This window comes from Erigeron canadensis, chromosome 2 (assembly GCF_010389155.1).
Source record: "Erigeron canadensis isolate Cc75 chromosome 2, C_canadensis_v1, whole genome shotgun sequence".
Classification (NCBI taxonomy): domain Eukaryota; kingdom Viridiplantae; phylum Streptophyta; class Magnoliopsida; order Asterales; family Asteraceae; genus Erigeron; species Erigeron canadensis.
The window spans coordinates 28,097,050-28,152,968 of record NC_057762.1 but is presented as its reverse complement, the minus strand read 5'-3'; the positions used below and the strand labels follow the sequence as shown (position 1 = coordinate 28,152,968).

General features: G+C 31.5%; 2 protein-coding genes across 2 annotated transcripts in view; both read left to right on the top strand.

The window, feature by feature from the left end:
* Positions 1–1,930, top strand: part of LOC122587322 (UDP-glycosyltransferase 88B1-like) — a 2,329-nt gene extending 399 nt beyond the window's left edge. The window contains exons 1-2 of the mRNA XM_043759456.1: positions 1–309; positions 860–1,930. The exon at positions 1–309 is cut by the window's left edge and continues 399 nt beyond it. Of these exons, the coding sequence (XP_043615391.1) occupies positions 1–309; positions 860–1,653 (1,103 nt within the window). The 3' untranslated portion in view covers positions 1,654–1,930. The remainder of the gene's footprint in view (positions 310–859) is intronic.
* A 44,334-nt stretch (positions 1,931–46,264) lies between these two features.
* Positions 46,265–49,187, top strand: LOC122587139 (cytochrome P450 93B2-like). The gene is made up of 2 exons (XM_043759228.1): positions 46,265–47,210; positions 48,377–49,187. Exons 1-2 carry the CDS (start codon positions 46,290–46,292, stop codon positions 49,016–49,018), a joined length of 1,563 nt encoding a protein of 520 aa, XP_043615163.1. The 5' UTR covers positions 46,265–46,289; the 3' UTR covers positions 49,019–49,187.
* The last annotated feature ends 6,732 nt before the right edge of the window (positions 49,188–55,919 follow it).

Here is a 55,919-nt window from a genome sequence, read left to right as displayed (position 1 = left end):
CACAAAAGTCAAGCATCAAAGGAGTCATCATTGATTTTCTTTCAAATGATGCTTTTGATGTCTGCAGGAGTCTTGACATACCAACATACTATTTGTTCACTAATAGCGCATTTGGGCTTGGTGTGATGTTGTATCTTCGTACCATACATAAAAATACTACTGAAAGCTTTAAAGATTTGAAAAGTTATATTCAAGTTCCAGGAGTACCGCCGATTTTTTCACTCGATATGCCCGGGACTTTGCTCGACAGGAACACTTTCTCTTATAAAAATATACTCAACATATCTAACAACATGGCTAAGTCCCAAGGTAATTTAATTAATATTCTTATTCTTAGTTAATTACTATATATATGCATACATATAGTCATATATAGTAATGACTTATAATAATTTGAGTATCATTTTAGACTTGTCATGTTATATATAGGATAGATATGAATTGATGTATATATCTATCTGTACTCTCATACAAAGAAAGTGAGTAATTAATTAGGCGAGGATTTACTCAAGTTAGTATTAATTTTGAATTAAAATTAAGGGTTAAAATTCAAAATTAATTATTAAATCTATCTTTACCCTTATTTGATTTAATAATTAATTTTGAATTTAAACCTCAAGATCGTCTTAACTTTATCCCTTGACTTAAGGTAACTTGAGGGGATCTTTAGCTAATTAAGATATAAAAGCTAATATTACTTATTAATGTATATTAATTTTTGTTAATTATATATTCTCTTGTACTGGGTAGATTATTGTGGGACTTTTCAAAAGTCATGTATTGATTCCTAAATATCCGTGTAGTTTAAGAGTAGAATAGATTGTAGTTAGAAAAAGTTTAAATGTATATTATGTATCAGGTATCATTAACAACTCTTTCGCGGCTCTTGAGCAACGAGTGGTGAAGACACTGGCAGACGGTGAGCACATCCCAGACGGTCCAACTCCGCCCATTTACTACGTTGGGCCACTGATTAGAAATGTCACTAGTGACAATGCAAAGGATAAGTCGATACAATGGCTGGATTCACAACCACCAAAAAGTGTTGTGGTTTTGATCTTTGGTAGCATGGGGAAGTTTAAAAAGGACCAATTAATGGAAATGGCAAATGGGTTAGAAAAGAGTGGCCAAAGATTTTTGTGGGTTGTTCGAGATCCACCACAAGAATTTGAAAAGGGTCATGAGTTTGCAAAAGTTATCGAGCCGGATCTTGAAGATTTACTTCCATCAGGGTTTATAGACCGGAACAAAGAGAAGGGTTTGGTGTTAAAAAATTGGGCACCACAAGGGGAAATACTGAGACATGGCTCAGTGGGTGGGTTCGTGTGTCATTGTGGTTGGAACTCGGTTCTGGAAGCTCTGAATGCTGGTGTTCCAATGTTGGCGTGGCCTTTATACGCCGAACAAAAGATGAATAGGGTGAGTTTGGTTGAGGGGATGAAGGTGGCGTTGCGGTTGGAGATGTCTGAGGATGGGTTTGTGACTGCGGATGAGTTAGCGGCGAGATTGAAAGAGTTGATGGAAGAAGAGAGTGGAATGAGGTTGAAAGAACATGTTTCGGCGATTAGCAAGAGTGCTAAAGCCGCGGTGGCAGATGGTGGTTCCTCCCGAGTTGCTGTGGTGGAGTTAATCAAGTCACTAAAATCGGCCTGAGTCTAGACTCGATCACTCGTGGTCGATTTCATAACAAGGCTATGTGCACGAGTACAATTATCTATCTAGAGATCCATTTGATCCTCAAATGAGATGATAAGGTAGATGTTTATTGGTGATTACTACCTACTTATCATTATTTACTTTTATTATGTATTATTTGGTCAATTATTCGTGTTTCAAGTTAATTGGTGGGCTTGTCACTAGATGTAGAGGTGTTGAGGTTGTGCCTTTTGTACTTGTTTTCATGCTTTTTATCGGATGAATTGTTTCAATAGGGGGCGTCTTTAAAAATATAAAAAAATCTAGAGGTTTGCTAATACAGCCCTAAAGGTTGTGTTTAAGGTGCATAAATTGTTTGTACATTTATCATGAAAATCAGGGAACGGGCTTTTAATATGAAAAGTACAACTTTTTAAGCACGTTAAATACAACCCTTAAGGATCAAAATATTGCTCAAAACTAACCCGATACCCATTAACAATTTGAAATCCAACCCGATTTTTGATAACATTCTTAACACACCAAAGAACATTTAAAATTCTAAATATCATTATACTCACATCAAAAAAGACGAGCAGTTGGAATATAGAGTTCGATGAACCCAATGAAAAAATTGAAGACATATTACAAGTATTACTAACTCAAAAAAAAGAAAAATACAAAATTGATACACACGAATGTGACCGTTTACATACCAAAATATATCTCTAAATGATTTATATATATCTCTAAAACAATAATCATCAACAGAAATGACTTGTAACACAAATGATGTTTTGTATTTTAGATTTTTTTTTTTTTTTATAATATTTACCATTTATTTTTTAACCTTACTATTTTAAATTTGAAAATTTATCTTTCTAATGTGTATATAAGAAAATATAAATTTTTCAAAAAATATAAAAGACGGTTTGTCTCGTAAAGATGATAACGGTAACCCATTAATCATCATCAAGTCTATGCGAATTACACAAAGATCAAGTGAATATTAACAAAAGTTTTATTAAAAATACCCGGGTTAAACCTGGGCTTATTAGTTAGTAATAATAATAAAATTAAATGAATGAAAGTCATATCTATCAATTGATCACTACGGACCTTTCAAAAAACAAATTAATCACTACAGAGTATTCACATTAAAAAAAAAAAAATTGTAATACATATCACATTATACTCCAATTCAAAAAAGTTTATCATGTTAAATACCAAGTGCATGTGTGAATGAGCCTCGTGTGACATTTTCACTTCACACACAGTGTCGTCATCATTAGCAGCAGTAATATGGAGATAGAATGATATGAAAAAGATGAAGACCGGTGGCATTTGATTGACACCATCCATTTGATTACCGGTTCCTTGTTTTATTTTTATATTTTTCCATTCAAAACCCTCCATCAAATTATCATCACCACCACATTCCGTCCCATCATCTTTATCCTCATCATTTCCCACACAACCCACAACCTATTTTTTCTCATTAGTTCGTAGTGTTGGGTAAAAGTAATTTACCCCAACTTTCATTATTTGTTAAAATAACCCTGAATATAAATAGAAGAGTTTGTGCTGAAATATAGGGTTATAGTTGATAGGCTAGCTTTTTATCAAATTCTTTTTATTAAAAGCCGATGTATTTATTATCAGCTAACTAATCTTCTGATTTAAAAGCCCATGTTTTTATTATCTGCTAACTAACCTTCCTATTTAAAAGTAAGAATTTATATGGCCGAGATCACGTATCAATCTGATAGAATGGACATAAATTCATAAAAAGCTAAAAGCACTGACAACAATATCTATATAATTATTAAAACAGAAAGAATCCGAACGATTCTAAGGCCTTTAAAAATTCAAAGCTATTTTATAAAATTGTCACATAGGATAAAATCTTATATGGCATCTCCACAAATTTTTTGACATTATTTATCTTATTTATATATTTAAGAAAAATGATATAAGATTTTTGTGTTATAATATAGATATCTATTCATATTACGGTTCAAATTTACTCCGTAAAAGTTAATATCAAATCATTTAATCAAATCAAATCCTATAGAAATCTCTTCCAAAATATGCATAAATCTTTATGGCTATAAAATTATATAAATATATCAGTATTAACTAATGTAATAAAGAAAAATCCTGAATCCGATTTTTTTTCTTGGTTGGTACGTGACTCCTTTTTTCTTCTTTGTCTAACAATTTGATAAGTTTATGGCCTTTCATCAGAAATTAGGCGGTGGTTGTGATGACTTATAATAATGAATTTGAACGAGTATATTCAAGTATTTTGAAGCTTTCATAAATGGATGCACTAACATTCTTGAACATAATTTGGTAACATAGATTTTTACTAAAGATTTTTACTTTCGTTTGTTTTTTGTTATATTGTGAAAACTCATTTTAAATTCTGATGGGTTATTGATATCATTATCTCATTGTGTGTTTGTTCAGTGTTTTGTTTTGATTTTAAATAATCTAAATTTTTTGATAATATTTTTCTACTTTTGTTTGTTTTTTGATATTTTGTGAAAACTCATTTTAAATTATGATGGGTTATTGATATTGTTATTTGATTGTGTCATTGTGTGTTTGTTCAACGTTTTGTTTTGATATTAGATAATCTAAATTTTTTGATAATGTTTTTGAGACTGACATAGGACTGATAAATACATTTAGCATATGAATAACAAACAAGTCGTTCAGTGATTACATACGAGTTTATTTTAGTTTTGTTGTTGGAAACCTCATGACAATTATATATGTACTTCTTTTTTGGGATTTTAGTTTTGAAACTATGCATATGATATTTATTTAGAAGGGCATTTTTATATGTAAATTATTCAAGTATTTATTTTTTCATTGTACATTTGTAAAAAAGCGTTGGTAATTTTATCTATATATAACTTTTCATTATGATATGTGATATTTGAGATTTGCATACTACTTATAAATATCAAATTGTACGCATCTTTAAAATTAGAATATTAAAATATAAAATCAATCATAAAATTAAGATGTGCGGGTAAAATACCTATATCTATATAATTATTAAAACAGTAGTTATCCGAGCATTTTAAGACATCCTCTTTATTTTAAAGCTACTCTTAAATATTTCCACATAAGAGTTATCCTAGGTGGCATCTTCATATTTTTTTATAATATATTTATTTATTATTTATATATTTATTTATAAAAATAAAAATCATTAAATATATTCTAAAGTTTGGCATATGTTGATACGTAAAACATAATTTTAAAATTAATAAATTTGAATTTTTTTTCCCCAAAAATATACACATTACTCTGGTAAATATATTGTTTATTTCTAAACAAATATGTTTCTTAATGCCCATCGACACAATCATATAAAATTCTTAGGTTTTCTCTTAATTTTGTTCTTCTCCACTTTCAATGCAAGGTAACTAATTTGTTATATTTCATGTGTTCTATTGCATGTCTTTTTTATTTTTCTTAATTTATTAGTTATGACACAACTTAAAATTTATCTTTTCTTTGCTTATTGTTATTGTTACTCAACTACAATATTTCTTTTTCCTTAAATTTTATAAATTACATTGTTTTATTTGAAATTATTATTATTATTATGATTTTGCTTAGGTTTAAAATGTCCCTCATTCAAACCAATAATGCAATAACAGTAGATTTGGTTTTTGTGCATCATAGGCTACACAATTTGTCTTGATGATCTACCATAGGTAATTTATTTTGTGAGCTAATTTTACAATTATTGCTTATGTATCTTTATCCAAATCATCTATTTATTTACGACAAATATTATGTATCTTTTTTGTGCTAATAGGTTGTTATCTTCTATTATACTAAAGCACGGTTATTTTAACAATTTATTAACTAATCATATCGCTCGATTTCACAAAATTTTTAATTTTGACTTTCTTTGACTTTTTATTATCTAAATACCTATAGATTTTAATATAAATATAAATAAATGTCCCCCATCATGTCGACCATATACCTTTAAGATAACTACCTTAAGATTAATTGTAAATTAATATAAATATAAATATTTCATTTATATAATATATTTAATTTATTATTATAAAATCACTATATGAAGTTTTAATCGGCAAACAAAAGCCCAAACATAATGTCACATCTCTATCTCATTCTAATCACAATCACAACAGGATACTATCGCAAAGGATCACAACAGGAGGTGGTCACAAACCAGGTTACAGAGCACCACGATATATAACAAACCGATCAAGGGAATACTTGAAACCTAAATTTAAACCAATATGAATTCATTATATCTATCAATCAAAAAAGGTACAATTTTTCCCTTTTTATATATTAGTTTTATGTATTAATTAATGTTTATGTTTATAGTTAAGAATTTCAATCAAATAAGAGTCCTAATTCTTTTCAAACCATATGAAAACAATCCTAATTCTTATCAAATTATATGATAGTTATTATCTAAATTGTCATATTAGGCTGCATGATACCATACGTGCATAATACCATACGAACAAATTCAACCAAACCATCAAAATTACTCAATCAAACAAATATGACTGATAAAAATCATATAACCCTTTTGTAAGACATTAATTATCGACTGTTTGTTTGTATCTACAACGTCCAGTTTTCTTACACGGACAGTTGTACGTTGCAGTATCTCGAGTTAAGTCGAAAAGGGGCGTCAAAGTGTTGATTTGTGACAAAGATGGGAAGACTTACAACACTCAACAAATATTGCAAAAGATGAAGGAAAATTAAAAATATATATGATTTTAGTGTTCATTTATTATATTTTACCTTTTATTTCATAACATTCTTAATATTTGAATTGAACAATTAATTTTTAATTATTACTTAAAATTTGAAATTATTAGCTTTTATGACTAAAATGTATGAATATCTAATATTGATATGTTGTAAGTACCGTGTTCAGTGTTGAACACGGGTTTAAAATAGTTGAACTAATAACTTATTAACCAATCAAATCGCTCACTTTCATCAAATTAACTTTCGCTTATTCATTTAGATTAAATATAAATTAAAAATCATAATAATCAATATCCAAATATATTATTATATTAGTATTTATATTAATTTATATAAAAAGTGTCAATAATTCCACAAGCTATTCTTTTTAGTTATTTTTCCGGATTATGAATAGATTGAGACAAATTTAAGGAATTTTTTGATTTGGTAAAAAAGTAATAGTTCATGAAATTAATTTGACAACAATTCATTTTGGGTGATCATTTTTAATGTCAAATCTCATGATGGCGGTTAATCAAAGATGTTCGTGACAAACTTTTTGTTTTTGTATTTAAACTTTTTTGTTTCAATTAATATATTAACAATATAAATAATGGACTGAGATTATGCTATTAAAGTAGAAAAACAAATTGTGAATAATTGTTAACATGTATATATAATTTTAGACACTTAATTGAACTATATTTTTAAGCAGTTGCGTATCGCGCGGGGTAAAAGACCTAGTATATATATATATATAATTAGTTGTTGAAATATAGGATGATACATTAAAAAGTAAAACTATAAAATCATTAATGTTCTCATCTTTTAGAATTCAAGATGAGGAAACTCATATGTATGGATAAAATTCGAATCTCCTTTCTCATTTTTTTAGAATATATAATCAATAGTTTCAAAAATGAAATATTAAATTGTAAAAATCAAATAAAAGATTAGTAATCGAAATATAAAATATACTTTAAAAAGTACAACTATAAAATTGTTAGATGTTCTATTCTCTGTTTTATGTTGATAAATTAACTTAAATAACATAAACATGCAAATACAAAAAAGGAAATGCTAAATACAAGGGTTATATTTAACGTGCATAAAAAACTTGTACTTTCTATATTAAATGCCCACCCCCTAATTTTCATGGTAAATATACAAATAATTTATACACTTTAAATATAGCCCTAAAGGCTGTATTTAGCAAACCCCATACAAAAAAATATCAATAACTTGGGAATTGATGTAGGAAAAAAAATCCATAAACTTTGCTTTATAATAAGGTTTCAATTAAAATTTTGAACCTTTAAAAAATCTTTAATCTATTTGTTTTGAAATATACCATACGTTATTATCTTAATTGTATAACTCTAGATTTTGTTTGTATTAATATTGATATCTATTTAATTTAATGATATCAAAATATATGAAGGAATCGAGATGTTAATCGATTTTATCTTATTATGAATTAAATTAAATGTGACATTTAAATAACATTATTTTTCAACAATGGACAAGTAAGCAAAAACTTTACTTGGAAGTTAAATGATAATGTCATTTAATAAAAATATATTCTCTAAGTTATACTAGATGAGTGTCTGTGCGTTGCAGCGGTACCATTTAAAAAATGATAGTTAATTGTGGTGATGATGGATACGGAAGATAATGCTCGGGGTGTCGGTGATGATGGTGTGAAGTGAACGTTTGTTACTTATTTTAAAGTTAGAGGTAATTTAGGGATATTGTAAAAAGGGAAAAATCCATAAAAAGGTAACCTATTTACACAAAATTCCTATTAAAGGTAACCTATTTTGTTTTCGTCTATTTTAAAGGATCCTATTTTCAAAAAATTCCTAATAAAGGGTATATCGTTAGTTTTTGACAGACGGAGCTTGTTAAGTGTCACGTCACCGATGTCACGTCATCAAAACTGATGACATGGCATCGGTGACGTGGCACTTAACGAGCTCCATCTGTCAAAAACTAATGATATACCCTTTATTAAGAATTTTTTGAAAATAGGATCCTTTAAATAGACGAAAACAAAATAGGTTACCTTTAATAGGAATTTCGTGTAAATAGGTTACCTTTTTATGGAATAAACCCTTGTAAAAAATACTTAAAGTCTTAAAGTGTATTCTCCTTATAGGGGTTTATAAATATAAAGAGTTAATTTCAAAAATCGTCCTTTTGGTTTACCAAAAAATCACGTTTCATCCTTTAAACTTTAAAATGACACTGGTAGTCCTTTATACGCGGATAATGGTCACGTTTCGTCCTTTAGTCGATCGTATAAAGGACGAAATGTGACCATCATCTGTTAGATTAAAGGACGAAACGTGACCATCATCCGTTAGATTAAAAGACGAAACGTGACCATTATCCGCATATAAAGGGCTACCAGTGTCATTTTGAAGTGTAAAGGATGAAACGTGATTTTTTGGTAAAACCACAAGGACGATTTGTGAAATTAACTCTATATATAAATTTATAGATAGAGAGAATAATGATAATAATTATATTTACGATTTTAATATTAAAATACAATTAAAAATTAAGCCAAGACACTGGGCCGAATGAAACTCATAAATGAGCGGAAATAATGTCATATCGTGTCCAATCCGTGCAAACCAAATACAGTGAGGGAAGAATCAAGAATCTATCAAAAATAACTGTGACCCAATGACCAGTATAGGAAAATGTGGTTTGTCAAGTCACTACGTGTCTGCTTCCATAACCATTTGTTAGGGAGCCCCGGGTTGTTGGATTTTCACTTTCTAGACTTTTTCGTGGTTACTAGAATAGGTGATGTCGATACCTGCCATTGATTAAAAAAAAAAAAAGAAACAAAAGGTAATGTATGGTCTTATTTATTGTAGTGGTCCAACATATAGATATATTAGTCTTCAAGTCCATTCAAATAGATAAAGTAAATCTTTAAACGCTCCAAATAATGCAAAAAGTTGAAAAAGTAATACGTAATAAATTAATCCTTTGGGAAATACATATCATACATACCGGAATCATATTCATTATCAGAATAATCGCCATCAAACATAGTATCGTCTTCTGATTCATTTGAATAGTTTCATTCACCTTCATCATTGGATTCATCACTATGAAGCATTTCATCATCAGCATCAGTATCATCAAAATCTTCATCCTTTGGATTAAAATCTAAATCTGTTCCGGCTTCACTTTCCGAGAAAAAGTCATCGCAAACGCTGAACGTTGTTGTCATCATTGTCCGTGTCACTTATATGATTTTCATATCAATATGAGTGTGGTTTGGAACTTGGATGGCTCGTCCTCTTTTTCGACCCTGAATATATTATTTATTTCGATACTAAATATATATTTTCTTTATAAAAAACCGATAACTATAACTACAACTAATCAAAAAGAAGGGGTGTTTGTTTTATGCTTTTATTTTGTAGAAAATAATAATGACAGACCTAAAGTTGTCACTAACAACTTCTTATACATTAAACCAACTCTACTTAAATGGGTTAATCAGGGGTGTCTCCTAAATTCACTATGTGAGTCCCGGTGGTGAGTTTTTCATAAGGTCTCATGTTCGAGTCTTGAGTTTTTCATCTCAATGTATTTTCCATGAGGAGAGGGTTAGAACTCCAACAAATCGTTGGTTAAAATTGTTTCCAGCATGTCTGAATCGAAATTAACTTTACAAAAAAAATAAATAAATAAAAGACTTCTTATACATTAAAATCACCTTCTAAATTTTCAAACGGTAAGATATAAATTTTAATGTATCAAATTAGTTTTTGTGATAACTTTAAAGCTGTCATTAACAAATCTTTATTTTATATATACCTATCTTAGTGAAGATAGTTTTTAATGTTTGGGTAAGTTTTATAGCTTATGTTTGTATGGTTATTTAAACTCATTTTGAAATTTTAATATTTAGAGACCTTTTTTTCCAGAGCTTTTATGGTGATATTAAAGAAATCTTCTTCAAAAGTTCATAAACAATATAAACCAATTCGAATATAAAAAAATAATTTATGAACTTATGTAACAATAAGTTGTTCTTCTTTATAAATGATATACAAAATTACGTCACAAACGGAAAAGAAAAAAGCCGAAAACCTGGCTACATGTCAAATTACATTACAATACAAATGACTATCTTTTTCAGTAATATCATGACTGAAGAGATGACAATGCTAATCCGATCCAATGAATATATGAAAGGTCCCAAACTCAATTTAAGAAAAATAAGAATTTTTTTTTTAAAGATGTACCGCATTTTTTGCTCAGAAGACATCCAAACTTCAGACTTTCAAAAATGCGCTGCATAGACCAAAATATGCGCCGCATATTGACATCTGACAGCAAAAACATCCAGTTTGACATTCCAGACAACTAGTAAACTTTGTCCAATCATTTTCATACTTCAAACCAATTTGCCAAACTTCAAAAATAGTTAATTACACATGACTCAACATACCAAAAGCTTTCATTTGATCAAGTGTACGATACAACGAAATGGGTCGTTTACCCGCCTTTACCCAACTTGACGAAATACACCATGACATCATACAAATCATTTCAATTCAAGACTCCATGACTCAAATAAGACATCATTATTGAATCAAACTTTTCAAAACTTCCATTTGCTAAAATGTACATTTTAACATAAAATGGATTTATTACCCATTTTGTCCAATGACCCAAAACAACATTTTGACCTTTAACTTACAAAAGAACAACCTTACCAAATCTGAAATACACCATATGTAACCAAGAAGTCACAAGTGTACCAAAAGCCACCAGTTCAAAGGGGCCACTATGGGTTTTAGTCACAAGCCAATTACCGCAAACTAATATATCCAATTCAACTTCAATCTTCAAGCACTTATCTTTGTTTCTACATCCGGGACAAACAATAAAAAGGGTAACAACTAAAAGGTAAGCAAATTTTAGTGAATACTATTGCATACGCTTATACACACGAAGAAGGACAAAAACACACAAAGGACTATCACATGTAGCTAATGGCATCATCATACCATCACTTGCATACTCACCTTTGTGATAATATTACATACATGGATCCATATACGCTAAACAATAATTTTAAGAGGTTCTTAGGTCTTATCTCAATTCACAAGAGGTTCTTAAGCCTCATCTTATTTCAACTATGGGATTCTTAGGTCCCGACCTCAAATTAGGCCCTAACACTAAATCGATTACCACACACGAAATCCATCATCATATGGTAATAGACCCAACGTAGATATATTCGTATGCAAGAGTATTCACCTCTTTCGCGACAACCAAACTCCATAACGACCGTAAGAACACAAGTTATAAGCTTTCAATCTAGCAAATCAAATTACAAAACACATATAGGGTCATCCATCATATTCTAAGCTATCTAGCCATAGACAAATACAAACAATTCACTAGCATTTTTTTTACCAAATTCCAACCCATATTATTTTTGAGTTAACTCATTTTCAAATCTCATTTTACTTTCACAACAACAAGACCATAACTCATTTTAATACTAATGTAACATTCCCAACATTTTATGTCGACCATTGACCATGTCGTTAGTCAACGTTTGCCTTCCGTCGAATTTATACGTTTTAATAGTTAACATGTTATGTGATAATGACTACGGTCGTTATATATGATTAATGTGTCTACGTGTTAATGATTAATTTCATTAAATGTGTTCAAATGGAGAGTTTAATATGTCATATGACAAAGTAATATGTTAGTAAAGTGATTAATAATAATGATACGTATTCCCGACTGAGTTAAAGCGATGAAAAGTGTTCCCGTAAGAGTTTAAGGGGCAATAAGTGAAAGATATAAAGTACAAGGGTATAGATGTTAAGTTTTGGAAAGTTGGTCCAGCAGATTTAGGGTCATATCACATTCCATAAACCCCATAATCAGATTGTAATCTCAAAAATAATTCTCCCTCAAGAACCCTAGAGCCTCTCTTCAAGTTTTGTGCGATTTTGGATCTATCCGGCGGTGATTTCTTCTAGGTTTTGATCCCTCAATCATTCGTACAGGTAATTCTTTATTCTATAAATCATAAGGGTAATGGTCTTTAATAGCTTTTATCCACCCATATCTGGTTGTGAGGGTTGGGTTGGTTTAATTGCAATCCATTAATTGATTTCGAGTCATTCGGGTGATTAATCGGTTGTTTAATGATGGTAAATGATTCAAAGATTAATTGGTGTTTTCAATGAGTGATGTTGGTCTTATTTAAAGTGTATTTGATGTTCATAAGACCTGGAGACGTGTTAGAGTCGTTTGAGATGTGTTTGGTTAGGTTTTGGGGTTGTTTTTCACGACTGGTCGTCGTAACTCCCGTTACGGTTGTGTAACTCCCATTAGCTGGGTAATTGCGATAACACCTCCACTATAACTCCCATTACAAATTTTCATAACTCCCGTTAGGTGCGTAACTCCCGTTACAAATATTCGTAACTCCCGTTAGAGACTGATTTTTTTTAACATTTTTAAACGACCATAACTTTTGAACCGTAACTCCGATTTTGACATATAAGCTATCCACGGAACCGTGAGAGAGTCTACTTTCTAATGGTTATGCTTTGAAAAGATGATGATGATTTCAAGTGTTCAGAAAGGTTAATTTAGTGAGTGAATGTCGAGTTCCGTCGAGTTATGTAAGCACTAAAGCATTAATCGAACCTCCAATGCATCAAGTCTTGTCGTGGGTCATGTTTATAGGTATCGAGACCTGAGTTATGACCATAAGTAAGTGGGTATTTTATTAGCTCATTATGTCGTTTAATGATTATAGGTAGTCGGAATACTTGCAAAGCTCGGTAACTTACGTTATCATTTCTTGTACACTCCATTGAGGTAAGATACACTACTTTGACACGCTGAGGGTTCAACATAAACATAGTTTTCATATAATAACATGCCAAATGGTATCTTATTTGTTTATGGGTATTTGGGATTATACGGGAGGTGATATGGGCTATGTAGATGTATATAAAAGCCTGAAATGCTACCCCAATGATACGTATTGCTATGAGATGTTATGTATGCTTAATAGATGATATGATATAAAATGATGTACGATCTAAGATGATAAATGTTATGAAATGTTGTAATGATATACGATATGCAATGATATATGATGATGTACGTGATGTAACAATGTATGCAATGTGATGATATAAAATGAAATGCTATGGAATGTGATGTATGATGATGATATGTGAAATGTGCATGATTACATGGCTTGTTCATCTAGTTCACTAGACTTATTAAGTTGCCATGACACGTGCACGTTTAAGGGCCCAAACGTAAAAGATGTATATGTGATGATTGTTTAGGTTGTGTAAACACCTAAACTATATGTGATGTGAAACCGAGCTCGTAAATTTGATGTGAAAGTGTTAAGCTTAACCCGTAGTTGCCCTAGCCCGGTTAAGTGCGTTGATGTGGTTGCTTGGGTGGCTCCTTGCAACATGGTACAACGTGAAGAGTAATACGGGAGGTCTTACCAGCCTCATTGTCATTGAACATACGGATTACTCCTGGATTGGCTTGCCATTCCTTAACGACATTGATGTACTACTGAATGGTGGTTCATCTAGTCGGGTGCGACTTATGTCACACTTAACGAGATGCATATGTTATATGAGATGCGTGACTTTTGTCACAATTATAAAGATGTTCAAATGTGATATGTGATGATGCAAAACATGACTAGGCACATTTAGGATGACCCGTCCTAATATGAATGATGTTGATGATATGATATGTAAGTGTGATGATATGTTTGAGGATATGTGCCTTAACGACTTAATATGACTTTTATATAATATTTTAAATGGACAAACGTTTTATAACTTATGTGTTATCTTACTTAGCTAATTTGTTAGCTACCACTTTCTCTTTTAAATGTGTTGTGCCCTCAGGTCTAACAATAGTGAGCATGTAGATATGAGAAGATGTGAGGCATGGGTAGATAATCTTGAAGCTAGCTATAGTTTACCCATAGTGGCTGCTCGCTTTAGACATTTGCTTTATGTTTAAATATTAATGACTTGTATTGATAATGTACTCGGTTGTTTAATGTTGGGCAACTGATGGATTTCCATTTAGACTTATTTTGATGATATGGCTAGTAACACCATTTATTGAATAAACCAAACAGATTTTACTGGTTTGGACTTTTAAAGTTAATTCCTCTTCTTTTAACGCCGTTAGGCAAAAGTTTTTGGAAATCCATGTTTTTTAATGACGTGTGTTACAACTAAAAATCACTATTTTCATATTATTTCTAACTCTAGCAAATATGGCCACAACAAAATTTCCATAGCTCTTTTCATAAAAAGTTAACCAAACATATCAAAACCATTTTCATAATCACAATAATATGTGTAACAACACGATTTCTGCTCTTGATTCAATCTCAACAATGGCGGTTCAAGTGTGTGTGTTCTTGGTGTGTTTAGTGTGTGTGATTTCTAAAGAGAGAGAGAAACGATCTGGATTAAGTTGTATGTAAAAAATGGATCAAAGACCTATGATTTCTAAGGAGTTGAGGGTATTTATAGTCTAAATCTACAATTAAGCTAATTGACACTCCTAGTCCCTCAACCTTAGAAATCATTTCACCATGTCTTAACAACAACAAAGTCCACTAACTAAAATTACAATTTATCACTATTTTTGGATTTCTAACATTCTCCCCCTTAGTGATATATTGTACTGAATGAAGTACGTATTATTTTTGTCTTGTAGGAATTAAGTTGATGAGCCCAATGGTGAAGACAATTGGTGTGATGAAACAAGTCTTCAAAGCTTTCTCATTGTCTCTGGAGAACTTGAATCAATCTTGGTCTTGGACTTCTTGTAGTTAAAACATGATGAAATTCTCAATGTTCTTTTTGAACAGAGAATAAAATGAATGAGTCTAGAATCTTTGAAAAATTGTTGAACCATGAATTAGAGTTGTCTTTTGAAATGCGGAAGGTATAAACTTGGCTTTGGTTTTTGAATCTTCGATTCTTGAATGAAAATTTGTTTCCTTGGAATGAAGTATCAAAAACTTAAACTCTCCCCCTTGATATATGCATTGAAGCTTCTTGATCAAGTATTATTATATAACTTTGAAGATCTTGAATGAGATTTGTTGATGAAGATTCTTTCGAAGCTTTACTTCTTTGTCTTGAATCTTCCAATCAATCTTTCAACTTTTGTAGCTTTGATCTTTGTCATTTTGACTTAAACACTTTGGAGAGTAAACTTTTTGAACAAGACTTGAGTTAATCATGCTCCCCCTCAATTCATGAATGTAAGCATTTTGAAGCATCTTTGAACATCATATCCTTTTTCAAGTCAAGAACTCAATTCTAAAACTGAAAGTCTAAGCTCAATTGAAATTTCATTAATTGCAAGTTTTCCCATCAATCCCATACACTAAATATTCTCTCTTATCTTTTATCCGTAACCTCCATACACTCACTCCAACCTTTTTACTAACTCCATGTTTGCACAAATCAAGCTCAAAGGTTTTCTTTCTCAACCAATCATAATCTTTTTCTCCTCCTCATAATGACAATTTTGGGAACCAATGTCATTATGCAAACATTGATTGATTGAATACGAAAAGAAATAGCAAAAGTTAAAACTAGATTTGCAAGGAGAAATATCAAACATCAACACATCAACCCAATTCAATAGTCCTAACCCAAAGAATCCTAAGGGTAACTAAAATGTAAGGTTGAAATTGTTTATAGTATGGTATTGGTGGTTTTGTGTTTGTGAGATGAGAAATGGAAAAACAGGATAAGAATGATCCGTTAACATGTTCAAAAATAAAAAAGATTAATGAAATGACCGATAGAAATGTATGACATTTTTCGGATTTCCTATGTATCATTGAAATATGCACAAAGCAATTTTCTAACATAGTTCGGTCTTGTAGCTTTTCAACTACGACATTGCTTCAAAGAATAGAAATCATGGTCAGTGTCACCTAAGGCGTTCGATAACCACAATCTATTATCTTTAAAGACTTTTTAGGAAACATCCGAGGTCACTGATAGACTTCTCGTTCACTCAATAATCACATAAATGTAATTATGAGACCTACGTTCAATGTTGGAAAAGATATTAGCATTGGTAGGATTTCCATTTGATCATAGTGGAATATTGGTTAAGATATCACTACAAATGTTCCGGCTATATCACATAGATATGCAATAATACCACAAAGATATGACTCAAATGTGTCTTAAGATAATGAATAAAGATCAAATTAATGATCAAGCAAGATAGCTCTAGACACTACGTGATGAAATGAAGTCGGGGACCGGAGCAGAGTGTCGCCCTCATTCAATATCAACATCTTTCAAATGAAGAGTCAATAGAAATGCGAAGATCTCCGTGAGAACTGAAACAAGTATTTGTTAAGAAACACTTGAGTGGTTAGGTAAAGATGTGCATCGCTTCATTGGGTTCATGAAGTCTTTATCAAGATATCAACAAATGATATCCGATAGAAATGTGATTTACCCGGCGATTTGAGAGTTTTCGGGAAGGGTGTCATTTCTTTTAACCCTTTTCTCACAACATATCACCATAACCTCTCACTTTTCGACTTTACTCCCTCCATCCTATTTGCACGAAACCATCATTACTAATGACAGAAGTGAATACTCCGGGGTTAGAACTCATCGGCGATGATGAAGTTCATGGAGTGAATGAATTCCTTAAGTGCAAACTAAACACCGAACTTCAATTGATGAAAAATCATTTGAAAATCATCAAATGTGTATAAGAAAATGATTTGAAAACATATTTGAAGTTTTGAATTCTTGAAATCACAAACTCCCCTTTAATCTATGCAAAAGTAGATCTCAAAAGTTTTTCATAGAAAGGTAGAGCAAAAATTGGTTTTTGTGAAGTCAAAAAGAGTAAAATCTTTGTTGTGATATATAGAAAAAAAATTTGAGAGTCTAAAAGTGAACAAGATTTTACGAAACACAAAGTTTTGTGTCAACAACAAAGTTCATAGTAAGACTACTAGGGAGTACACAAAGGCGTTCAATCCTTCGCATCTTACATCAACAAGTTGGATGCAAATAAAACATTTAAGCATAAATTTAACTCAATCAATTGTTCAAGATGAGACAACTAGGAGTACACAAAGACGTTCAATCCATTGTTTCTCATATCAACAATTGAGAGTAACAAAATCTTTTGATAAGAAAAATAATTCTTTTGAAAATAAATAAAATTTTTACTAACGGGTTATACACAGAGTATGTATAAGCCATTGAGAAATAAATAAATCATTTGAGCACGAGTTACATACAGAGTATATGTAAACCACTTTGAAATAAAAAAAAGAAAAAAGAAAAAAAAATCTTTTTGTTATATTTCAAAATTTTATATCTTTGTATTTGATTTTTGTCTTTTCAAATTTTGTATTTTGTTTTTCAAGAATGTATCAAGAACAAAATAAGTTAAGGTTCAAGATTTAACATGTCAAGCTTAGAGATAAGAAAGTTAAACCTTTTCTCATCCAGTGGTTTAGTGAACAAATTTGCAAGCTGATAGTCAGTTCCCACAAAATAGAGTTCACAATAGATGGGAATATGATCATATTTCAGACCATAATCAGTAAGGTGAGTTTTCATCCATAACACTTGAGCACAACAACTAGCCGCAACCACATATTCAACTTCAGCTGTTGATAGTGACACACAATTTTGTTTCTTGGAAGACCAACTCACAATCTTATCACCCAAAAATTGTAAAGTACCGGAAGTGTTCTTGCGATCAAGCTTACAACCTGCATGATCTGCATCTGAATAGGCAGTTAAATTGAATCCAGTATCCCTTGGATACCAGAGACCTAAATTGGGTGTACCCTTTTGATAATGAAATATTCGTTTCACTGCTTGAAAATGTAAATCAGTTAGAGCAGCTTGAAACCTAGCACACATACATGTTGCAAACATTATATCTGGGCGAGATGCTGTAAGATACAACAATGAACCAATCATACTTCTATATCTCTTTTGGTCAAATGGTTTTCCATTTTTATCGGCATTAATACTTGTACGAGCAGCCATTGGATTTGAAATCGAAGAACAAGTAGTCATATCAAACTTTTTCAACATGTCATGAATATACTTACCTTGTGATATGAAAATACCATTTGGTAGTTGTTTGATTTGAAGACCCAAAAAGTAGTTCATTTTCCCAATCATGCTCATTTCAAAATGATTAACCGTTAGAGATGAAAAGTTTCGACAAAAAGTTTGACTGGTTGACCCAAAGATAATGTCATCAACATATATTTGGACAAGAAGAATATGCTTACCTTGTTTGCGAATAAATAGGGTAGGGTCAATTGTGCCTTTGGTAAAGCCACCTCTAATCAAGAAAGTAGACAAGGAATCATACCATGCTTGGGGTGCTTGCTTAAGATCGTAGAGAGCCTTGTCTAACCTGTAGACATGGTTTGGCCTTTTGGGATCAACAAAACCTTCTGGTTGTTCAACGTAAACTTCTTCTTTGAGATCACCCTTCAAGAAAGCTGTCTTCACATCCATTTGAAACATAGTGAAGTTTCTGAATGCAGCATAAGCTAAGAAAATCCGAATGGCTTCCATTCTTGCAACTGGAGCAAAAGTTTCGTCAAAATCAACACGAGGTTGTTGGCAATAACCCTTTGCAACTAATCGAGCTTTGTTCGTTACTACCACTCCATTCTCATCCTTCTTGTTCTTGAAAATCCACTTTGTGCCAATAGGTTCATCTTTTCTTGGATTTGGAACTAATTTCCATACTTTCAGTCTTTCAAACTGAGCGAGTTCGTCTTGCATAGCTTTAACCCATTCTGGATCTCGAAGAGCTTCAGAAACAGTTTTGGGTTCAATGTTGCTAAGAGAAAGTGCAATAAGACACTCATTCACTGAAGTACGAGTAGTTACTCCGGCTTGTGAATCTCCAATGATTTGATCTGTAGGATGATCTTTTTGCATACGTGACCATTTGCGCTCATGAGGAAGAGGATCTTGTTGATTGACATCAACATCATCATCATTAAAACCAGAGTTTTGCTGAGAGACGGAATCATAGCTTGGTAGAACAGCTTCCTCGTAAGATGGATGATCGAAATCAAGAGGCACATATACATTTGGAGTGTTTATCGGATTGGTAGTCTGGGTAAATTAGGTAGGTTGTTCTTGAACATTCACTGGAGAAGAGTTATCAGTAGAGGATTGAGAAGAAGAATCATTAGAAGAGGATGAAGAACTACTACTTGAAGAAGTAGCATTTTGCTCAGAAGAACTTGATGATGATTTATGATGGTTGTCAGGAACTGGATCATGGTTCGAAACTGGTTCAACGATGACTTGAGGTTCTTCATCATGAATCGGTTTAGAATTGTAGAATTCTTCAAAAAGAATATCTAACTCATCACTTGTTGGAGCTGGAAACTTCTTGAATTTAGATGCCAAAGTAGAAGTCCTTGATGAAGTACTTGAATCACTGATGTGCGAAATCTAGCTTTAAATTTATAAACACGATTTACCGAAAATACTGATTACTACACACTCACAGGCAGTGTACCTGATCGCATGCAGTATAGTTAAAACTGGTAAGCCGAGATCGTTCGCAAGGACTTAAATTAGCAATTGTAAACATTCAATGATTCAAGTAAAATATGGGGGGTTTTGTGACCGAATTGCCACGTTGCAAGTAGTTAGTTTGAAAAGTTAGTAATCCCAAAGGATTAATCGAAAGAGAAGTTTGTTGTTGAAAACAATAATTTAAAAGTCACCCATCTTGATTTCGCTCAACAGAATGTTAGGATTGCACATTTGATGATGTTCAAATTCAATTTAGTGATTAAATGACCGAGACTCAAATTTATCGCCAACTCCGTACCCGTCAAGTTAACAACTTATTTGACTCTCTTGTATAAACTAGTTTCATTATTAAGACCGGTACCCCGAGACGCCTTTTTATAACTTCCCTAGTTAAACAATGGTTTTGGTCATTTCAGATAACAATTTTGTCTATCGATTGTACCCAACCGTCAACCCGTTAATTCTTATCAAATATTGATTACCCTCTACCGTACCCGTCATAGAACCAATTGCTTCTAACCAAACAATCAAAATAACTTATACCCAAATCCTAGTCGTCACTAAGCAATGAATACAAATTATCCGCAATCAATAATTGAATAACAAAGAATTAATAAATTAAGTTCACGACAAAATGTTAAATCAAATCACTTGAATTAATAAATATTATGCAATCCCTACATAATGTCTCACTCCTTCAAGATGGATGAAAAGGCGTTTAGCCACTCATATTTGATATGAAATAACAAATCAAAACGAAAGAATTCATGGTTACCGAATACAAAGGATTGGAAAACGAATAACCAATTGATTCCAAACGAGTCTCTGATCCTCCACAATGATGAAAAATAAGATAAACCCTAGGAAAAGCTCTTAAAATCGTCTGAAAAGTAAAAGGATCCCCTTTTGGAATGTTTTTGCAGCTATTTATATGATTCAGAAAACTGGACAGATTCGGCGCCCAGGTGCGTCGCACCTGGCTAAGTGCGTCGCACTTTTCTTTTGACTATTATTGACTTTGACTTCGTTGACTGGCCTTTTGTCGCCTATAGAGAATATGCGTCGCACTTTTACAGAACTGCGAAGCACTTGTTTCCACGGCAAACAAAACGGTGACGCACTCCATGAGGTGCGTCGCACTCTTAGGTTGACCAGCATTGACTTTTGACCAGTCTTGACTTTCTTCGATTCTTTACCTACGAGCCACATGAAACATCCGTAAACACCCATTTTGCTCCAGAAACACTGTTTTCTGCAAAATATCGCTTCGGTACCTGTTTTTCACCTGAAACACTAACAAATACCATAAACGCACCAAATGTATACGAAAATGACTCGTAATCCTCACTAAACGACACTTTAAACTATGGGAAATGGGCATAAAATACGACATATCAATCACTTGGATCATTACTTGTTGGTAGCAAACTTTCTTGCTCAAAGATCATGCCCGACATTTCATCAAACCAAACATTCATTGTTTCTTGAATTGTATTTGTTCGGCGATTGTAGATTCGGTAGGAAATCGATGTCTTGGAATAACCAACAAAGTAACCTTCATCACCTTTCTTCTCGAACTTTCCAAGATTTTCCCGATCATTCAGAGTATAACAAACACACCCAAAGATATGAAAATAGTTGATGTTGGGTTTCCATTTGTTAACAACCTCATAAGGAGTCTTCTCAAAACGCTGATTAACAATGGACCGATTCTGAGTGTGACAAGCAGTGTCATCAGCTTCAGCCCACATATTGGAAGGTAACTTTGAATAAGCAAGCATGGTTCTTGCAGCTTCCACAAGCGTTCGATTTCTCCTTTCAACGACACCATTTTGTTGTTGAGTACGAACCGCAGAGAATTGGTGAATAATGCCCTTGGATTTACAAAATTCATCAAACACGGCATTTTTGAACTCAGTTCCGTTATCCGAACGGATGTAACGGACTGGAAGTTGTAGATTTACTTGAGTAGAAGTGATGAAATCGATCAAAGTTTGAGTTGTTTCATCTTTAGAGGCAAGAAACTTGACCCAAGTATATCTTGAATAATCATCAACAATAACCAAGATGTATCTCTTCCCATTTCGTCTTTGTACTTTCATCGGCCCACAAAGATCCATGTGAATCAAATGAAGAGGTGCTAATGAATTAGGAGATTTCTTTGGTTTATGAGAAGCTCGTTTAATCTTCCCAACAGCACAAGAAGGACACACATACTCACTTTCATACTTATAGTCTGGCAAGCCTTCAACAAGATGCTTGTTGACCAAATTATTGATGGTAGGAAAGTTTAGGTGAGAAAGCCTTTTATGCCACAACCAAGAATTCTTTGATGTAGCTTTCGAAATGAGACTAATATTATCGGTTGGTTGGTTATCATCGAGATTGACAATAAAAGGTTATCATCGCAGTCGCCACACAAAATGTCAACTCCATCTAAAGTTTGAACTTTGCAAAGAGATCGTCGAAAAAGAACTTGAAGATTGTTGTCACAGAATTGTCCAACACTGAACAAGTTATGACTTAATCCTTCAACATAGTGAACTTTCTTAATGACAATTCCATTGCGTTCAATATCACCATAGCCTAAGATAGGAGCGAAATTGTTGTTACCAAATCGAACAGTTCCCATGAATCGTTCGACAAAGTTCTTGAGCAATGCTTTATTGCCAGTCATATGTTTTGAACACCTGGAATCGAGTATCCAAACACAGATGGTTATTTCCTGCAATCAAATAGAATTAACTGACTTTAGGTACCCACTTGAAGACGGGTCCTTTGTGGTTAGTTAAAACAGGCAGGGTATATAACTTAGGATACGCATACAAACATGCTTTAGAATCAACATAGGCATTAACAAGCACATTATCAACAAGCACATTTAGATTAAACAAACGAACATTAACACACGAATCAAAAGTAACATGTCTACCAGCATTCAAACCATGCATATGAGAACAAGAATTAACATTGTTTACAACATCACAAGGCCTAGCCTTGGCACCATTAACATTGTTTAACACAGAGGACTAAAAAGATAATTTGTTTGACTCAACAGAAACATGCTTCTTCTTACTAACAGCTTTTCTCCTTCGCCTTTTCTTCTTTTTATCAACATTAGTGAAATTAGGTACTAATGACTTAGCTACCCATTTAGTCTCACTAATTAAGCTCTTTCCACCTGTCGATTTGACACTAAGAAGATTAGAACGAGAGTTTTGAAGCACTTTTATCTTTTTAGACTCTTTTGTAGGTGCGGAAACTTCTTGTTTCTTAGGTTTATCATGAGAAAACCAGCCATATCTATCCCTAAACCTAGTTGCACCATTTGAAGCATCCCTAGTTAGCAAAACTGAGCTAGATTTAGACACTTTAAGTAATGAACTAGATTGAGAGTTAGAAGAAGAAACATTTGAGTTGATTTCCAGAAGCTTCACTTTGTTGTATTTGATCTTGGAAATGGTCTCAACTTGTTTGGTTTTGACATGCTTTTCCGGGGTAGGGCACTTTGTTTTTAACTTATTGATTCTTGGTTTTGAGACAGTTTTTGGTTCAGTCTTGACGAGTTTTGGAAGAACTCGTTTCTTTGAATCATGTGAAGTTGGATCTTTGGAAAACAATTTTGGAGATTCCTCTTTTGATTCAACTTTGATTTTGGTAGATTCAATCTTTTTCTCAGTTTCAGAATCAAAAGCATATTCTCCCTCCATGAACTTATCAAAATCATCTTTTGTGAAAGGTTCAACCGGAGAGACTTTTGAAAACTCAGGAATCTTGGTATCCAACTTTACATTATAGGTAGTCTCAGGAATTAGATCAACTTGAATTGACACATCTTTGGTTTCACAAGAAATTATAGTAGAAGTATCAACACCTATAGTAGCACTAAGCTTAAGGTGAACAACTAACTCTTCAAGAGAATCACAAGTGAAAAACCTATAGTAGTACCATATCAAAACAAAACTATGTGCAAGTTCGTCATTAGATAAATCAGATTGCACATAATCATCAGCTATAGTAGCATCAGTTTGACATGAACACTTAAGAGAATCTGTCAAGGTTTGGGTGGAGGAATCAGTAGATGAAACACAAATAGTCTGAGTGGAATGGTCTACTTCAGCACTTAGATAAGTTTGAGTAAAAACATTCACACAAACTTTCTTGGTGTCTACATCAATTAATTCATTCTCCGAACTTTGATTTTGAGATGATCAATGACTTGTTGTTGAGAATTCACCTTTTGTTGTAAACCTTCAATTTGTTTTTTCCAAAAATGTGGATGGAACATACATTTTAGTAGGTTTAGGTGAAATACCAATTGACTCATGGTTTTGAAAATTTGATGCTATTTCTTCTAATTTGAAAATTGAAGATTCTTTAAAATTACATGAAGCATTTATAGCATCATAGTTGACCAAAATTCAGTTTGAGGTATTTTCTCAACATCATCAGTCTAAAGTTCGTCATCCAGTGGACAAATAAATTGTTGTACCACACCAAGGCGAAGAAAATTTTCATCATACAGAGGTTCAATTTGGTCTTTTGCCTTTTGTAATGGTGTGATATTCTCAAATCACAACCCATGAAGAAGTTCCGATTTGTCAATTTTTGACTTGTTGAAATAGGCAGTAAAATCCAAAAAAGGATTTTGTTCAACTTTATATAACTTCTCTTGATAGAAAAGTATATTCTTTTTGAAATCCTCAATTTGGTTTTTAAGATTTTCAATCTCAACACCTTTCAAAAAACAAGTATGTTTTAAATCAGAAATCTTTCTTTCTAGTTCAACATTGTTTGGTTTGGATTCTTGAAGCTTTTTATTAAGAATATCAACATCCATTTGTCTAGCATTTGCTCGAAGCCACTCATTGGTCTTTTTAATTTCAAGATCTTCATTAGCTTTTTCAAGATCATGAATGGTCTTTTCAAGATTGTGACATTTATGTAATAACTTAGAATCAGGAGAGGCATTCAACTCACATTCTTTAACCAACATTTGATCTTTGTATGTTTGAAAATCTTGTTTAACAGTATCATAATCAAAAACTAATTTTGAATATTCTTCAAAGAGTTTTGAAAATTCACTTTTAGAAAATGAAATACTATTTTTCAACTTCTTATTTTTGTTGGTTAAAGATGTGATATGTGTTGTCAAATTTGATAAAGCTAAATCAAACGACTCTTTATCTTTAACTATTGAAAAAACAGAGTGTAGATTTACCTCATCATCCGGGTACTCATCATCAGTGCTTTCAGCCTCAAAAGCTTTGTCCTTGGCCAACCTCACCATGAAGCACACATTTGCAGAGAGATCTTCATCTTCATCATCCGAGAGCAACAGCCATTTGTCATCTTCAGCAAGCAATGCATGACCGACTTCCACTTGCTTTGCCAACAACATCTTCTGCTTGTAGTACTCATAGTTCCGCTTACGAGGTTGCTTGCAATCAATAGCAAAATGACCAGGAATCCCACAATTGTAGCACTTTTTGTCTGATGTTTTCCCTTTCTCAACAACTGGTTTCTCAAATTCTTCTTTCTTTTCACCATGTTTTGATCCACTTCCTTTACCATGCTCATAACTCTTTGAATGATATTGTTCCTTCTTGGGAAATGCACTTGTGGAAGAAGTGCGGAGATTGTTGTTGGTTGGCCTCGCTTTGTAGAACTTTTTCTTGAAATGCTTGGTAACCGCGGCAAGAGCTTGATATAATTCGTCAGAAACACCATCTCTTGGAGCCAACATATCATCTCCCTCCTCATCAGACGAAGAAACAACTACCATTTGCCTTTTAAGAGCTTCGGAAACCTTCTTTTCAACAATTAATGCCAAAGGATCAGAAGATACAAATTCTGGCATTTTGTTCGATGAAGCTTTGTTTAGAACTTGATGTTCATTGAGTTTGAAGGATTCATGAAGATTATGGATGGAGAACTTGGACAGATTTTGATGTTGCTTAATTTGAGTTCCATAATCTTCCCACTCAGGACCAAGAGCTTTGATGAATTTTATGTTTAACTCAATCTCTGATTTCTTGACATTGTTCTTCCTGAGTTCATTTATGACATTGCAGAATCTACAGTAGACAGCCTCTAGAGATTCATTTGGCAATTTGCTGAAGTTGTCAAACTCAGTCAACACATTTGTCAATCTAATTGTTGAAGTTAGGTCAGATCCTTCCATTTGTCTTGCCACCTCATCCCATATCTCCTTGGCTGTATTATAAGATTCAACAGAACCATAGATTTCATCTGGCAGTGATTTGTATAAGCATGATCTAGCTCTGTTATCTGCAGCTGTTCGATCTTTTTGTTCAGCATTCAAAAGATCAAGAGTGAGTACTGCACCAGTGGTGGGATGGCGATGAACTGCAAGTCCATTTGGTTGACATTCCACATAATCCATGAATCTTTTCTTCCATAGTCCATAAGAACCAAGAATGAAAGTTGAAAATATCAGAATTTGAAACGATCTTGGAGAAGATCGTCCTAGGATAAGATCGTTTTGGAAGATCGTCCTAGAAGAAGAAAGAAGTAAGACGAATTGAAACAGATCGTCTTAGGTTCTTAAAAGAATGAGAGGATTCAAGAAAGATCGTCTTGAAGAACCTTGGATGAAATTTGATTAAGTATGGAATGAAAAGTGAAATTGAATGATGATTTTATCTTTTGGAATTGGAAATTGAAACTGAAAGAAAGTGATTGAAAGTTGAAAATTGAAACTGAAAGAATTGGAAATGAAACGATCTTGTGGAAGATCGTTTTGGATTTTGAAGACGAAAATGAGACGGTCTTGTATAAGATCGTCTTGTAAGACTGAGAAATTTTCTAAGAATTTTAAGAAAATTTGGACAGAGTTTAGTTATGAATTGGTAGGAATGAATTTGAGCAAAACCACTCAAAATGATCAGTTACCCAGGAAGTGTGTGCTTCCCAATCACAACAACTTCAAAGTATCAACCAAACCACACCAACTTACAACTGACACTGAGACGATCTTGATCTAGATCGTCCTAGAGTCAAGTAACTGAGACGATCTTGGCAAGATCGTCTTAGTTTTCTGCCAATAGTTTTCAAAGTATTAACTTTGATTTTGACCAAAACCAATCCAAAAAGGATTAGTTAGCCACAACCAACACTTTACAACACTCAACACTTGCTAGAACGATCTTGTGAGGATCGTCATACAAGCCACAACACAGAAAGTATGAATGAATGAAAATTCAAGCACTAAGACGATCTGCAGAGGATCGTCCTAGTGAGAATCGTTCTGATATCGTCTTCTTCATCAAACCAGCATGAACAAACTCCATTGATGACTTTTTAAAGCTTCAATATATTTCAATTTACTAAACGTTTGTAATTACGTCCGCAACAAATCCTTGAACAAAATTCAGCTAAAAATACAACAGAATCAAATCCCGAAATTTGAGCGCCAAAAATTCAAAATTCAATTTTGAGTTCTAGATCGAATTGGAACTTGAAACTTGACAGAATTATGTTTAAAACTATCAAGAATCTAATGGTGAAAAAAAAATGATGATTTTATGTGATTTTTCTGGTGAAAAATGATGAAACAGTGATGGTATGAAAAATGATTTTTGATATGAAATTGGATGAAAATTGAGATCAAAATCAGTTATGGATAGATATCAAAGTGATTTTATGCTCTGATACCAAATGTAATAACACGATTTTTGCTCTTGATTCGATCTCAACAATGGCGGTTCAAGTGTGTGTGTGTTTGGTGTGTTTAGTGTGTGTGATTTCTAGAGAGAGAGAGAGAAACGATCTGGATTAGGTTGTATGTAAAAAATGGATCAAAGGCCTATGATTTCTAAGGAGTTGAGGATATTTATAGTCAAAATCTACAATTAAGCTAATTGACACTCCTAGTCCCTCAACCTTAGAAATCATTTCACCATGTCTTAACAACAACAGAGTCCACTAACTAAAATTACAATTTATCACTATTTTTAGATTTCTAACAATATGTTCATACAACATCTTTACCCAAAAATATCCAAATCATCATTTTCATTCTTTGACTATGAAAGTCACTAATGTTTGATCAAAGAACCGCATGGTCCTTCGATCGAAACAAGGAAGGGGGTTTTGACCGATTCGTTGGCGATTCCCTATCGGTGTAAAGCTTTGAGAAACTTAACGCCACGGGATTGGGTGTGTTTGTGTTGGCAGTGGAGACGACTCCGTAGAGAAGACGACCACCTTAGGTGTTTGGGTGAGTGAGTCTTAGTATCTCGTAGAAAGAACTTGATGCCTTTATTCGTGAGGGGATGGCCTCTTTATATAGTACTAACTTATCTTGGGTAATAAGTTAGGTTTTAAGGGGATACCCTAGTTATGTGGGTACAAGATATCGTAGACATATTATATATATTATAATAATAAAAGATAAGAAAACATACCTTTTCTTTAGGAGGAAGAAAATAAGAAATTTCCTCTATATTTGGCGGAGTTCCGTTCTGATGGATGAGCTCTGTTCTTACGGAGGTGAGCTCCGTAATTTTGGCAGAAACATCCATAAGCAGCCTTCGTAATACGGAGGTGGAGCTCCGTATAGGGTACATCATCAACTCCAAAGTTAACACTATAATCAACAACTCAACTCAATGACAACAAAACTATTCAAATTTAAAATTGGAAAGTTACAAACTATCTTGCTTGGTCCTAATTTAACCAACAATATAGGGTTTCCAAAGCAGAATACTCATTTACCCAATATTCTCAAATGATTATATCATGAAGAACCCTAATTTAAACAATCAAATGAATTGGACATACTCTCAAATTGAGGTGAAATCAACTAGAGGATGACATGCAATCACACACTAAATTGTATCCTTCCCTTTTTAATCTTGAACCAAGCACCCTCAAATCAATTGGATAATAAGAACCCTAATTTACTAATTGAATAATCATCAATCTATAACTTGGATGAATAACAACTAAATAGAATTGGAAATCTCAATTTCTTCCTCTTCTTTTTCTTTATAAAATTCGGCAATCATTCACCTCTCCAAAACCCTTAATTTCAAATTGCTAAAAAGATAGAAGATTATTATTCTTGTTAATGCGTGAAGGATTTCTTGATTGAATTAGAAGTTTTGATTGTAAAAATGGAAGTGAGGAGAAACTTTGAGAAGGAGAATAAGAAAATGGAGATGGAGGGTGAGTCACAAAATAGAAGATGGCTGGCACTCTCCTCCCTTTGCCATGTCCCATAATAATCTTGGTGGGTAAATTACCTGCTATTCACTAAAGTTCAACTAAATTAACCCCGTATCTAAAAATAAAATACTAGAAATTACTTTATTAGCAAAACTACAAAAAAGGTTAATCTATTTATCTAAATAAAATCTTGGGATGTAACAATATATACCCGATCCGATCCATTATTGGTGGATTTGGATGACGTTAAGTGGATGAATATTGGATGTGAAGCAGATACGGATATTTAATGGAGTGAATATGGATGAAAGTTTGTCATCAATGGATGTCATCCATTATCCCAAAAAATTCATTAAATATTCTATTATTATTTATATTGTTCGTATATGCACATGTGTTTAACATATTTTACATTTTCGTTAAATACATATATGACTTGTAACTTTTGAGGTGGTGTGTTGCTAAAATCTTAATGTTCCAACCAAAAAATTTGCAAGCGAAATTAAGCTAGTAATAAGTATTTAATATTTTAGACTTTTGGATTACAAAAAGTGTGGAAAACAATTACTATGTCTTTTGGTTGTGGAAGCTAGAAAAGTAATGACTTTTGATTGTATAATATAGAAAAAAATCATGACTTATGATTGTAAAAAATTGGAACAACATATTTATTGATAACAACGATGTTTACAGCATATTTCAAGTTATTTTTTTGTTGCTAAAATAATTTAAGAACATTCAATGGATATTCATTTATTCATCTCTTCTATTAAATATGGATATAGATGGATAAAAACTTTTCTAAATAACTATAGATAATAAAAAATAAAAATTATAGATATGAATACAACAACATTCGATACATTGTCATTAGGGGTGAGATTGGGTCGGTTTTGACATAAAACCGAAACCCAAACCGAAGTATTCGGTTTTTGAAAACCAAAAACCGTTGGATTCGGTTTTGGTTTGTCGGTTCGGTTTGGGTCGGTTTTCAGTTTATATTTTAGTTTTGGTTTTTGTTTTTTTTGTTAAAGATTCAATAACTAACCTATATATACAAGTATATGTGTTAACTAAGACTTCACCAAAGAAACAATATACGTACTTTTCATGCTGAGATGGTTCTTTGTTTATATTATATATGTGAAGAGACCTACAAGCTCTGTCTGTATATTGCAATCTGCATCATTGATGCTAATAATAGATATATGGTCATATCTATTGTAGCTTTTATCATTAGTATTGTTAGAGCAAGATTTTGTATATATGACTTTGTATAATATCTAAAAATGTTTATTTAGAGTCTTGTGACATTATAAAGAAATATTCATTGCAGGTCACAACTTCGTATAATAAAAAAAAAGAGAGAGAGAGAAATGCTTATCCTTTGATGTTATAGACTTACGACTATAAATAAAATTACAAAATATATATTGGCAACCATTGCTACAAAACTACAAAATATAAATAAAATTAATAATATATATAGTTTTCGGTTCGTTTCGGTTTTGTTGGTCGGTTTTTGCATATGAAACCGAAACCCGAACCAATCCGTTCGGTTTTTAAAAAATCAAAACCAATCCAATCGGTTTGATTCAGTTTTCAGTTTTGTCGGTTAGATTTTCACGGTTTTTTTCGATTTCCGATTTTACGGTTCGATTTTTGCTCACCCCTAATTGTGATCTAATAACGGATGAACATGAGCCTCCCTTTTCTTGAACCTTTATTACTGTATCTTCCAAACTCCCCCACCTTTCTTATTTTAATGTTCCAACTTTTGTTGTATTTGGAGCTAAAAGCTCATCTTCAGTTTGGCTAGAACTCAACTAATTACATGTATTATATTTAGCCGATCAAAGAAAAGGACACGTCATGCATAAACGTGCAGTATTTTTAAAGAGTACATTTTGGATCCCGCGTTGTGCCCTCAATTGTATTGTTGAAAAGGTAATGTTATTTTGATGTATTTGCATTGAAGTTTCAATCATTTATTAATTAAAAATCATTCAGAATGGGATATGATATAGCAAAAACATTAATATGAAAAGGTAATCATTTATTTATTTTAAAAGTGTACAATAATAAAAAAGTAATTCGTTATGGAAACCAGAATGGGATATGATATAGCAAAAACATTAATATATTAGTTGAGAATTTAAGCGAATCCAATGTAGCAAAATGCAAATAGTGGTACGGGATGTGTCATAAAAGGTTCGGATGACTCAAAAGGAAAAAAAATATGTCGAAAAAAAACCCAAAAAGTAACTCATAGTAGAAATCCTAAACGAATGCGGTTTGGCAAAGTCTGAATAGTGGTACGGGGTGTGACATCAATGAACGAATAGCAACCTACCACGTAACCGAGTTACTATTCACAAAAAGAGAAAACACTTCAACGGTATCCAATGTGACAAAATCCGAGTAGTTATATGAGGTGTAAAATCAACCATTGATCCGGTGACACGTGGTGGGAATTGTTTAGTTATACGTGGCAAAAGATTAAAAGGCATGACACTATTCCTAGCCATGCCCTTTAATATATAGTAATGAGAAAATTACATTTTTGGTTCTTTAAGTTGGCAGAATTTTCAGTTATTGCCCTTAAGTAAATTAATTACTGAAAAAACCCTAAAGGTTGTCAAATTTTTCACTTTTAACTCTGTGACTAACAACCGTCTATTAGTTCCGTTAAGTGAATGATAAATTCGTTATTTCATTATGATCCCTTCTTCTTACACTCATGCACAAACCAGATTCGTTAGGTTTTGCTGAAAATGAAATGTCCACTGAACTCACGACGGCCGGAAATTTGAAAATCACGATCGAAAAATTAAAATCTAGATTTATCTCTTGTTAGCTCGGAATCAGACTACGAAACATGTTGCAATGGACTCGGAAATCAATCGAGAACGAACCCTAGCCAAAATAAATCTTATCTAAACTTCGCCAGAAAAACTTGACTCGTCGGAAAAACTTGTTTGAATCGAAAAGAAAGCCAAAACAAAGCAATTGCACTTCAAATCCAACCAAATCTAGCCAAAACCGATCCCGATCCAAGTGTGTGTTTGTGTGTATGTGTGTGCGCTCGGTGTGTGTTTTTCAGTTAACATTTCATTTTCCGGTCATTATAATTTTCAAAATTTGGGTTTGTGTTTGAGTTTGAAAGAAAAAAAAAAGAAGGGATCATGGTGAATTGATAAATTTGCCCCTCAATTAATGGAGCTAATAGACAGTTGTTAGTCACAAAGTGAAAAGTGAAAAATTTGACCAACTTCGGGGTTTTTTCCTGTAATTAATTCACTTAAGTGCAATAACTAAAAATACTGCCAACTTAAGGGACCAAAAATGTAATTTTCTCTATAGTAATAGTATGCGATGCACTAAATCCTAAGATAAAGTCTCTCACGTACCAAATACTTGTATCATTTACCAATATACCCGGCCAATATATATTAAAGAAATATATGATCGAAGCATTTTTCAATCACATGTGATACAATATTTAAGTTAGAAGTGTCTCGAACTTATATAATTTATACTAGTGTTCAGACCCGTCCAATGGACGGTTAGTCTTAAAAAAAATTAGATTCAAATGTATTAAATAGATTTACCGAAATCAACTTGAAAATTTGCTAGCCAAATAGCCACTCAATCGGTCAAAATACTTCTAAAAATTTCCGCTAATTCACCATTAATAATCGTAAATCCTAAGAGTTAATAGAAAGTTTATAGAAAGATATAATCGTAAATCTTAAGTATAGACCATTAATAATCTACTTTCAAAACGATATCAAAATAATCAAAGTCAATATATTAAAGTAAGAGAAAATAACTTCAATACCCAATTTTTTTTAAAAATTTATCAATTTACCCAAGTTTTTTTAGATTTTAACAAAATACCCACAAAAATCGCAATAATTTTGAAAAATCGCAATGAGATTGTTAATATCGCTATAAGATTATGAAAATCGCATAAAAAACATTGAAAATCGTAGAAAGAACTTTAAAAATCTCATAAAGAACATTAAAAAAATCGCATAAAGATTTCAGAATCGCATAAAGAACTTGATAATCGGATAAAGAACTTAGAATCTCATAAAGAACTTTATATGTATAAAATCCTTATGAGAGTTATAAAATCTTTATGCGATTATGTTAAATCTTTATGCGATTTTGTTAAATCTTTATGCGATTTTGTTAAATCTTTATGCGATTTTGTTAAATCTTTAAGCGATTCTAAAAATGCCATTGCGATTTTATATAATCTCGTTGCGATTTTCGGAATTTTATTGCGATTTTATGAATCTCATTGCGATTTTTGAAATTTATTGTGATTTTGTTGGGTATTTTGTAAAAATCATAAAAAAAAACTTAGGTATATTGATATATTTTATAAAAAAATTGGGTATTGAAGTTATTTTCTCTTAAAGTAATCAGAAACTTACTCATATGAAATTTAGAATTTATATCTAAAAGGTTATAGAAAGATATAATCGTAAATCCTAAGAGTTAATATAGGTTACAAATACAAAGTTTAATATATAATATTTAGATTACTTAAGTCATATATATCACAACTTAATCAATACAAAAGCTAAAGAATAAAACATACAAAAATTAAATCCATATAAATATTGATTTCAGTTTACCCTTTTTTTTCAACTTTAGTTAAATAAAAATTTTACAGTTTCTTATATTCTAAAAGTGTAAACTATATAATTTGAAAAATACATACCAATTCATCAACAAAGACCATCTCGAATGTTTTGATTTTCTTCAGGTTGTTCCACTCCGAAACAGTCCATATATGAACAACAGGGATTCGTAAATGATGGTTAATATGTGTTGGCTTAAAATCTTCAAGATAAACTAATGTGGTCATATTTTTTGTTGTTGAAGAAAAAGCCATAACAAACCTATAATGGACAACAAACTAAATTAAAAGAAATAATAATAATAACGATAACATAAGAATTCAATGTTAAAAATAATTATAATGATTAATTATGTGCAAAGTATATAAAAAATAGCCTTTTCTTTTTTGTTGTCGTACGTGAGTTATATTAAAGATTACCAATAAAACCGAAAAGTATAAATTAATTATTTTTAAATTTGGTGAAATTGTAAATTGGTGATGGAAAACCAAAAAGTATAAATTGGTAATGAAAAACCAAAAAAAATTAATTATTTTTAAACTGAGTTAAAGTGTAAAATGGTGATAGAAAATCACAAAGTATAAGTTAATTATTTTTAAATTGGGTTAAAGTGTAAATTGGTGATGGGAAACCAAAAAGTGTAAATTAATTATTTTAGATTGGTGTTAAAGTGTAAATTGGTGATGGAAATCCAAAAAGTGTAAATTAATTTAAATTAATATTAAAAAATTAGAAGATTAATAAGGATGAAGGATTAGGCTAAAGGAAGAGGATTAGGGGTGCCAAGTGTACCCTCAACCCCCTCTTTTAGTTATATTATAGATTAAAGATTTAATATATATTTAAACTATTTTTTTAGTTAGTTGAATTCAAAAATTTACTATAAACCTTTCAATATTTTAATGTTACTTCGTTGAACTATTATATCGTTCCCCTATGCATATAGTTATAGATTTATTGCAATCAAATTATATACAAATCATTGATAAATATTTGTTGGTGTTACCTACCCAATCTCACTACGGAGTCTACACGCAGACTAACCTGGATCCGACTATAAAGGAAATGATACACATTCTATCAATATCGAGATTTTTACTTATCTCTTAAGAAGCGAAGCTGGATGTTACGAATCTACTCAAAAGCAAGCATCAAATTTACTCTAATAGGGGAAACCTTACTTGGAGAACACTACATATTCACCCTATAAAAAGGGACATACGCTACAACATTGAGATCATTCTCTCTACACTCACAATAAACATACTACACATAGTTGGCGTACAAAAAGTTCTCACACCTTACCGCATGGGAATCGCTAATATACAATCTCAAACCCCTCATACTCTCCGTTCTAGGACCCCGGTTCGGTGTACAAACAATATTCAGTTGAAATGATGTGGTTTAGGTATATAATGCAATGTGTGTATTGTGTTGGTAAACTAATACAAATATTTTAGATTTTAGACTCGTTTTCAATACTGGATACGAGGCTTATGCATGAGTTACAAATATAAATTGAGTCGTACATGTCAATGTATTATGTTACAGACAAACATTACGATAATGTACTTTTTATTTAATAGTAAAATAATTTAGATGTGTATCACTTGATATTTCGTTTTTTTATTATATTATTGATTGAGACTTCATATAATGATTAACCATTTTATGAGTTACCTTCTGTTACATTTGCATGCTTTAAAATTTTTTGTTTTTGTTTCCAATTAAGATTTATTGAATTGTTGTTCATTTCATTAACGAGTTTGTGTAAGTGTGGATGCTGAATTTTAGATTTGACAAATTCAAAAAAGATATAAATCTTAAATTCGTAATATAAAAGAAGATTGTTTGGTGATAGTTTTTTTTAAAAAGTTGATAAGTGTAAGCTTATAGTATTACAATTGTAGAAAATCTAAAGTTTCTTTACTAAAATATACATCATAAGTATAATCAATTAAAGATCGTTAACATTAATATAATTATAATTTTTATCGTTAAGATAATAATAGAATTATTATATTTTAATATTAATTAAATCATAATGGTACATATGTTACTGGTTGTATACACACATTCACATGAAATTATATAATTTGCTTTAAACATAGTTCATCAACTGCGTAAAAGATCTACTCATATGGGCATGTATTTATGTTTTTTCTATTTTTTTAATATCTATATTATTGTATTTTGTTAAAGTATTTTTGTTTGATATAATATAAAATTAAAAATTAAAAGAAGAAAAAAAAGGAAAAGGAAAATGTAACGTTATCCTAATCAACTGACACAATTTCTTTATAACATTTTAAAGATAAGAGAAATTAAATATTGATTTAAATGTAAAAAAAGTAAGTAAAAACAATTTTTAAATAATATATTTTTAGAACATTAAATACATATATTGTATTTTATCTTTTGAAATATTTTTTCATAGACAATATTTTATGTGTTAAAATATTTTGATTAATTAAATGATAAATTTTTTTTAAAAAAATCTTCTCAAGTTAATGGCTAAAATTGTAATAGATATAAATTAAGTATTTAAGACTAAAAAGTATAAGTTATTGATAGAAAACAAAAAAGTATAACTAAAGAGACTTTTTCTATAAATACTAATGTAATACTCGTAATATATATGGATAAAGATTATTAGAAAATTTAACTTATAATTAGACTAAATAATGACATAAGCGAGAGTCAATTTAATGAAAATGAGCAATATGATTAGTTAATAACTTATTAGTTCAATTGTCTTATACTCTTTTTGTCCCACTAAATGTGTTCAATTTTGAATTTTTTAAAGTCTGCTTTTATAAACTTTAACCTTAAATATATTGATTTATGTTATATAATATTTAATGAAATTATACCAATAACATACCATATACACTTAAAACTCAATCAATTCATATAACTTTCATCAAATATTATATAACATAAATCAAAATATTTAAGGTCAAACTTTATAAAAAAAGACTTTAAAAATTCAAAATAGAACACATTTAATAGGATGGAAGGAGTAATATAGATTAGGATTCATTGATATAATTAGTGGGTAAAAATTTTCTTAAGTTTTCTTAACCTTTAGAATAAAATCAAATTTCAAGATTTAAAATCACGTTTGAATGTTCACTTCTGATTTTAATTCAAAATTTAACAATCACTAACTTTACTAGTCAACTTAAAAGATTTTGGAGAGGTTTTTACCCAAATTAATGAAAACATTATTTTATTTTTAAAAATAGAGTATTTAAAGGTTTAGGAGTCTTTCAAATTCCTCTAACTTGACTAAGGCACCATTTGTTTTTTCTTAAGAGATTTGTGTCTAAATTTGAATATTACTTCTCAATGTTAAGATGTGGTTCAAATATCTGGCATCTGAATTAATATAACTGTTTGTTTTCTAAAAACATCTGAATAATCATAAACATTTGAATATTAATAAACATATATTTTTACCGTTTTACTAACTTAAAAGCTTATAAAATGATAAATATAAGATAAATATTTTTTATTTATCTTATCATTTTATAAGTATTTAAACTAATAACGTTTATCAATTTTTACTCTGCTAAATACTCATAGTAGAAGATATATAAAATGAGTACCTACCAAGTTAACTTGTCGTGTAGATAGTGTCCACAGTTCAAAGTTATTCATATTCCTCTTTTCTCTGTCACAAATACCCGCCCACCTACCCATACTCAAAATCAAAAACTCATCTTTCATTTCACGTAAATCGATTAAAAACTCATGAAAACAAATCATTTTATTCACAAATTGATCAAAGATATCTCTTCCTATACCTTTCATCCTATTCTTCTTACACATATTTGATGTTAATGACCACAAGCGATCGGAAAATCTATCACGACATTTGGTGATCGGAAAATCTATCACGACGATGGTGTGGTTGTTCTCTTATATGTTCTAAGTTAAGGCTGACATAAAATGTCACACGAAACCTGTTAAGACACGGACCTGTTAAGACATGAACACGACCTGTTAATCGTGTCGTTTTTTTCAAACACGAACACGACACGAAAATTAACAAGTGCACCTGTTAAGAACTGTTAAGGAACCTGTTAACATGTATATTATAGAATTCTTGACTAATATTGAAAAAAAAACCTTAAGAATACAAAAACTCTCACGAATTTCAACTATTTTATAGCGACAATAATCCTTACATTACAAAAGTTCATAAACATCTTACCTTATAAAAATCATATATCAAATCATAATATCAATTCATGGTATTTTATATATATGTATAATTTTAACATATCTTAACAGGTCCGGATCTGTTAAGACACGAATCTTAACAGGTATTAACAGGTTTGAACCTGTTAAGACACGAAACCTATTAAGGTCAAACACGAAACCTGTTAAGAACAGGTCGTATCGTGTTAACAGGTTCCGTGTCAAAATTTTCAGCCTTATTCTAAATCAACGATTAGTTCTGGTCCCTGGTCTTGGTTTTGTCTCAATCAATACTCAATAGGGTTGGCGACTTGGGGGTGATTTACAACAATCAGATGTCAAAAAGAGGTGAATATACCTCTTACCGAATTTGATGTATTTCAGACGTTGATGCCTCTAAATCTGAGCGAAAAACAAACGGTTCCATATCTTGAAACCTCTGACCGAATCAGAGGTCAGAGGTTATTCAGATTTTTTAGCAAAAAACAAACGGCCCCTAAATCTCAAATCAACAGTTATGATTCAAACATGATAATTAAAAATTTACCATTGATTTAATCTAAGTGTCGCGATCCTTTTTAACTTGACAATTTAAGGAGATCCTAATCCGTATTTAAACTAGCATTTTCCTTACATAGATATTTACTTATTTAGTGAATTATTTGGAGAAAAAATAAGTTATAAATAATATGTTGAGAAGTTCTTTTTCTACAAATGTAAATTATCGATCAAAAGCAAAAAAAATGTAAATTAATGAGATTTTTTTTACAAAAACTAATACAAATATTAATATACTTGGATAATAATTATTATTTATTAGGATTCATATTTTTTTAAAGTAGATTAATAATGACATCATCAATGTTTAATTTTAAAAATTGGAGAGTTAAGATTATTAAGTGACTATGTCAGTTGTGTTTTAATATATATAAAGATAAAGATAAAGATAAATATTATTAAGTATAATATGAATGTAAGAGAAAATGTAAGAGGAATAAATAAAAAGTTAAAAAATAGATTAAAAAAAAAAACCCTGAGAAAACCTTTGTATTACGTACGGCTATCGAGACAAATAATATAAACCAAATACGTGTAACAAATACTTGTAGTGATATATTTGCAATCCCTAATAATAATTACAACTCATTGTTAAATGTTACACTTCTTTCGTTCCAATTTAAATGTTTAAATTTGACTTGTTGAGTTTTTCTTCTTTAATTTTGATCATAAATATTTTTTTTTTGTATAATATAATACATAATGAAAGTTATATCAATGAAAAAAAACATTTAAAGCTCAATCTATCCATATACTTTACATCAATTATTTTAAACACACACGAAACTATTTACGGTCAAAGATGCAAATTTTTTTTTTAAATAAGACATTTAAATTGAGACGAAAGGAGTATATAAAATGACCGATGCATGTACCTTACAACATAAAAAATCTTAATTATTATTTACTTTATATATTTAGTCAACCAATCTATCGATCAATGGAGTAGTAAATATTACCAATGCAACTTGTGATGACATGTAATGTTGAGACATGCATCTTCATTTCTTCAGATGACACAAATCATGTGAATATTAACTGAAGGGATTTCACCGACATGAAATACCTTACGAGAAGGTCACAATGTGTGACATCCGTCACCAAAACTGGTAATTTATTATAGTCTCTAACTTACATTCCAAATTTCTTGACTAGTCAATATGCCTATATAGTATAACAAACATATAAATGTGGTGATCATTTCCAATATGGGATTTCTATTACTTGAATTTCAAAAGTTTAGGATTGAGATATTTGATCTTCCTAAACATAGATGACTATAACTATCCCCGTAATTTCTAGACTTGTAGTTGTTAGTCATATTTATTTCTAGACATTGATAAATTAGTATACGCTATTTAGCGGTGAACGAAATCAATAATTATGAAAATAATATATAATTAGTATAAGTAGTAAGATGGTAATAGTAATAGTAAAATATCATATGTTTAGTAAAAAATTTTAGTCACATATATATTACAACAATTTATGGTGAGCAAGGAATTTTAATTCCATTAGAATTCTTATGTTGCATTAAGTCTAATCATAAACTAACTAAAACACTTATCTCCATATATATATATATATATATAATAACTATAACCTAAATAATAATAAAAAAAAAACCAAAACCTTTTTTTGATTCTTTTTCTTCTCTTTGGTCGATCAACACCAAAGCACCACAACATCAAATATTTTTTTATCTTTTTTATTAATCATCTCATTGTCAAAGCAAACTTTGGTAAGTTTAATTATAATTCTATTGAATCTTGATTTAAATTACAATTAATAATAAAATTCTTAAGATTATATTCTATTCTTTTTTTAAGGTATCTAAGAAGAAGATCATCAATCTTGGGGTAAAATCACTTATATTCTCTTTTCATATATATTAGTCTTTTTATTTATTATATATATATATATATAAGCATATATTTTCTTTTATTATTAATTTTTATTTATAAGTAACCTATTTGATGAATATATATTATGGCAAATTTATATTAATGAATGAAATGGTTTTTTTTAAGGTTAAATCAAAAGCTTGAAGTATAAATCATATTAATGTTAAAAGTTTATGTATTATTGTATTATAATAATTAATGTAATTAGAGAAATTCAATTATGAAGGCATGGAAATCATAATAACAGATGTAAATAGGTGTTGGAAAGATTTGAAAGTTTATATATGAATATTAGTTGTAGTAGTCTTTAAAACAGTAAGTTTGGGTTATTTCAGAATCTGGACAGATTCTGTTTGTTAACTTTGAAATATCGTATCTTGGTCATGGAAGATGGTTAAGTCACGTTTTTGGTGTCTAAAATTAATTTCAGGAAGTCTACTTTCTGGTGGAAGTGGTTTCGTGTCAAAATATGAAGTTTAAGGTTGTCAAACGAATTTTATAACAAAACTGCGCAAAGCTGAGTTTTCAGAATAGATTTAGGTCGACTTCAAATAGTCATATCTTGGTCGATTTTATGAACTGGAAGATTATTTTTTTCCAGAAACATTTTTAAGATGTTAAGAGTGTACAGTAAAAATTTGGATTTTTTTTGAAACTTCGAAGGCCCTTAATTTTTATAAAACTTTTCTGTGCGCAAACAGTGAATTTAATAACTAGTCTGTAATTATCGAATTTTTAAAAATAGTTCAAGAACAAAATAAATTCTGTAAAAATTCATTTAAGTATCTAACACATAAAAGTTACTGTGGTAAAAATTTAAGGACTTGGTTAGTTCGGGTGATCTAGAATAAAAATTGATAAAGTTACCAAAAATTTCAGCGAATAAGAGCTTGTAGAACTAAATCATAAATCATTAAAACAAATACTCTATATTAAGTTATGTGACTTGTAACTTAATAATAGATGACAAATCAGTTGGGAATATTTTGAAAGTAGCCATATATGTATATATCATCAAATACGGGTTACAATGGATGGTTCTTGACCATGTCCATAATTGTAACTTGTTCATATATATGTTGTGTAGATTCTAGCGACCTTGTTGGACTTTGCATAACTACTTGCTTGTTGAGGTGAGTTTCGTGGCCCCTTTTTATATTATTTCTTTGGGGGAAAATGATGCTCAAAACACTATTCATTTCTTTACTAGCTGTGCCAAAAAGTTATTTGTTTTCATGGACAAATACGTGTAATTATGAAATTGTGTATGCTAGCTTGCTTGTATTGATTTCTTTGATGCAATAGATGTCTTTTGATATCTATTGAAGACTATTGGAAAACTATCGACCAACTTTATACTCCAGCTGGTAGTTGTTGGTATTTAAAGCATGATTGAGTTGTTGGCAGGAGTGATGGGGATTGTGTTGTTGGATAACCATGATGACATTGATCAGTATTTAGTATGCTACTACATGTTTATATTTACACTATTGTTCAAAAACTTGATATATCATGCACAGCAAACTCATTTGTATTCCTTTAAACCTACGAACTCACCAACGTTATGTTGACATTTTCGAGCATTCATTTTCAGGTGATAACAACGCTTAAGAAGATTGAGCTTATAGACTTTAGGAAGACCAATAAAGAGATCCTTCATGGACTCCTAGATTGCATGTGAAACATTGAACACTATTTGCAATTGTTACTTCTTTGCTATTTGAGGCGTGTTGCCTAGACTTTCCGTTTGTGAAAATTACATTTATTTGAATTTCATTTAGTATGACTCTATTATAAAGTCCATGTGCTATAACTATATCTTTTCGTCATATCCTACGATTCCGCCTAAGGTGGGGTGTGACACAATGCAATTGAATATGGTTCCGAGAACAAGTGCCAACCTTTACCCTTTATATAATTAAGTCAAACTTTATACATTTGCTCAATTAACTCATTTAATTTGGGTCTTGCTAATGTAACCCATAAGGCCTTACACTCGACCACTCTTCTTTGCCTCGTCGACGAGGATAGCTTAGGGAGCCCCTTCGTCGATGGCTTATTCCTTCGACTGGTTTTGTTGGATCGAAGAGGGTTGACGAGGTATGTGGTCCGCAAAACGCCAAAACAAAAAAAAAACACTTAAAAACTTTTTTTTTTTTAAAATGCAACGGTCGGATTTGTATTTTTTTTAATCCTCCTTCTATATATACTATCTTCACACTCTTCATCAAACCATTTCAAAAAACCATTCCATAACCATTCCATAAAACCATTTCATAAAATCATTCCATAAAACCATTTCATAACCATTCCATTTCAAAATGTCGAGGCATTTATGGACTGAAGCCGAACTTCGTTTGGTGGTCATGTGTTGGATATTGGTGACTGAAATGCCTAACCTACACGCTTCGGATGTGTCCATGTAGACCTTAATATGCGAAAGGTTCAATGCGAACACGCCTGAACCTCCAAGGTCCAAAAGTCAACTACTAACTAAATTCATCAAATTTCGCGCCGAATGTAAGCAGTTTAATCCAATCCATTCGAGGTTGAAGGCACAGGGGACTTTATCGGATGAGATGGTTTATGAAACGGCCCATCAAGAGTACCGAACAACTTATGGGAGGGACTTCAAATACGAGCGGTGTTTCCAAGAGCTTATGAATGTTCCCAACTTTTATAATAATTAAGTGTGCTTTCGTTTTTTAATTGTGTTTTAGCACATCCTGGGGAACTGCTTCAAAGAGGACACCCTCCTTCAAAATGAACTCTCTGGGGAACTGCTTTACCTACGGAAGAAGAGACACCTATGCGACCAACACATTCAGGAAATAGAAGCACCAGGTCGCAGGGTCTCGAAACACGAAGAGACATATTCTTATTATCTACAGGATGAGACCAAAGGGATGAAGGGGGCGATCAATCATGTTTTTAAGGCCGGTCACACGTTAATCGACCAATGCACTTGGGCAGAATCGTTCCACGACAACTGCAGAGAAGGCAAATCAACATGGGAAGTGAAATGCCAAGAACACGACCTGTGGTGGGCCAATGAAACGGCTCACCGTGGACCTGGAAAAATGTTAATCAAATATGATGAAGAGTAATCGTAACTTTATTATCTATTTCGTGTTTTAATCATGTTCTGTACTTTTTGTAATTATGTATTGTAATGTTTAATTTTAAATAAATGTTGAATTATTAATATTTTGTTTAAATATAAAATAAAATAAAATAAATAAAAAGTGTGGAAGAGGTGTGGAAGAGGGATTATACGGAGTGATTGTGGAAGAGGTGGATGAAGAGAGAGAAAAACTGATGTGGCAGTGTGAAAGAGGTATGGAAGAGGTAAAAGTGTGTCTTGCTTAGTGTGAGGCCTAATGTGCATAAATAGTTATACTATTTATTATAATATTCAGAGTACGGATTTTTGGCTTAAATAAAACTTTTTATACACGTTAACAATAACATATAAGATTGTAGTTAGTATTTTTTTTAATTTATTTCTAACTTATATATATTGTAAAGAAACAATAGATAATATTTTCCAGAAGCATGAAACGTTATTCTTAACTACGAGAGAAAGTTCCCCGCACGTTACGGCGGTGATAAAAGTGATGGCAGGGTGGTGATGTAATGGCGATGGCGGTGATGGGGTGAACTACCTGATGGGTTCCTCCCTCGGATTTAAAAATTCGTCGAAAGTGTATCGAATGACCTCTCTAATGGAAGAGCATGAAGTTTTAAGAACACCCATATAATTTTTATAATTTATCGATTTTCGGTTTTTAAGATAAATGATTTTGATTTTTGAATGAATTAGAGGAATAAAATGATTTATGGAGGAGAGAGGAAAAAATAAGTCGTTGAGATTTGAGTAGAGAGAAAGGGTATGATAGTTATTTTAGGTAAATATAGAAAAGATAGAAAAGACATTTTAGGAAAGTAAAAGTTGGATATTTTAGTGTAATTGGATTAATGTGTTTTGATCGGTGTTGTCTTAATAATGCATCATATAGGTTTGGAGGTGCGGAGTGTATGCCTATTTGAATTTAGAGTTAAATGCAAGAATGGTCCCCGTGGTTTGTCACTTTTTGCAACGGCAGTCCCTTTCTTGATTTTTTAGCAACCGTGGTCCCTGAAGGTATGTTTCAGTTGCAATGTTGGTCCCTCACTAATGGAGCCATTACTTAGTGTCGTTAAGTTTCTTATGTGAGTAGCACATGAGAGGTATTAATGTCCTTCCTCCTACATACACAGAGGGGTGTTTAAAAGTATCCGTATCTAAACCATGATTCGAAAATTCGATCCTATTTTCTATGAAAAGTTGGATACAATAAATTTTGAATTAAAATTCGGATAATGATTTTTGAAAAGTTTCAGATATTTTGGATATCTAAAAATATCTAGAAGTTTTTTTGGTTAGATTTCAATATCATTTTTTTAAAAATTTTAAAATATTCAAAAATATCAAAAGATAACGAAAAATCCTAGTTTCAATATCCGAAAGTATCCAAAACGTTAGTCTCAATATCTAATAATACGACAATATTTATGATATTTATTTTTTTCTGAAATTCAGATACTTGAGATATTTTTTTTTCTAGGATACTTGTTTTTTTTTCCGTAAAATCCGGCTATCCGAATTAAAGATATTCAAAATTTCGGATAGTGGATTTGAATATCCGAACACATATCCAAAAGTTTTGGATATCCGAAATATCTAAAACTTTCAAGATAAGATAAGCAATATATCCCTTTTGGATATCCGAAATTGGATTTAGAAATTTAGGATATCCAAAAGTCGAATATCCGAAGTTTGGATATTCAAATATCCGAAGTTTTCAAAAATCTTTACCTAAATATAAATCCAAATTCGAACCGAAATTTGAATATCCGACATTTCAAATATAATCGGATTAGATTTTTTAATAACGTGTTTGGATATAAATACCTTTTAACACCCCTATGTTTGTGTAGGTGGAAGGACATTAATACCCCTCATGTGCTACTCACATGGGAAACTTAACGACACTAACGATTCTGTTAGTGAGGGACTGCCGTTGCAACTGAAACATATCTTCAGGGACCACAGTTGCTAAAAAATCAAGAAAGGGACTACCATTGCAAAAAGTGACAAACCACAGGACCATTCTTATATTTAACTCTTGAATTTATTATAATCTTAGGGGCGGGCGAAACCCCTAAGGTACGGGGGTTCGGAGGCAGCGCCCCTAGGAGCAGGGTCCAAGGGTCAGAGGCCCTGATTGGGATCGAACTAATGATAAAAGTGACTATTTCGAAATCCCTTGTGAACTGCCGTTTAGGAAGTTATGGGCCAACATAATGATAAAAACATCCCGTAATACAATATCTGACCATTCTTCTTTTTCTTTTTTTCTGGTTCTTCTCTCAAACATCAACACACAGAAAATTCTTAATTCTCTTAATTGTATCCAATTGAATAGTTTGAATGAACCGCCAAATTGATTCAATATGAAAGTAATTACACGCCTTTTAAAGTTTGATTATATCCGGTTATCTGTTTGTTATTCACAAATTTTTCCAACAATAAATGTTGAAACTTAAAATTTATAAATGATCACAATAAAAAAATCGTTAGGATAATGCCGGCATGTAATTAATTGCTTTGTCTTTCATCTAGTTATATAATAATTGGTAGTCGTACAATTTGCACAATTCCTACATCTTTAAACATGAACATGCCCCAAGTGTTCCAAAGTGTTCCTCCGGCGATCATCGCCACTGCCCTTTTTTCTTCGCTAATCTTCTTCTATTTCCTCTCAAAAAGAAATCAGAACAACCGTCTTCCGCCGAGCCCTCCATCGTTACCAATAATCGGCCACCTTCATCACCTAGGCCCACTCATACATCAATCCTTCCACGACCTTTCCACCAAATACGGCCCTCTAATTCATCTCCGTCTTGGCTCGGTCCCATGCATTGTTGCATCAACTCCTGACCTTGCTTTTGAATTCCTTAAAACCAACGAACTCGCATTTTCGTCACGTAAACATTCATTAGCCATTGATCATATTACTTATGGTGTTGCTTTTGCTTTTGCACCTTATGCAAGTTATTGGAAATTTATTAAAAAACTGTCCACGGTTGAGCTTCTTGGCAACCAAAATCTAGGCCATTTTCTCCCCATTAGGACAAATGAAATCAAAGAGCTTTTTCAAACACTTTTAATAAAATCGGAGCGTAAAGAGAGTGTGAATTTGTCTGAAGAGTTGTTGAAATTGACAAACAATGTGATATGTCAAATGATGATGAGTATACGATGTTCTGGGACGAATAGTGAGGCCGATGAAGCGAAAAATCTTGTTCGAGAAGTGACAAAGATTTTTGGAGAGTTTAATGTTTCGGATTTTATATGGTTTTGTAAGAACCTTGATTTGCAAGGTTTTAAGAAGAGGTATGAGGATATACATACAAGATATGATGCTTTGTTGGAAAAGATCATATTTGAGAGAGAACAAAAGAGAAGAAGTGATCAAGGGAATAAAGAATTTGGTGATAAAGGGAAAGATTTTCTTGATATGTTGCTTGATGTTATGGAAGATAACAAAGCTGAGATTAAGATTACTAGAAACCACATCAAAGCATTGATTTTGGTGAGTTTTCTTCTACTTCATGGTTGTACTAATTAAACATATCATATAAACAGCAGCCTCTTTTTCAATTTTGATTTTTTTATATAATTTTAAAGGTATATTTGAAATTTTTCCATCACAAAAAGAAAAAATCTATATGTAGTGAATACAAACAAATTTTTTAATTTGTCTTCGAAATAAATTTTTCTAGCTCAATGGTTGTGAAATCCGATTTTCCCTGTAATTAAAGTTAGTTAACAAAAATGTTAAAGAAAAAATTCATACTGAAAAATGGAAAAAGTTAGCTTCCCGAGGGGCCGCGAGTGCCAAATTTAGCAAGGTACCATAATCCACAAATCTTGTTTATATAAATTTGTATAGTACTGATGACGGAATTTGATAGTTTATATATCACAATCCTTCATGTTATTTATTCATATGTTCAGTGGGATCTTTGCTAAATAGAGGGTATGATTGGTTCAACATCCAATTCTATTTTGTGATGTTAACAAAACAAAGTTTGAGGAAATACAGGATTATAATTAGTTAACCAGTGATTAAGATAACCTTCTAGGATTAAGATAAAATTAATATTAAGAAATTAAAAATAAAAATGACATATCATTAATACATAAGCTAATTTGAAATAATAGATGGTTATAATCAATCAATTAATAATTAAATATATAATAAAATAAGATTAAGATTATGACAATGCAACATACAACTGAAAAATAAAATAAAAAAATTTCCTTACACTTGTGAAATTCCACGTTTTTGTTTCAATTAACGATTCATTTTAGACCCAAAATTTATTTTACACTATACTTGAGTGCTTTCAACAATACAAATCTGTTGACAAGCACGACCAACAAACAATTCTCACTAAATTTGTTCACTTTTTATTTTTTTTTTATTTTTTAAAGTCAATATTTTTGTTTGTATTATATAATATTTGATGAAAGACGCACAAACGGGAAATCACATGATTATCATGTCTCGGCCATGTCTTGGCTTTCTCCCCACGGCCCACGGCCCTCAAAATGTACTATAAGGTTTATGAGATTATCATAATATATGATATTTTGAAAATATTTGTGTAGGATCATATATGCAACATACTCTTTATAACTAAATGAAGTTATTTGAAATTTTGAATATTTACCATCATACAATTGTCTTTTTAGGACTTTTTTACAGCTGCGACAGATACAACAGCAATTTCCATCGAATGGACACTCGTTGAACTTGTGAATAACCCAAAGGTGCTTGAAAAAGCCCGAGAAGAAATCTCAAAGGTTATCGGAGACGAGAGGCTGGTTCAGGAATCCGATATACCAAACCTCCCTTACATACAAGCAATCGTAAAGGAAAGTCTACGAATCCATCCACCGATTCCTATGCTGATTCGAAAGTCTGTTGAAAATGTTACTACCGTTCAAGGATATGAAATCCCTGCTGGCACCATACTATTTGTCAACATTTGGTCAATTGGAAGGAACCCCCGATATTGGGAAAATCCATTGGAATTCAACCCCGATCGGTTCTTTAAAGGTGATTCACTAAATAGCTCTTTAGATATTAAAGGCCATAGTTTTCAACTTTTGCCGTTTGGTACTGGGAGAAGAGGGTGTCCTGGGATTAATCTGGCAATGAGAGAACTCCCCGTTGTTATCGCTGGACTCATTCAATGCTTTGAGTGGACTGCTGATCACAAACAAGTATCGTGTATGGACGAACGGGCTGGATTGACTGCTCCAAGGGCCGTCGATTATGTACTTGTTCCATTGAAACGAAAAAATTGTTCGCAAATACTTGGCTCCACTTAATGCTTGGCTCCACTTAATACTTGGCTCCACTTACGAAGTTTATATTTCGCGTAGTTGTGTAATTTATCTATAATTTGTTTAAAAGATTAATTATTTTTCTTATTGTTATTAATAGGTCTAGCTAGGACGTGACTTTCACCCTTAAATAAAATTTATATTCTTAGTGTTATTTCTTGTTCTAGTGACTTTTGGCTCTCTTAGTCTTCATCTCAAACTTAGTCACGGGTTTGACATGATCTATCAATTAGCAGGCTTGGATATTAAATAAATTGATTATACTATCATTTTATTGCATGTTGAATATAAACGTGATTGTACTATCATTTTATTGTACACTTTCGGTAATTATGTATGTATATATATTTTCAATGTTACATTTATTTTGGCCTGCAAAGTAGCGCTAACTCGCTAATTAAGCTAATCTACTTATGACGATTTAAAAAGAGTTACATACGATGAAAAGACATATGATAAAGACTAAATAAATTGAGAATGAGTTATTGTTTTAAATCAATATATACAGTTTTATGATCCTTTGAGAATGAGTTAGTGTTAAAAGAGAAATGATATGATATAGCCTTCTAAAATCCTAAAAAACTAGTTTCATTATCTTCCATGTCATTTGTATATATCAATAGATAAAATTAGGAGTAGATATAAGTAGATTCCACATATCATGCATATATCAAGGTTATTAAGAGAATTATTGGACTATTTATTAGGAGTATATATATAATTTTTCTTGTTTAAAATCAATACTTAATTAGAAATATTGTTTACCTGCTTGTCGATCTACTATGGCTAAGAGAAATGTTTATTACTATATACAAGAAAGGATGAATTTAGAAAGAAAAAAAAAAGGCTTAGAAATATTCCCACGCTAAAAATCCAAAACACAATTATTATGGCTGGTAGCCTGGTCTACAAAAGTTGCTACTTTACGCCTTTAAATCGGCTAGTTATTACTATGTTTAATTTGATGCAACTAACCTACCTCTCTACTTTAACCCCACCCCGCCCGGCTTCAATAATACTCGTAGAATAAATGCATGTACTTGTAGTGCAACGCATATCGCAACTGGCATTGACATAATAATGTACATATTTATTAACATTTACGCATTTTTATGGTATTTGAAATTTGATTTATGGTGATTTCTGAGATCATCACAGAAAGTAAGCAAAATGATTTCAGTTGCACATATTAATTTGACCATAGGAAAGTGTCTTAACTCTTAAGTATAAACCTTTCTAAAATGTCTATTGTGACTTTGAAAGCTGATGTGGCCGGCCTAGTCTTTTACCGTGGTTCTTGTTTTTTTTATTTTTTGTTTCCAAAGTTATTTAAAAATAAAATGCCTTCTACATGATGCAATAGAATAATATATTCATGGTCACATGGATGATTTAAGATACTCAGCGTTAAACAATAAAAGTGTCAATGTTGAAATATATATGAAATAGACCACACGGAGCTTGATTGCAACATTCTACCGTATCATTTTATTATTGTTGAAGGTACTGGCGGACATCGGTGGATAAGAAAGGTAGTTACTTTTCAAAACGATAAGAAAGGAAGTTGGACAAAATTGATTATGTGAAGGTGGGGTAAAGCATTTATATTTTATAGTAGTCGACTAGTTGGTGAGTTGGAATATATTTATCGGGAAAAATGAATACGAGGTTATCCCCATCTAAGTTTAGATGGAAAACACCTAATACATAAAATATTTTTGTAGTATTTGTATTTTAAACAAATGATAGACTTAATAATATTTATGAATTAAAAAAACAAATTGTAAAGGTTCCCCAACTAAATTTAAATGACCGACAACCCCATAATCACTCCCCATGTATTATAATTATAAATACAAAAAGTGAAGGCACTTCTACTAAAGTGGTAATATAAAAAATTTAGATAATGGTTTTGGATTAAAACAAGCATGAAAAATAAAAAAAAACATAAAATGACGATATGATATACTCAATAAAACACATATTTTATTGCCATTACACTGATTCATGATATATTTTATGTATCTCTCTCTTTTAATTAATCCAAATATATACATATTATTTCATTAATACACTAACATAAAACATACATAGTATTTCACTTGATTACACAAAAGTAAAAATAGATTTCAAAACAAAATCAAATACAAGTTATTTTTTCAATGAAAGATTACGGTATAATATACTCCGTATGTACTTAATTGATTGTTACGTATAAAGTAGAGATTTCATTTCATTAAAAGTGTACAATTAGGGACGAACTTATCCAACTTAAAACATATTTTATGTTTACGAGAGATGTGCCCTCGTGTTGCGGCGGTGAGATGGTAGAGGTAATAGGTTAAGTCATAGAGTATGATAGCCAAATGTCTTAGCCGTACGGGCTCCGCCTTCGGATAGAATGACATCTCTAATGAAAGAGCATGAAATTTTAATAACACCCACCCAATATTTATAATTTATTGATATACGGTTTTTGAGATAAAAGATTATGAATGAATTAGAGAAATAAAATGATTTATGAAAGAGAGAGAAAAATTGAGTGGTTGAGACTTAAGGAGATAAAGAAAAATAAATTGTTGAGATTTAAGGGTGTTATAAGTATATTATGTAGATATATTTATATTAGTGAATAAGGGAAAGATGAGTAATTTAGTTAGTTCAATTACTTAATTTAAAATTTGAAAAAAGGGCAAAATGTTTTATAAGATAGTATTAGATATTAGATATTATATATTAGATAGATAAAATCTATTTTTTAACTGGACAACTAGTGTATGGGCTAACAAATGTAACATATAGTGGACTATTTGGAAAAGTTGAGAATGGGCCTAGGAATCCCTTCTACTTCAATGGATCCGCCTCTGCTTTATACAAGGCTACAATTATATTTAGTCCACAATATCTTTCAACATTTTTGAATGGTCAATTAATATGATGTCAAGCAGAGGCGGGTCTAGAAATGAAATTCATGTGTGTCGAATTATAGTTTCGGCAAAATATTTCTTTTCCTGTTATTCAATAACGGGTTGGGTCCGGTTTACACGAAATATCATAGATATTAAATTAAATTTTTTCACAAAGCGAATTATTTTATAAAGTACCTATTAACAATTAAGTGAAATTCTCATAAGGTTCCCTAGCTCTATCTTGCCATAACATTAACTCAGCTTTTATTACGACCACTATCTTAACTACGAAGAAATAAAATGGTTTTTTATTATCGTACAATTCTTACTATAGGAAAATTGATTTTTGGTAAACTTTGTTTGGTTTTTCTTTTTCTTCCTGATTTCAAGCTTCCTCCCGCGATCACTCTTAAATCTTGCTAAACTATTTGTTGGGGTATTATTATTACACAATATATAGCACTACTCGAAAAAACTCTTTTGCTAAGTTTAGTGTTTTAACGATTAGAGATTTTGAATTATAATTGAATAAAGAGTGACTAAATTAAACTCTAAAAGTTTGATGGTACACTACTAATGAACAATTAAGATTACAAGAAGACTCATGTATCTTTCTATATTATTTTATTTTATAACTAATGGATCTAGAAACAAAAACTACGTGTATCTATCTATAACTTATTTACTTTAAATATTATAAAAGACTAGGTTTATAATTTACTTAGATCCGAACTCTTGAACGAAATGTGTCAAATCATAACTTTTCTATATATATACCTTCTAGAAAAAACTTCAATCTAACATAAGTTTGTGGACCTAGTTTATAACAACATGGAACAAACCCTTGATGTCAGATAATTCATTTGCCCTAATTTAATTAGACAAGAGCTCCTAACCTATTTTAACTCCATGTGCCAGGAAAAAAAACAACCAACCCTTACTAACCCACCTACTGTCCATAGAAACAACAACAAAGTAACGGTAAAATCTAACCTCAAACTTGAGCTTGGGACTCCGTAAACCAAGCCTTCATTGGCCGACTCCACGTCAAATCCTCCGATAATAGCTCAAGCCAAGCTAGCCTTCATTAACCGATGCGATTGGTGTTTAAAGTATAAATTGGGTTTACACCAATAGCCAGACCTAAAACAGGGCTAGTAGTAATGAGGCTGAGAGCCTGAGATAGAGAATATAAGATAGGAAGTGCAAGTTGCAAGACCCCAAAGGGATAGACTTGGCCTGGGTGCAGAAGAAAATCATGGCACCGTGGTTTAATATCTTCCACTAAGTCACTAACTGAAAATGGAATCATATTTCCTTAAAAGGAAAAAAGACAAAATGAAAGCATAGAACCAAGAGGCCTAGATGATTCCATATATGTAATCCAAACCTTACGATATATCGGCTCATATATGGTGAATGACTGTATGGGCTTGCAAAACAACCAAAATAATGTTTTTTTTACGTTAACGGTATACTTTTATTAAAAGGAACTAGCAAATAATTTGTTACAATTTATTAAGGGAACAGGGGGATACAATCATACAAAGTCAAATTTAATCTCCAAAAAATTTGTATCATGTCTAATTAAACGAGCAACCAGATTGTTACCGGGAAATGAGGAGTCAGCCCATATTAAAATGAGCAGCCCATAGAAAATAAAGAGTGAGCCCATATGAGCAGTTCGTATTACAACGTGAAGCAACTAAGATCATACATACTCTTAGAAGAAAAAAAAGTTAAAAAAAAAAAAAAAGAAAGATAATTTTCACATACAAAGAAAGAAAATGATTGCTTTCTTCAAATTTTAATTTCATATTTACATCCCATCTCTCTTTCTGTCCCTCAAACAATATATCAAGAAAAACACACAAAATCTGATATATATCAATGGTGGAGCTTGATAAACTCATAACCAAACACCACCCTTCATATTCCATCATAGTCTTACCCTCATTACATCATTCAACACCGGCACCACCGCTACCTACATCCGTCACGTCTCCGCCACCTTTTCTGCCATCACTTTCCACCACGACCTTCCTGATATCCCTGTTGATCCTTTACTAAATCCTTCCATGGAAGCCATCATATTCGACCTTATTCGACGTAGCAACTCTAACGTTGAAAATGCCCTTAAATTTATTTATCTTCAAATATTAGTACGCTTGTGATCGATGTTTTTTGCACCCCGGCTATGCCTATAGCCCAAAGGTTGAATATAAAAAACATGACATATTCTCGGAATTTACTCGCATTGTTTGTATTTTAATTTTTGACGTTTGCTTTATTTTGTTAGTGTTGTATGGTTGTGACAATAACGCAAATTATTTATTTTTTCACGTTGACTAGAAAACATAGTACACTAATAGATGTTAATTTTTATGCGTAATGCAATTTTAAACTATAAATTTCAAATCAGGATAGTTTTTTAATTCTTTTATGATACTGTAGCTTATGATTGATTTTTTAAGAAATATATATAGATATCCTCACAACACAAATTAACCATCCACAACAATTATTGCTTTACACAGTTATATACTGTGCAGTAAAATATATACATATGTTGTGGATGGCTAAAAAGTGTTGTGAGAATATCACTACCCTTGTTTAAATCATACTCTTAGCTAGCATAAATTAAGAGAAAGAACTAATGAATTACATATATCTATATATATTTGATTGATTTTAGAGAAATTATCATTAGAAAGATTTTTAAAAGTAAATCTCATTTCATTTAAATTAAATGATTACCTTAACTTCCACTAATTAATGACAGATCAGTTGTTCAAAAAATAAAAAACAAATAAATAAAGGAAAATGATTTATCCTCCTAACAAATTAGCCTAAAAATTCTCTTAATAACTTTGGATGGTGACATGTAGATACCACTAATTCTCTTTCCTAATCTCACCCCTGATTTTTTCACATGTACTCATCTAAAAGTTAGAAAGATTTTTAGGTTATTATATTTGAGAGATTAATCATTTCTCAAAAATAAATAATGTCAGATCAATATGTTTTAGAATAAAAAATGTGGAATTGTTAGAACGTTACAAATTAAGTATCACTCTAGTCAAATTTAATGGTCCATCAAAAAGTGTTTAATATTTAAATATGGACGAATAAATTAACGCAGCCTGTATCCCGACTCTCTTTTTTGGTATTTCGACCACTCACTTTTTGCAGCGAGGGTCGCTGCAAAAGGGTCGCTGCAAAAAGTGAATAAAACAAATTCATATTCATCTTTTCTATCTTTTTAATCTCTTTAATAGTTAACATATGTTAACTAAATCGACACACACACTAAATCACAACCTTTCTCTCTCATCGGATTCATCGCCACTAACCACCGCCGCCGGATTCATCATCATCAACTAAGGTTTTTGTTTCTATAATAAACGGTTATGTTTCCTTTGTTTGAAGTCGATATATCATGGTAATTTTTATGGAGTAACACAAGTGTTTGCATCGCAATTATCGTCGTCGCATCCCCTCACATGTTTTGTATTGTGATCACTGTATAGGCGCTGCAATACGCGGGCACCAGACCATTTAGTATAAAAAGAATATTAAAGATTACGTAGAAAAAACGTATAAGTAAACTATATTAGGTATAAAACACAAGTAAATATATAAGTAAAGAGAATAAAAATAAAATTAAAAGTATAAAAGTTAATATAAATATATGGCTACTTATCATGTATTTTGTGTAAAATGTGTACACTGTTGACTTGACAGATATTAGTGTAAATTTGTTTTATTCACTTTTTGCAGCGACCTTTTTTTTGCAGTGACCCTTTTTGTAGCGACCTTTTTTGCAGCGACCCTCGCTACAAAAAGTGTGGTCGAGTTACTAAACTACTGTTCGGGTCACCAGGCGCCTAAATTAAACGACACTCCTTTCCACTATGCTTGTTATTATCATCGTTGTTAGATATAAAGACATCTTAAGCTTTAAAAGAAAAATAAAA

Coding starts and splice junctions, on each gene's coding strand:
- LOC122587139 (XM_043759228.1), top strand. CDS start 46,290: ATGAACATGCCCCAAGTGTTCCAAAGTGTTCCTCCGGCGATCATCGCC. Junction 47,211..48,376: donor ACATCAAAGCATTGATTTTG/GTGAGTTTTCTT, acceptor TTGTCTTTTTAG/GACTTTTTTACAGCTGCGAC.